Below are 54,382 nucleotides of genomic sequence, written 5' to 3'. Positions count from 1 at the left end.
TCTCTTTGTGGTCAATTTCGGTGTCTCCAAATCAGATTGACCTTGCTCCTCATGGAAACAGAAGACTCTGGCTTTTCTTTTGGGAGCCACCAGCTTTTTGAAGGTGGCAAGGTATGTCTAATCCTTCCTGCAGTCTAAAAAAGGTGGGGCTGGGCACAGTGGCTCATGTCTGTAATCCCAGCACTTTGGGAGGCCGAGATGGGGGGATCACAAGGTCAGGAGTTCAAGACCAGCCTGGCTAAGATAGTGAAAGCCTGTCTCTACTAAAACTATAAAAATTAGCCAGGCGTGGTGGTGGGTGCCTGTAATCCAAGCTACTCAGGAGGCTGAGGCAGAGAATTGCTCGAACCTGGGAGGCAGAGGTTGCAGTGAGCTAAAATCACTCCCTGCATTCCAGCCTGGGTGACAGAGTGAGACTCTGTCCAAAAAAAAAAGGTGGCTCGCAGTCTTATTTGCTAAGCAGAGCGTGGTCTGAATATACACGTCTGGAAAAGTAAGAGTGGGGGCAGGACCCCAGATGGAGAAGCAGGAACTGGAGCTGAAGGCAGTTAGAAGCCAGCAGGAACAAGGAGAGCTGAGAAGCCCTACGCCGTTAAGTGGGGATATTTCCACGTCGCTGTAACTGAAGCTCCCTCTTCATCTCTGCTACAAAACCCATGCTGCCTCCAGAGCCTAGGAAAAGCAGAGCGCTGCTCACGTGGGCACAGGGATGAAAAGAAACACTCCGCAGAGTGGGCACCTCAAGTTATACTAAACCTGCACTGTCATCTGTGTGGATTAGACCAAGGCTCAGGCTTACTCTATCTCCTACAAGGAGCCCTGCAGGCCCAGGTGACTCAGGTGTCATTTTAAGAGCCCTCTTAGATTTCTCTTGGGAAGAAAGTTCTGAAGGAAGCACGGAGGAAGATTCAACCCACTTTCACTTCATTCGAGTTGAAGAATTCATGAATCTTTCCAGCTTCATCCTCCTTAATGTCTACAACTTAGTGCCTTTCAGAGCTGAAGGAGTATCACAGTGTCTATTCCACTGATTTTCAAATTGCTCCAAGCAGATCTATTTTATACGCTGGGCCTCTGCAGAGCAAGGTTTCCTCTAAAGGAGAGTACCCCTAGGCCAGGCACAGTGGCTCATGCCTGTAGTTCCCGCTTTGGGAGGCTCAGGTGGGTGATCCTCAGGATCACCTGCAGTCAGGAGTTTGAGACGAGCTTGGCCAACGTGTTGAAACCCCAACTCTACTAAAAATATAAAAATTAGCTGTAGTGGCACATGCCTGTAATCCCATCTGTTTGGGAGGCTGAGGTGGGAGAATCGCTTGAACCCAGGAGGCAGAGGTTGCAGTGAGCTAGAGATTGCGCCACTGCAGGCCAGCCTGAGTGACAGAGCTGTCTCAGGAAAAAAAAAAAAAAAAAGAAGAAGAAGAAGGAGAGTACCCCTGATTCCTAAGAGTTTAAAACCACCATTCTTTCCCAGCTTTCTCAGTTCACAGAGAACAATGCCAGGGCTCAGAGAGAGGGAAAAGCCACATCCATTTCATTCAGCCTCCTCACCTTCATGAAAGATTCATTTGCTCATCATCAGTGTGCAGCACTGGGCAGAGTGCTGACTCTGGGCTTGAGCTTTCTAATGAATCAAAGTGACATCACCCCCTAGGTGATGCTGACCAGCATTTGACTGATGGAGAGAACAGGACGTCATCTACACTGGTTGCCGTTCCGTTGGGTGCATGTCTCTGCATTCCTGGCCTGGCCAGCAGGTGGCAGCAGCACCTCAGCCTTCAGTCAGCCTATCAGAGACCCGGGACACCAGGCCCTTCCAGTGACTCCCACTCCCACACCTCCCCAACAACATGCCGACTCCAATTACAGCGATCGTCACATTGATATTCGAAAGACATATGCATTCATTTACTGTAAGACCGTGGGTTACATCTTGTAATCACGGGCTTACAAGTCTGTCCCCTGCTCACTGGAGTTACTTGGGGGCCGAAGGGTGCCTGGTTCTGTTCCTGTATCCATGCCCAGGAGTATCTGATCCCCAAACAAAAACCCAGGGCTACTGAGGGGATTACTAAATAGGTGTGCCTAAAAGTCACAGAATTTTAGGCAGTGACCAAGGGGAGCTTGGATCAACATTGTCTCTTCAGGGGAGACATGGGGGCAGCTCCCAGGAGCAGGCAGGAAATGGACTGAGCCTGGGAGGGCCTCTGACTGGCCTCTTTCTCAGGTACCCAGGACCCTCCCATTGGCATTAATGACAAACAGCCGCTGGAGGGGCCTGAAGCTGGCTCCAGCCACATTTGGAAGCCAAGCCTCCTGAGTCAGGGGCGTCCGGGGGATTCTGCCAGCTGTCTTCTTGCAGGTCACTCTTTTCAGAATACAGTTCCAAAACCACTGGACTGGATAATCCGTAAGGCTCCTTCCAGCTCTGAAAGCTCTGAGCTATAGAACTGTATCATGAAAGATGAGATTCACAGATTCCTTTCTTAAGTAAGGGGGAAAGTGGTTGCAGCTGCCCCATCAATAGTCCCTTGATTAAAAGGACAAAGGAAGCCAGATGCCGTGGCTCACTCCTGTAATCCAAGCACTTTGGAGGCCAAGGTGGGCGGATCACCTGAGATCGGAGTTCAAGACCAGTCTGACCAACATGGTGAAACCCCATCTTTAAAAAATAAATAAATAAATAAAAGGACAAAGGAGGCCAGATGCAGTGGCTCACGCCTGTAATCCCAGCACTTTGGGAGGCCAAGGCGAGTGGATCACCTGAGGTCAGGAGTTCAAGGCCAGCTTGCCCAACATGGCGAAACCCCATCTCTACTAAAAACACAAAAATTAGCTGGGCATGGTGGTGGGTACCTGTAATCTCAGCTACCTGGGAGGCTGAAGCAGGAGAGTCACTTGAACTGGGAGGTGGAGGTTGCAGTGAGTCAAGATCATGCCACTGCACTCCAGCCTGGGGGACAGCGCAAGATCCTGTCTCAAATAAATAAATAAAAGGACAAAGGACACCTTGAAGCCAGGTGGAGGCAAGACGCTGGTCTGGGCTTGACCATACAAGATGATTTTAGGAGCTGGACTTCTGAACCTCATGGTTTTATGTTTACAGTTACCTTTGATTTCCAACAAGTGACGCTAGTTCTCCATTTGTGGAAACAATGCAAAGTTTCTTCTAAAGAAAGAGTTGAAACAGCAAGACAGTTAGAAAAGCAGACAGTGCCGCAGGGGCTTTGAGGGCACAGCAGGCATCATGAATGTGGCTCTGAAGGCCTGATGTTCAGGAAGTTCTAGCCCAGGCCTGAGAGATAGTTCATCTGAGACTTTCCAAATAGTTGGGGTGGGTGTGTGATGAGCCAGGGCTGGGAAAGAAACAATTCCCTCTTTGCTTTTGGGGGTAACTGGTACGCACCTTGAACCTGGTGGGGCAGTAAAGGGCAGGGATTTCGGAGTGCACTTCTGCTTGTTTAGGGGTTTGGAGAACAGGCACCTGAGCCTCAGACAGGTCAATCTGGCCTCCAGGGACATGTCTGGCCTCCTCTGTGTGTCCTCTCCTCCAGAAACCTTCTTCCCATCTCACAGCCCACACTGCCGCCCTCCAGGGTGAGGGGCTGAGCCAGGAAGAGCCTTACCCAAGGCGGAGTAGAAGCAGCACTCAGGCATCCTGGTGAGGTCACACTGGTGCAGGAACTTGCAGGGGTCACCCTTCTTGTACAGCCCCCCGGAGCCAGTGCTTACACATCAGCGTCTTCTCCCCTCGGTCATGCTGGAAGGGGCGGAATTTCCCTGGAGACGCCAAAGCACCGGGCTGGGAGGCCCCTCATCCACAGCCCGGCCTGGCTCAGCCCTCCAGGGGATTCCCCAGGAGGGTACTGGACCCAGTCCCCAGTGGCTCTCCCCTTATCCCTTCACCTGGACCCTGTAGGGGCTAGGACCGGGGGCCAAGGCAGCATGAAGGGCAAGCTCTTCTTTTTGAGACAGTCTCGCTCTGTTGCACAGGCTGGAGTGCAGTGGCACGACCTGGGCTCACTGCAACGTCCACCTCCTAGGTTCAAGTGATTCTCCTCCCTCAGCCTCCCAACTAGCTGGTATTACAGGCATGTACCACTACACCCAGCTAATTTTTGTATTTTTAATAAAGATGGGGTTTCACCATGTTGGCCAGGCTGGTCTCAAACTCCTGACCTCAGGTGATCCAGCCACCTCGGCTTTCCAAAGTGCTGGGATTACAGGCGTGAGCCACCACACCTGGCCAGACCAAGCTCTTCTTAATGCACAGCTGTTCCCACTACCACAGCTTTGCCCATCCTTCCCTTCTGCCTGGTGTGCCACGCCCTTCTCCTGGGGAAGCACCTGGGCTCGGAACAGCTGCCTCCTTTTCATTCCCACACAGCCTAAGACCCCCTCTCATCCTGCCAGGGAGCAGGGCTGGGCTTTCCAGCTCAGAATCCCCACACCCAGCCCAGCCCAGCCCCTGGCACATAGTAAGTGCTCATTAAGAGCCTGCTGAATTCCCATCTTTAAAAACACCAAATGTTACGCTTCCTGATTCCAGAGACCTAACAGGGTGACAGAAGAGCCAACTTTGTAACGATTTACAAGGAATCTTCCATGGAAATGTTACATTTAACTGATTTATCATCTTCACTCATGCCTGCATTGCTATTAGCAGGAAGGACTCCCAGTTCCTAAGTTTCTTGCTTTTTTTGAGACAGTATCTTACTTTGTTGGCCAGGCTGGAGTACAGTGGCACAGCCACGGCGCACTGTAGCCTCGACCTCCTGGACTCAAGCAGTTCTCCATCTCAGCCTCCCCAGTAGCTGGGACTGCAGGCATGCACCACCACACTGAGCTAATTTTTGTATTTGCTGAAGATACGGGGTTCTGCCACATTGCCCAGACTGGCAGTTCCTGGGTTTCTTTTTTTTTTCTTTTTTTTTTGAGATGGAGTTTCGCTCTTGTTACCTAGGCTGGAGTGCAATGGCACGATCTCAGCTCACCACAACCTCCACCTCCTGGGTTCAGGCAATTCTCCTGCCTCAGCCTCCTGAGTAGCTGGGATTACAGGCACACGCCACCATGCCCAGCTAATTTTTTGTAGTTTTAGTAGAGATGGGGTTTTACCATGTTGACCAGGATGGTCTCGATCTCTTGACCTCGTGATCCACCCGCCTCCGCCTCCCAAAGTGCTGGGATTACAGGCGTGAGCCACCGCGCCCGGCAGTTCCTGAGTTTCTAAGCAGGACCAGCCTCATGCCTGGCCAGTTCTCTGACATACTTTGGGGGATAGGAAAAAAATGGACATACTTTCCTTTTTTTTTTTAACTATTATATTTTTATATTTTGTAGAGACAGGATCTCACTATGCTGCCCAGGCTGGTCTTGAGCCATCCTCCGGCCTCTGCCTCACGAAGGTGCTGGGATTACAGGTGTGAGCCAACTCGCCCCGCCAAGGTGCTCTTTTGAAACAGCCCCACCTTCCCCTGGCCAGGGACTTGCTGGGTTCCAACCCCCCACCAGAACACCTTGCTTTCTTCGCAAGAGGGTGTCACTAGGAAACACTGCTCTAGAGACTGGATAGGCTGAGCTGAGGAGACGTCCCTCAGCCCACATTTGAGCCTGCGGGCTCCTGGGTGCGTGCACAGAGAGCTTCCAGGCTTCCAGGCACAGAATTATTTGGATCGCAAAGCATGTCCTAAACTCTCACACCAGCGAGATTTCTTAACCTAAATGTATAGACAAGCAGCAGGAGGACTAGGAAACCCTAAAATTGGAAGGCAGGTTTTTTGGCAATTGTGTATTTCTGTGGGAAGAGCCTCTACGAGGTCCCTGAGCTGAAAACCCAAGGCCGAATGTGGTGACTCACGCCTGTAATCCCAGTGCTTTGGGAGGCCCATGCGGGTGAATCACGAGGTCAGAAGTTCGAGACCAGCCTGGCTAACATGGTGAAACCCCATCTCTACTAAAAATACAGCCAGGCATGGTGGTGGGCACCTGTAATCCCGGCAACAGCTAAGGAGGCTGAGGCAAGAGAATCGCTTGAACCCAGGAGGCGGAGGTTGCAGTGAACCGAGATTGTGCCACTGCACTCCAGCCCGGGCAACAGTGCAACACTCTGCCTCTAAATCAATCAATAAATAGAAAAGTTGAAAACCCTTGTATATGAGTCAGGCCTTTCAGAATAGCTGCGTCTAGGAAGAGGGTATTGACCCAAAAGCAGGGCAGGAGAGAAGCGGAGGATGCTTTTTGGTAGCATTTCAAAGACAGTGGCCAGCACCACCTCAGGGCATATGGAATGGATGGGAAAACTGACCAGCTTCCAAACCGAATCAGAGCATAGGCCCCGGGGAGAAGGGTGCCTCCCCTCTAGCTGGGAGCAAAAGAAGAAAAACATCAAGAGGCTGGGGCTCCTGGGAATTCTCAGGCCAGAGCTCAGACGCACCCCGACCCCAGCAAAGAAGAAGGAAAGAAACGCGCCTGCCTAGGCAGCCTGGTGACCCTGATGCCAGCTTCGAAGACAGCTGCAGAGGCTGGAAATCTTGGGGGAGGGGCAGGCTGCTAGGTGGACCCACACACTTGTCCTTTGTCTACCTGTAAGTCTAAAATTCTGCTCCACAGCTGGGTGTGGTGGCTCACGCCTGTAATCCCAGCTCTTTGGGAGGCCCAGGCAGGTGGATCACCTGAGGTCAGGAGTTTGAGACCAGCCTGGCCAACATGGCGAAACCCCATCTCTACTAAAAATACAGTAATTACTCGGGTGTGGTGGCAGGTGCCTGTAATTCCAGCTACTCGGGAGGCTGAGGCAGGAGAATTGCTTGAACCTGGGAGGCGGAGGTTGCAGTGAGCCGAGATGGCACCACTGCACTCCAGCCTGGGTGACAGAGCGAGACTCCGTCTAAAAATAAATAAACAAAATTCCGCTCCATCCCAAATTTCCCTTCCCAATTTCCCCTCCCTAGGTGCAAATTTCACACCTTATCCCAGGCCAGACAAACCCTGCACTCACCTGGCCCGGGGCCCAGGCCTGCCTGTTAACTCACCTTTCTCCAGAGCCCTTAATGGAAGTCGCACACAGCTGAGCCCGACTCTGGAAGCAGAAGAGGGAACCAAGAAAGTAGCTTTCCCAGAGGTGGCTGCTGTGGGGGAGCCGCCACCTCCTATCAGCATGTCCCATCTGGACCTCCTCCAGGCTCTGGCCTGTGGGCCCCCAAATCTGGGCCCTGTGGACATTCACCTGCAGAGCCAGCCAGCAGACCTCAACCCTTAAACCCCCCAACTCTGAAACAGAGGAGCTAGAGGGGCCCAAGGCTGGCCCAGGAGCTCAGGGGGCCAGTGTGGCTTCTCTCAATTCACCGTCTCGCTGTGCCTCTTTCTCAGCCTGGAAAATGGGTTCCCCTGAAGCCACAGAAAAGAAAGACAGAGAAGGGGCTGTTGCATCAGGTAGCTGAGCAGAGAGGCCTGTAGAGAGGGTGGGGAGGGACAGTGGCCCCATCCTCACTCACTGTCCATGTCCTGGAAAGGCAGGAGCCCAGTTCCCTTCTGCGTCTCGACATCCTTCTCAAAGGCGACTGCTCCAGTCCGGCAATGACTTCCTGCATCTTCCATCTCCTGCTAGGGCTGCGGAAGCTTCCAGAGCCCAGGCAGGTGGGCCCTATATAGCTCATCAAAGGCCCTTAAGGGGCCAGCATCCAATGCCTCCCCTTTTACCCGGGGTGCCAGTGGCCAGGTGACGGCAGGCAACTCTCCAGCCCGGGCTGTACCGGAGTGGGACCCAGCTGCCTCACCACGCCCAGCCGGTGCAGGGGCAGACGCCCCAGGGCCCCTTGCCCCACACTGTGTACACAAGGCCCTCTCGGGTGGGGAGGGATTTGCAGAGCTTCACAAACTGCTTATCTGTGCACATTACCAAGCACAAACGTGGCATGCACGCAGACATTACCAAACGTGGGCTCATACTTTGTCCATGAAGACACAGCCACAGGTTAGCAAAGAGCTTCGCAAACCAACCGCAGCAAGGCTGCTATTCTGCCCGAGCTGGGGATGGTGGGGGTGTGCAGAGGGAGGGAGCCGTCCCATCTCCCCGTTTCTTCCCATCAGGGAATTGGTTTCCCTCTGGGACCCCTGACACCCCTTTTCTGGCCTGAGTGACAAGCCCCAGTGAGCTCTTCATGGGAGAGAAGGAAAAAGGATGAAGCGCTGAGGAATCGGAAACAGTTGGATGAATGGCGCTTTGTTTACCTCGAACGCAATCGCCAGCTTGGCTGGAGGGTGGCACCGACCCAAGGCAGAGCGGCCTCCCAGCCAGGATTCCACAGGGCCACCCCAGCGCCACCCCACCCCTGAGAAAGTGCTTTATAAATGAAGTCTCTATGCAAATGTTGTTTTATTATTATTACACCAGCCTGCAGGGCTGGGACATCTGAAAATGCTTTCAAAGTAGCACGTTAGGGCTCTAATTAGACCAGGCTCCTCCCTCCCCCTGCTCTGGCCCCAAACTGGCCTTGCCTCTAACTGGAGCTGCTGTTCTCAGTCATATTGGCCATCGAGGCCGCTAGAACCAGAACGCAAACGCTCTCCTTTCTGGGTGCCCGGACCCAGCAGGGAGCGGTGGGCAGCCCTGCAGGCTCACAGCTGGGCCAACATGAACCAGCCTGCCCTGCCGGCTTTTGTTACCTGTGGCTGTCGCTCCTCGATCTGTTCTTTTGAACTCCAGATCAGAAAAGAAAATAGCTGGAGAGATAGACACCTGGAGCCGAGGCGGGACTGGGAGGGGCAGGGATGAGAGCCAAGAGTTTCCAGAAGCTTCCAGGGCCTCTGACTGCATCCTGGGAGAGGCAGAGGGACCCAGCTCCAGGCTGCCAGAGGGTGGGGCCGAGGGGTCCCTGGGGCAGAACCCCTGGCTTTTCTTGGCCTTCCTTGTGTGTGTTGATTAGTAGTCCCAAGAATGCATTCATCTGTCAACACAGGCTCATTAGAGGCTCACACTAGCCTGGCAGGGCAGGCAGGACTGATGAGGAAATCCAGCCCCAGAGAGGCCAAGGGCACGTGGTTTGGGAGGTGATATGGATGGGGTTCAAATCTGGGTCTCTTGATGATTTCCTTCCCTAAACATGCCTGAGCGTCTCTGCACTAGGGCCCCGTCCCTACCCTCAGAAACGGCCCCCGTCAAGGAGGGGACATTAGCCATTCACACGATAATGAGATGGAGGGATGAGAGGCCCAGCAGGGCAGGAAGGGGTGGCAGGGAGAGCTCTCAATGGAGACTCATGATGATGCGGAGAGAATGTTCTGGAAGAAGGCCAGCAGTATGAAGGCTGGGGTGTGGAGCAACGTGCAGGCTGAGGAGGCGCTCAAGGATTGGTTTGGCAGAAGTAGGGGTACAGAGGGGGAATGGGGACAGGGAGGCTGGAGAGCTGGGGCACGACCCAACTCTGGGAGGCCTGTTGGAATGAGCTTTGTTGGGGAGTGATCATGAAGGCAGCAAAGCCACCGCAGGGCTCTGAGAACAGGACATGGCTCTCTGAGAGATGGTCAGTGGAAGACTGTGCAAGAGGATGACTTTTTTTTTTTTTTTTTGAGAGGGAGTCTAGCTCGTGTCATCCAGGCTGGAGTGCAGTGGCGCAGTCTCGGCTCACTGCAACCTCCGCCTCCTAGGTTCAAGCGATTCTCCTGCCTCAGCCTCCCGAGTAGCTGAAGTTACAGGTGCCCGCCACCACACCTGGCTAATTTTTGGTATTTTTAGTAAAGACAGGGTTTCGCCATATTGGCCAGGCTTGTCTTGAACTCCTGACCTCAGGTGATCTGCCCACCTCAGTCTCCCAAAGTGCAGGGATTACAGGTATGAGCCACTGTGCCCGGCCTGGGGATGACTCTTTAAAATCATGAGAGCTCTGGGGATAGGGCCCAAAGAGCTATCTATTACTCTGGTGGCCTGCAAGAGTTAATTGATGAGGGATGAACATGAAGGAGACTCCGGGCTAAGACTCCTCCCTCCATCACCCCAGCTTCTCTCCTCCTCCATCAGCTTCCCATTGGGATGGGAAGGCCCCAGGTGCCTGACCAGCAGAGGTATGTGGTGGGTGTCATGTGGATGAGATCCCTTCTCCCAGCGGGTCATTAGTTTGGTGCACAAACAACGGGGCTTGCATTCATAGTTTTTGCTTATTCAAAATACCTTCTTCAGTGAATTGAACTGGTTACCCAAAAAGTCTAGGTCCAGGCCAGATGCAGTGGCTCAGGCCTGTAGTCCCAGCATTTTGAGATGCCAACGTGGGAGGATCACTTGAGTCCAGAACTGCGGGACCAGCCTGGCAACAAAGCAGGACTCCCATCTCTACAAAAAATTTATAAATTATTAGGTGGGCATGGTGGTGCATGTCTGTAGCTCCAGCTACTCAAGTCGAGGCTGCGGTGAGCCATGAGTGCCCCACTGCACGCCAGCCTGGGTGACAGAGTAAGACCCTATCCCAACAGTAAGAAAGAAATGCAGTTTTGGAAGACCTCACCCCTTTTGCAGATGAGCAAACAGACAGCCAGAGAAGCTGAGTGACGGTTCAGCTTTGCTGAGGCCGGGGGAGCTGCCCCACCTCATGGCTCTTGAAGTGAACTGGTGTCCACATTGTACAACAATCAAAAGCAGTGCCCCAGCCCTGGGTTGGCCCCTCTCAAACCTCACAATCCCCTCTTCTGTGCCCTGGAGCTTATCCCCAGCACTTGTGTTTTCGTTTATTAATTGATCCCTGGTGCTAAGTGGACACTCAAATCGCTGCACAAACAGAAGCGTGAATTTTTAATCACCATCATTATGAGGCCCTCATTTAGCTCCCACTGCAAATTTCCTGAACTGTCATCATCCAGCTCCTTCCCCTTTATTAACGCTCTGCTCTGAAAAGCGGGGGTGGAGGTGGGGGGAGCTTTGGAATTCTCTGGCTGCAGGGCCTGGCAAGGTCATCACGCCCGTGCCCCTGGCCTGGGATCAATGGCAGCCAGTGCTTTGCTGGGCAGATCGTGGCCATGCCCACCTTTCTTTTATCTAGAGTACCTGCCTTCCTCCCCACTGTGCACACTGCCTTTATGGCGGTGACGGTGCAGACAGGGGCATCAGGCAAGCCAGAGTTCAAATCTAGGCTTTGTCAGTTACCAGTCTGTATCCTGGGCCAGGCATTTGATCGCCTCTCTCAACCCCAGATTCTGCATTGGTAAAATGGGACCAATGCATACTCTGTCCCTGGAGGACTGAGGATCAGTGAGAAGTACACGTGGGTGCCTGACACAGGGGTCTTTTGTTGCCGTTGTTGTTTTATTTTTGAGATGGAGTCTCACTCTGTTGCCCTGGCTGAAGTGCAGTGGGGAAACCTCGGCTCACTGCAACCTCTATCTCCTGGGTTCAAGCAATTCTCCTGTCTCAGCCTCCCGAGTAGCTGGGATTACAGGCACCTGCCACCACGCCTGGCCACTTTCTGTATTTTTAGTAGAAACAAGGTTTCACCATGTTGGCCAGGCTGGTCTCGAACTCCTGACCTCAGTTGATCTGCCCACCTCAGCCCACCAAAGTGCTGGGATTAAAGGCGTGAGCCACTGCACTTGGACCTATCCCTTCTTAAAATTGGTTATTCCTATGGGCCCCTGGTAAAAGATGCCGTGGGGGAAGGGGTCCCATGACGGTCAGGTGCGGCTGGGGGCCACTGTAAGATCTGGCAGTGATGGCCTGGTAGCCAAGTAGCCACGGGGTTGGGAGGGGCTGGAGGTCAGGAGGGGTGCCCCTCACCCGCAGCTGCTGCTGCTCAGTCCCAGAGACAATGAGCCAGTGTGCCCTGCTCTCTCCACTGCCCTTTGTGCCCCAAGGATGCCACTTGGAGGGGACAGCTGTTGGCCTCACAGTAGCCACTTGAAGTGCAGGGCAGGGAGAGCCCAGCAGCCAGGATGGTCCTGCTCTGTCACTGTGCAGGAACTCAGCCTCTAGGAGTCCATCCGTTCTAGCACCTGCACCCAAGGAAAGGCATCTACTTCCCCTTGGGGCTTGGAAGTAGCCACAGGACTAATAAACCGCCCACACTCCTCATTCGAGGCTCCTCTCATTCTCACGACAAACTTCTGAGCTGCCCGTCTTATAGGTAAGGAAACCAAGGCCCAGAAGTGAAACCACTGCCTGAGCTTATATAATAGCCAGTAGATGTGGGAAAGGGGGCCTAGAATCCAACCTTTGCACCAGTTACTTGGACTTAATTGGTTTAGCTTCATTGTTTACATTGTATTCTAATTCCAACAAAACCTTGAAAAGAGCTATTATTAGTTCTCTTCTGCAACTGAAAAAAGCTGAGACTAAGACAGTGTGGCGATTCCTCAAGGACCTAGAAATAGAAATTCTGTTTGACCCAGCAATCCCATTACTGGGTATATATCCAAAGGATTACAAATCGTTCTACTATAAGGACACGTGCACACGAATGTTCACTGCAGCACTGTTTACAATAGCAAAGACCTGGAACCAACCCAAATGCCCATCGACGACAGACTGGATAGGGAAAATGTGGCACATATACACCATGGAATATTATGCAGCCATCAAAAACGATGAGTTTGGGTCCTTTGTAGGGACATGGATGAACCTGGAAACCATCATTCTCAGCAAACTGATAGAAGAGCAGAAGATCAAACACCGCATGTTCTCACTCATAGGCGGGTGTTGAACAATGAGAACACATGGACACAGAGAGGGGAGCACTACACACTGGGGTCAGTTGGGGGGAAATAGGGGAGGGATGGTGGGGGGTGGGGAGCTGGGGAGAGATAGCAAGGGGAGAAATGCCAGATGCAGGTGATGGGGAGGAAGGCAGCAAATCACACTGCCACCTGTGTACCTATGCAACAATTTTGCATGTTCTTCACATGTACCCCAAAACCTAAAATGCAATAAAATAAATAAATGGGGGGAAAAAAAAAAGCTGAGACTAAAGGCTTAGCTGTGCTTCCTAAAGACCACAAGCTTGGGCGTGCATGGCCCCAAAGCCAGCTCCTTCCAGCCTACCAAGCTCAGTGTGGGAGACGGCTCCTCCTCCCCAGGGCTGGGAAGACCACCCAGACCCCCGAGACCCAAGATAGCTACTGGGCCTGTGCTCGTCCCTGTGAGTAGGTAGAATGCAGATTCTAGTTTTGGTCTAAACATCAAGGAAATAGGACATTTTGGGCTTAAGGAGTCAGCTCTGGTCCAGAGCGGTGTGCGGATAGCAGTCCCTGTCCACTCTTGCCACCACGTGTCTTCACTTGGTCTTCAGGTCATCCTCTGCCCTGCCTGTGGTTCTGTGCCCAGAGCCACTCCAGCCTGAGCAGAGGCTGCCCAAAGCCTTCCTGGGCTTAGAGGGAAATTCCACAGGCTTCAGCCCCTGCCCGCTCCCACCCCGTGCCCTGTGGGAAAGGAACTTATCACCCTCAGCCACAGGCCTGGCCTGTCAGCAAAACTGAGTTGGCAGAGGTAGCAGGTGGGGCAGCTCGGGTCACACTCTGGTCTTCTCCTACTTAACCACAGTCCTCCGGCTTCCCACATCTGGCTCTTACCCTCCCACCTCTGGGGAGCTATTTACTCACTCATTCATTTGCTCACTCACTTATTTGCTCACTATTTGCTCACTTATTCACTCACTCGTTCCCTTACTCATTCACTCACTCACTCATTCACTCATTCTTTCACTCATTCTCTCATTCACTCATCCACTCACTCATTCACGCATTCATTCACTCACTGATTCACTTATTCACTCACTTATTCACTCACTCATTCACTCACTCGTTCCCTTACTCATTCACTCACTCACTTACTCATTTATTCACTCAGTCATTCACTCATTCAGTCACTCACTCCTTCACTCACTCTCTCATTCACTCATTCATTCATTCTTTCATTCACTCATTTGCTCACTCACTCATTCACTCACTCAAAAAAGTATTTTTTAACTGCTGTTGTCTCTGGAAGACACAGAACAAAAAAGACATAGCCACTAGCCTAGGAGATTGCAGTCAGTAGAATAATGTGCTCCCATCCAAAGATGCCCACGTCCTAATTTCCAGAACCTGTGGATATGTTACCTTACAAGGTAAAAGGGACCTTGCTGAAGCTATTAAGTTAAGAATTTTATCTGGATTATCTGTGGCCCAATAGCACCACAAGAATCCTTATGAGAAGGAGGCAGGAGGGTCAGAGGAAGGGAGAGACACAGAGGAAGAGAGGAAAGCGGAGAGAGATGTGAAGATGCTGCATTGCTGGCTTTGAAGCTGGAGGAAGGGGCCATGAGCCACCTGAGTAGCTGGGATGACAGGCATGTACCATCACACCTGCCTAATTTTTGTATTTTTTTTTTTTAGTAGAGACAGGATCTTTCCACGTTGGCCAGGCTTGTCTCGAACTCCTGACCTCAGGTGATCCACCCACCTCGGCCTCCCAAAGTGCTGGGATTACAGGCGTGAGCCACCACACCCAGCTATTTATTTATTTTTTGAGACGGAGTCTCATTCTGTCACCAGGCCGAAATGCAGCTGTGCCATCTCGGCTCACCGCAACTTCCGCCTCCTGGGTTCAAGCGATTCTCTTGCCTCAGCCTCCCAAGTAGCTGGGATTACAAGCACTCACCACCACACCCTGCTAATTTTTGTATTTTTAGTAGAGATGGGGTTTCATCATGGTGGCCAGGATGGTCTCGATTGCTTGACCTCGTGATTCGCCTGCCTCAGTCTCCCAAAGTGCTGGGATTACAGGTGTGAGCCACTGCACCTAGCCTGTTTTTTATTTTTGAGGTGGAGTCTCACTCTGTCACCCAGACTGGAATGCGATGGTGAAATCTTGCTCACTGCAACCTCCACCTCCTGGGTTCAAGTGATTCTCTGGCCTCAGCCTCCCGAGTAGCTGGGATTACAGGTGTGCTATACCATGCCTGGCTAATTTTTGTATTTTTAGTAGAGACAAGGTTTCACCATGTTGGCCAGGCTTGTCTCGAACTCCTGACCTCAAGTGATCTTCCTGCCTCGGCCTCCCAAAGGGCTGAGATTGCAAAGGGCTGGAATTATAGGTATAAGCCACTGCACTGGTTGAGATTTGCATTTTAGAAAGAGCCCTCGGACTGCAAAGTCATGGGGCCACTCTCCGGAGAAGGCAGCCCGAATGCCAGAATCTAGAATTGGCTGAAAAGCAGCTCTAGCCCAGACGTGGCAGCTCACACCTGTCATCCAGGACTTTTGGAGGCCGAGGCAGGTGGATCACTTGAGGTCAGGAGTTTGTGACCAGCCTGGCCTACATGGTGAAACCGCGTCTCTACTAAAAATACAAAAATTATCTGGGTGTGGTAGCAAGCGTCTGTAATCCCAGCTACTCAGGAGGCTGAGGCAGGAGAATCACTTGAATCTGGGAAGTAGAGGTTGCAGTGAGCCAAGATCGTACCATTGCACTCCAGCCTGGGACACAGAGTGAGACTCTGTTTCAAAAAAAAAAAAAAAAAGAAGAAGAAGAAGTAGCCAGGGAAGGTGACTCATGCCTGTAATCCCAGAATTTTGGGAGGCTGAGGCAGGTGAATCACCTAGGTCAGGAGTTCGAGACCAGCCTGACCAACATGGTGAAACCCCATCTGTAGTAAAAATACAAAAAACTAGCCAGGCATGGTGGCACATACTTGTAATCACAGCTACTCAGGAGGCTGAGGCAGGAGAATCACTTGAACCCAGGAGATGGAGGTTGCAGTGAGCTGAGATCGCACCATTTGCATTCCAGCTAGGGCAACAATAGTGAAACTCCATCTCAAAAAAAAAGAAAAAAGAAAAGCAGCTCCAGGAAAGGAGGTGTTCTTTCTCCAGCCCTGCTTTATCCTGTACTTTCTAAAACAGAAAAATGTAGAAGGTCAAGATAAACCACAATTATCAACGAAGTTTTCATATTTATTCTTGTGCCCCAGTGGATGGTCCTGTGTTCCCCTGGGGACGCATGACCCCCTACCTCTACGTGGAGGAGGGGAGAGGGAAGTTTCTGTAGAACAGGGACCTGCCCGCTGACTGTGGACACTATGGTGGATTAATTCTCCCAGCTGTGGCCCAGGGTGCTCACTTTGATGGATGGCGGGTTCAAGGTCACAAGTTTGATCTGTCTTTGGGTCAATTGAGTCTGGAAGAAAAACTCTATTTTCATCACCACAGACTGCCCTCCGGTCTGTTATCTCTAAATAATTCTTGGGTCACGAGGCAGACAGACAGAGTATGATGGAAAAACCCTCCAGGCCCCGACTACTGACAAGGAGTCAATTGTGCCCGCTCTGTGTGCAAAGCCCGGTGTGTGTGGGCAGCGGGAGTGGGAGGCAGAGGGCGGCCCCCACTCACTCCCCGCCTGGATAAACCACCCTGACCCTGGAGGGGGTGCTGGAGGGAGACTCAGTAGAGCATGGCGGACCAAGGCCCCCCCACCTGACCGTCCCTCCTGTCGGGGGCTCATCAGACTCAGCGCTGTCTTTGCTCTCTCCTCTTGGTGAGGCTTTGAATTCCATGTCCTCACCTGATGGCTCCCCTCCTGGATGCATTTTCTCCAGACAAGGAGGCAGTTTTTCCCTGTCTCAGTCAGCTCAGGCTGCTGTAACAAAATACTGTGGACAGTGATCGAAGCAACAGACATTTGGCTGAGCATGGTGGTTCAAGCCTGTAATCCCAGCACTTTGGGAGGCTGGGGTGGGTGAATCTCCTGAGATCAGGAGTTCGAGACCAGCCTGGCCAACCTGGTGAAACCTGGTCTCTACCGAAAACACAAAAATTAGCTGGGGGTACTGTCATGTGCCTATAATCCCAGCTACTGTACTCGGGAGGCTGAGGCAGGAGAATCACTTGAACCTGGGAGGTGGAAGTTGCAGTGAGCTGAGATTGTGCCGTTGCATTCCAGCCTGAGCAACAGAGTGAGACTCTGTTAAAAAAAAAAAGAAAAAGAAAAAGAAAAGCAACAGACCCTTATTTCTCTTAGTTCTAGGAAGTCCAAGATCAAGGTGCTGGTGGATTTTGTTCCCAGGGAGGGCTCTCTTACTGGCTGGCAGATGGCCACTTTCTTGCTATGTCCTCACAAGCTCAGGATAGGGAGACTGAGTCCTGGCCTCATCCTCTTCTTACAAAGACACTGATTCCATCCTGGGTTCTCCACCCTCAGGACCTTATCTAAACATAATCACTTCCCAAAGACCCCCAGCTCCTAATACCATCACACCGGGATTAAGGCTTCCATGTATGAGTTTTGAGAGGACACAAGCATTTGGTCCATAACACTCGCTTCACAACAGCTGGCCATCTCCATTAGAATCAGCTTCCATGTATCTGAGACCAAACTTGAACTCCCCCAAATCCAGCCTTCCCTCAATCTTTCCTGCTCAGAAAGAGTACAGCTGCCCAGACGCTCGGGCCAAAAGCCAACTGAATCTTTGATTCCCTAAACATGCTTGTCTCTGCCCTTCACATCCCATACTCCTCGTCCCCTGGGTCTGACTTAACTGCCACTTCTTCAGGGAGCACTTATCCCCCATGACCTTTGAGACAGGGTCTCACTCTGTCACCCAGGCTGGAGTACAGTGGTGTGATCATGGCTCACTGCAGCCTCAACTCCGGGGCCCAAGTGATCCTCCCACCTCAGCCTCCCAAGTAGCTGGGGCTACAGGAACGCACCACCATGCCCAGCGAGCTTATTTTTTGTAGAAATGGAGCCTCATTATTGTTGGAAACAGATGCTCTGTGCCGCAAGGAAAAATCAGCACTGAGACAAAGGATCTCTCAGCAAGGCCATTTCACTTTCTGCAGAAAGGGTGCTTCTGTTAGCCATCTCGCCTTGAAAGTACAACGAACAAAGGAAAGCAGACATATTTATCTTTTACGCATCTGGGGTCGTCCTTACTGCTGGGTCTGATCTGTGTTGACTGGAGCCAGACTTCACAATCTAAAACTAAGACTTGATTGGCTAACAATGTAAAACTTTTCTAAACAGTGAAAGCAATGAAAAACAAAAGGAATTCCAAATAAGGAAGGCGCATAGGATGCAAGCTGGGACATGCCTGTGAGCACGTCCGGCACAGATATCTTGGTTAAAGTACAAGGACACAGAACGCCCTACGTGGCTGTGAGCAGGTCTAACAGCTACATAGGGTAGGGCTTAACAAAGAGCCACTAGCAAAAAGCAAGAAGGCTTTGAAGAAAGTTCGTCTTTAAAAGAGACCATTATTTCTAACGTTATTATTATTCTTTAAAAAGAAAGGAAACTTTGAAGAGGAGCTTTTCCACTTCCCACACTATGTTGCCCAAACTCCTGGCTCAAGCAGTCCACCTACCTTGGCTTCCCAAGATGCTGGGATTACAGGCGTGAGCCACTACAGCCAGCCCCCAGTGACCTTATCCACAGTGAGGCCTGGGTCATTCTCCCTCCCAGCATCCAGCTGTGTATTTCCTTCGAGTCAACACCATGTTTGCTGCGTTTACTTATCTTCTTGCTTGTTGAGTGTCTGTTTCCCAAGCCCTCCAACCCAAACCTCTAAGGCCAGAGCCCATCCAGGTGACTTCTCCAACGGTTCTGTGGACACGGCACCAGAACCCTCTGTTCTTTTAGGGGCCCACAAACATGCTTTAATTTCTTTTAAAATTGGAAGAAAATACGTGAACCTGTAGGTTTATAGTGACACAGAGTCATAAATGTAATTGTAACAATTTGTTTTTTGAGAAGGAGTCTCCCTCTGTCACCAGGCTGGAGTGCAGTGGTGTGATCTCAACTCACTGCAACCTCTACCTCCCAGGTTGAAGCGATCCTCCTGCCCCAGCATCCCAAGTATCTGGAATTACAGGCTTGTGCCTCCATGCCTGGCTAATTTTTATATTTTTAGTAGAGATGGGTTTTCACCATATTGGCCAGGATGGTCTCAATCTCCTGACCTCGTGATCGGCCCGCCTCAGCCTCCTAAAGTGCTGGGATTACAGGCATGAGCCACCGTGCCCAGCCAATCTGAATGATTTTTATGGAGGAAGGGGCCCATGTAAGTTATGGTGCCACCCTGGGACTGTGTCAGCTTTGCCTACTGTTATACCTCCCAGCACGTCCCAGAGTGCTTGGTGCATAGCAGGGGCTCAGTATGTATTTTATGAATAAAGGAGTCTGCACTATAGATTTCTTCTCCCCCCCACCCCGAGACAGAATCTTGCTCTGTTGCCCAGGCTGGAGGGCAGTGGCACGATCTCGGCTTTCTGCAACTTCCGCCTCCTGGGTTCAAGCAATTCTCTGGCTCAGCCTCTCAGGAAGCTGGGATTACAGGCACACACCATCATGTCTGGGTAATTTTTTTTTTTTTTTTTTTGGTATTTTTAGTAGAAACGAGGTTTTACCATCTTGGCCAGACTGGTCTTGAACTCCTGACCTCGTGATCCACCTGCCTCGGCCTCCCAAAGTGCTGGGATTATAGGCATGAGCCACCATGCCCGGCCCTTAGATTTCTTTTTTCAGAGAATACAACGGCAGCCTCTTTGCAGTCAACCCAGATTTGGTGGAGGGCTGGGGAAGAACCATGGTTGTGAGAAATGATATTGTTGCAGGATCATTTTCCACGTCAGCTAGGAGATGATGCAATCCCCTTGCTGCCCTAGGTCCACAAGGACAAACCCTCTGGCCCGTACCACCTTCTCAACACAATCCTCAATCTCACTTCAGGATGAAAAATTAGAAATCTACCTTGGTGCAGCCACTTCTCAGGTATACCCATGTAGAAACATTTTACTGACTAATAGGAAGTGTCAGTTTTTTCAATCAAGTAGGTAATTTTAAAATGTAAGTATATACATTTTCTGTCAAGGAATGGTATAAATCTTTTTTTCTTTTGCTTTGAATAAAAGCATGTGACCTGAAAACATTTTTATTAGTCTTAGATTGGCCATTATATTTTGCCATTACTTTTATGGCAAAACCTGCAATTACTTTTTTTTTCTTTTGCTTTTTCTTGAGACAGAATCTTGCTCTGTCACCCAGCCTGGAGTGCAGCGGCGAAATCTCAGCTCATTGTAACCTCTGCCTCCTGGGCTCAAGTGATTCTCCTGCTTCAGCCTCCCGAGTAGCTAGGATTATAGGCTTGTGCTACCATGCCCAACTAATTTTTGTATTTTTAGTAGAGACAGGGTTTTGCTGTGTTGGCCAGCCTGGCCTCGAACTCCTGACCTCAAGTGATCCATCTGCATCGGCCTCCCAAAGTGCTGGGATTACAGGCATGAGCCACTGTACCCGGCCCACAATTACTTTTGCACCAACCTTTTAAGAATGTGGCTCACATCTCTAAGAGCAATGGTTTTCAGCCTCCAATAGAACATTTGGCAATGTCCCAGGACTTTTTTTTTTTGAAACAGGGTCTCACTCTGTTGCCCAGGCTGAAGAGCAGTGGTGTGATCACATCTCACTGCAGCCTCAGGCTCCTAGGCTCATGGATCCTCCCACCTCAGCCTCCCCAGTAGCTGGGACCATGGGGGCACACCACCACACCTGGCTAATTTTTTTATATGTTTTGTAGAGACCAGGTTTCACCATGATGGCCAAGTCTTGAACTCCTGGGCTCAAGTGATCCAACTGCCTTGGCCTCCCAAAGTGCTGGGATTATAGGCATGAGCCACCAAGCCCGGCCTGGGGACATTTTTAACTGTCACAATTTGAGAGAGTGCTTAGTGTCTACCAGGTAGAGCTCAGGGATGCTGCAAACACCCTAACCACGCGCAGGTGAGTTCCCACTAACAATGAATGAGCAGCCCCAAATGTCAGTGGCGTTGGGGTTGACGAACCCTTCTCTGAGAGAATCTAAATTGTGTCTCTTGGATCACATGGGTCTGCCCTCCATAGACTTGGCTTTATTGATCTGTGCCTTGGCATCAAGCCCTCCGTTTATCCTGAGCACCTCTGTAGAAAGTGGCTGTTAGGGTTTGTATGACTGTATTTGTGTCTCACTTAGTCCATTTGGGATGCTATAAACAATGTACCATGGGTAGCTTATAAACAACAAAAATTTGCTGGGCACGGTGGCTCACACCTGTAATCCCAGCACTTTGGAAAGCTGAGGCGGGCAGATCACTTGAGTTCAGGAGTTTGAGACCAGCCTGGTCGACACAGTGAAACCCCATCTCTACCAAAAAACACAAATTGTAACCGGGTGTGGTGACACCCACCTGTAGTCCCAGCAACTCGGAAGGCTGAGGCAGGAGAATTGCTTGAATTTGGGAGGCGGAGGTTGCAGTGAGCCGAGATCATGACACTGCACTCCAGGCTGGGTGACAGAGCGAGATTCTGTCTCAAAAAAAAAAAAAGCCAACACATGTGGTGCCTGCTTCTCAGCACATGGATGGCACCTTCCTGCTTTGTCCTCACATGGGGGAAGGACAGGTCAATTCTCTGAGGCATCTTTTATTAGGGCACTAATCCTATTCATGAGGCCTCCATCTCCTGCCCTGATCACATCCCAAGGGCACCACCTCCAAATACCGTCACCTTGGAGGTTAGGATTTCAACATATGAATTTGAGGGGAACGTAAACATTCCGACCATAGCACTCTATTGTAAGACTGTTGTTGAGGTCAGGTGCAGTGACTTACACCTATAATCCCAGCACTTGGGAGGCCAAGGTGGGAGGATCACCTGAGGTCAGGAGTTCAAGACCAGCCTGGCCTACATGGTGAAGACTGGTCTCTACTAAAATACCAGCATGGTGGCGGGTGCCTGTAATCCCAACTACTCAGGAGGCTGAGGCAGGAGAATCTTTTGAACTCAGGAGGTGGAGGTTACTGTGAGCCAAGATCATGCCGCTACACTCCAGCGTGAGTGACAGAGCGAGACTCCATCTCAAAAAAAAAAAAAAAAAAAAAATTCAGCCAGGTATGGTGGCACATGCCTGTATTCCCAGCCAGGATTGGTTTTAACCTTGTGGATTTTGTGAGTCTCAAAACCAGAGGATTTCCCTCTTTGCTTTGACTGATAGGAAGCTCAGAATCCTGTTTGCAGCCCACCTTTGGGAACTGCGGAGGCCCAGCCAAAGAACATTGCTGTGTCCTACCCTCTGGGTTCCTTGTACTGTTTGTTCCAGTGTTTTCTCTGTGATCTATTTTTATCCTATTGTATTTTATGTATTTTTGTAAGCTGTCTCTAAACCTTTTTGAAAGAAAACAGGGCAGTGAAAGAAAACAAGACTCATCAGAGCCCTGTGGCCTTGACAAGTATTTTTTAACATGCCAAGTATCATTTAGGGTTGGATTCTGGCCAGGGAAGGCAGCTAGCCTTGGCTCCTCCCCTCTCTCCTGGGAGTCTCACTGTGGAGAACAGCAGCTCAGTAGGTTAGAGCAACAGGTTTTAGAGGCAGAGCCAGCGTCCATCTGCCTGTAAGCATCACTCCCTCCCACGAAAATACTCTTCCTACTTTCCCATCTGTCTCTTGGCAGGAAGCCATGGGGCCTAGAGAAGAAAGGAAGGAGGAAGAAGGAAGATAAGCTCTCCCATTTTCATTCCTAACTTTTACTTCTGGCATCTTAAATCAGGGCCTTCAGGGCTCAGGGAGATTGTGTATATGTTAAGTGCTGCAGGTGAGGGGTGTGCCAGGAAGGGCACCTGCCCAAGTGTGGAGGGAGTGCGGGCCTTGGGGAGTCTGTCGTATGAGGGTTGAGGGGAGCCAGGGAGGGGGTGGGGAGTACCGCACACACCTGGAAAGGCCCACCCCTTCATCTCACCCTGCGTTCCGGGATCTTCCAGCCATCCCTGCAGCTACACCACTCCCAGCTCTGCACGCAGTCTGCTGCTCACGCCACCTCTCAACCTGTCCTTCATCTGCCAGGCTGCAGCACCCAGGCCAGCCCAGAGAATTCCACCTGCTCAGCTCCGATCCACTCTCGGGACTTTGGCCAATCACTTGTTCTCCCAGCCTCAGTCTAAAATGAGCAGGGGCCAGGCGCAGTGTTTCATGCCTGTAATCCCAGCACTTTAGGAGGCTGAGGTGGGTAGATCACCTAAGGTCAGGAGTTCGAGACCAGCCTGGCCAACATGGTGAAACCTCGTCTCTACTAAAACATACAAAAATTAGCCAGATATGGTGGCGGGTGCCTGTAATCCCAGCTACTTGGGAGGCTGAGGCAGGAAAATTGCTTGAACCCAGCGGGTGGAGGTTACAGTGAGTTGAGATGGAGCCATGGCACTGCATCCTGGGCAAAAGAGCAAAACTCTGTCTCAAAATAAAATAAAATATAAATAAATAAATCATCAATTATAAAAGGCCGGGTGCAGTGGCTCACGCCTGTAATCCCAACACCTTGGGAGGCCAAGGCAGGCAGATCACCTGTTCAGGAGTTCAAGACCAGCCTGGCCAGCATGGTGAAACTCTGCCTCTACTAAAAATACAAAAAAATTTAGTGGGATGTGGTGGTGTGCACCTGTAATCCCAGCTACCCAGGAAGCTGAGGCAGGAGAATTGCTTGAACTTGGGAGGCAGAGGCTGCAGTGAGCCAAGATCGTGCCACTGCACTCGAGCGTGGGCAGCAGAGAAAGAATCTGACTAAAAAAAAAAAAAAAAAAAAGAAAAATCAATTAAAAAAAATAGCATGACCTCGTTGCAAACAAAGCTTCTGGTAAAAAGTTGAAAACAACTGAGCTACTGCCTAATTTTAAAGATAGAGAAGCTGAAGCCAATTGGAGCGAGAGAATAACTGGCCCAAGGCTACCCAGCGGATCATTTTTTAAAAATTCATTGGTTGGGCACGGTGGCTTATGCTTCTAATCCCAGCACTTTTGGAGGCTGAGACGGGTGGATCATGATGTCAGGCGTTTGAGGCCAGCCTGACCAACATAATGAAACCCCGTCTCTACTAAAAATACAAAAAATTAGCCAAGCATCGTGGTGCATACCTGTAATCCCAGCTTCTTGGGAGGCTGAGGCAGGAGAATTGCTTGAACCCTGGAGGCGGAGGTTGCAGTGAGCTAAGATCACGCCATGGCACTCCAGCCTGGGTGACAGTGTGAGACTCTGTCTCAAAAAAAAAAAAATGTACATATATATATATATATGGTAGAGATGTTGTCTCGCTGTTACCCAAGTTGATCTCAAACTCTTGGCCTCATGGGATCCTCCTGCCTCAGCCTCCCAAAGTGCTAGGATTATGGGCATGAGCCACGGTGCCTGGCACCCAGCAAATCTTGACTGAGCTCTGTGGCTCGGCTGGTTCTGGCTGCCCCTCTCATCCTTGTCCCCTGGGTCCACTGAACCCCCAGCCAGAAGCTCCTTAAAACTGCAAATCAAGCCAGGTCCCTGGGTCTTCTTGAATGCTCAGAGCTTTTTCCATCAATGGCCAAGCAACAAATTCTGGGGTTTGGGGTCGGTGGCTTTTCTTGGCCCCTCCGAGTCCCTGGTTAGTCGGTGTAGGTAGTCATTTCTCTCTCTTGGGAAGCCTCACTCTGGCAGGCACAGTCCCTACTCACCTGCCTGGGCTTCGCCTGAAGAGTACCTCCCTTCGGCAGTCATCCCTGAGCAAGACCGTAGCCCCTAGGAACCCGTCTCCCACTGGGCTGCAGCCCTCCTCCCTCTGTCTTCTTCCCTTGGGGCAGCCAGAAAGCCCTGCTCGTAACTCCCCACGGGCATGAGCCTGTCTAGGGACAAAGAGACCTGAGTGACATTTTAATTATGCCTCTAATTGCGTCCCAGGCAGATGAGCAGGGAACCCACATTTCTCTGTGGATGCTCAGGGGAGGGGCAGGGTTTCCACCAGGAACTCAGCCACATTGGGGTCCCCAAGATTTCCTGAGAGCAAACAGGGGCTTCAGGAAGCAGTGAGCCATCCCTGCGCAGACTGGGGTTCCCTTCTGAGGCTGCCCAGGCAGAGGCGAACACGGTGCGAGGAAAGGAGGTGGTGGTGCAGGGGCGGGGCAACAGGTGCAGGGGCGGGGCAACAGGTGCAGGGGCGGGGCAGCAGGTGAAGGGGCGGGGCAGCGGGGATGCAGGGGCCACTGAACCCTCACCCCGTGACTTCATTTCCCAGGGCTTTGATGTGCCCAGGAGTGGTGGGGGTAAGAAGGGCAGGAGTTTTGAATGAATTCTGGATGTGAGAGAAGGCGACCCCAAGGCTTCTCTGAGCACATTTCTTCATTTGGAAATGAGGAAGTGGAGCTTCTGTCTCCCTGAAGAGCCAGGTTAGACCAAGGACCTGCCACCTGTAAGCTTATTTTCTGGGCTTTACAGTAAAAGGGCAAGAGGAGGTGGCAGCCCCACTCCCAGCTGTGCACAGAGCCTGCCTGCAGTGCCAGCCACTTTCTGGCGGTGACAGTCCCGTGCACCAGGACACCTGGGGGCTGGGGAGGACACAGTCACTCTAGTCCTAAGCACAACTGTACAGAAAGGCCACGTCGGCCGGCAGGTGGCTCATACCTGTAATCCCAGCTGAGGTGGGTAGATCACTTGAGGTCAGGAGTTTGAGACCAGCCTGGACAGCGTGGTGAAACCCCATCTCTACTAAAAAAACAAAAATTAAAATTAGCTGGGTGTGGTGGCACATGCCTGTAATTCCAGCTACTTGGGAGGCTGAGGCAGGAGAATCGCTTGAACCTGGGAGGTGGAGGTTGCAGCAAGCCAAGATTGCGAGACCGCACTATAGCCTGGGCAACAGTGTGGGATTCTGTCTCGATTAAAAAATCCACCACCACCAAAAAAAAAAAAAAAACAAACAAAAAAAAAACACAAAACCAGAAAAGCCCACTTCACTGTGTCTGTGCCCCAGCCCTTTAAGAGTGGCAGGATACCCATTTTACAGAGAAGAGGGAGGCACAGAATAGCTAGCTGACCAAGTGCCAAGGGCCTACAAGAGATGGCAGTTGGGACACCTGTGTCCCCAAATTCTTAAGTGGCCCGCCTAGGCAGACAGCATCGAAGCAGAGGCGGGTCCCCAGGGACAGAGAGACAGAAGCCACCTCAGGCCCCCATGGACAGCCCCAGGACCCAGGTCCAGATCCCACCCCCATCCTGAAATAGCCCTCACAAAAAGCAGAGACAGATACCAGGCGAGCTGTAAAGGGCTTTTTTTTTTTTTCTTTAATGATTCCTCATTGCTTTGACAATATCATGAAAAAAAATTCAGTTTAGAGTCTGGAACTCGCCTGGATGGGATTTGAGGGCAGCTGGCGGGGCGCACAGCCCCTGCGATTCCTCCCCCACTGTGGGCGTTAAGCTATTGGAAACAGGAGCACCAACAGGGCACCGAACCAGGAACTAAGTTAGTGTCTCGTCAGGCAAGAGAGGGGAGGCCAGGCCAGAGTCTCCATGGGGACGCCCGTGGTTGTGGTTGGCTCGTCTCTCTCCTCCCCACGCTGGCTACAGGGACACAGGGAGGTGGGTCGAGCTATTCCCAGCACAGAAGAATAACCGGCAGTCAACCTTGGGGGTCACCCCCGAGCTTCTGCTCAGTCCCTTCAGGAGAGTTACAGGACTCAGAGAGAAACCTGAATTTCAGAAAAACAAACAACTTTTGGCCTAAGTGTTCTAAATATTGCGTGGGGGCATATTAATTTGAGAAAATTATTTTTTGTTTACCTGAAATTCGCATTTAACTCTGAACCCTGTTTTGGTTTTGCTAAATCTGGCACCCCTGGCCTCAGAAGTATGGAGGGGGGAGGCCTGAGAAAGGAAGGGAAAGTAGTCAGTACCGAGGGTGTGGGGTGGGGGAGAGGGAGGGAATAACTACCCAAAAAAAAAAAAAAACTTTTCCTCCCATAGGAATGATTATTTAAAAAAAAAAATCATTCTCCAAAAATGTTCTACACTGGCCTTCCTCAGTTGTTAATAGCTATGGGGGGTGGGTAGGGAAAACACACACCGGGCACCCACCCCGTGTCATTCTAAATCAAGTTGGGAAGCGCTAAAGTGGAGCTGGTGTCTTTGCCATGGATGTCCCAGACTCCAGCCCACTCGTCGCCACTGTGAATTTCAAAGAGGAAGCTTAGTATAAAGGTTTTCTAAAAGGATTGATTCTCCTTCTGCGGCAGACCTATTAACGCTGTCCTGATACTGCTCTATAAGGATTTAAACATAATAATAAAGAACAAAGGAGCTCCCAGGGACTGAGTGAGGGCCCTAGCCCTGTTCCTAGTGTCATCCTGGAAGGGTCCCTTCTTGCAATTTCAGAAGCCTGAGGGCTTTCCTTCTATTCCCCATCCTGATCTCTTCCCCGGGAAAGGGCTGCGTTTAGTGCACACGTTCGCGGCTGCCCCTGGTCCAGCTCAGCTCCGAGGGGTTCCAGACTTCCAGGACAGCGGTTGGGGTGGAGCAGGGAGGGGTGAGAGGAAAGACCCCCTCCTTCCTCCCGCTGCAGCTGCATCCCCAGCAGCCATCTCTGAGCACAGCAGAAACGCCAGCAGAGAAAAGGGGAGCCGAGTGTCCTCAGCCCTGGAGCTGAGGCTGCCTCCTGGCTGACCCACTGGCTGCACGTGGCAGGAACTCAGGTCGGCATCTGGCATCCATTTGAGGCCTGGGTGGAAGAAAGGGAGGCCGAGAGAGGAAAGCCGATTCCTGCTGTGAAAACAGCCCTTGTCCCACGCAGCCCAAGTGCAGGGAGCGTGATGAAGTCAGGCAGCCAGCCGGCACCCATGCCAGCACCTCAAGTCCTCTGAAGACCCGAGGGCCAGGCCAATGTCCTTCATCTACAAGGTCCAGGGTCCACGGTTCAAAGCAAGGCTCCTGGCTGCCCCTACACCGTAGGGTCAAAGGTCATAGTGGGGTGCAGGCAGGGAGAAGAAGCAGCCGAGAGCTCCGGGTGGCCACCCGCTGTCTGCTCACACGCGGATTTCATCCTCCTCCTCCTCGTCCATGAAGGAGAACTCCTTGTCTGGCTGCCTCGAGACAGCAGCCCGGGCCCTGTCTGGCCCCCGGAAGGCAGGGCTGCGCTCCTCCAGGACGCCCGAGGGGCAGCTGGAGAGGGAGCTGCTGTCCCGTGTGGTGTGGCTGCCCACGCTTCGGGCTGAGCCAGGGCTGGGGGCGGCCGCTGCCCACCCCTCATCCTCCAGAGCATGGGAGGGGAGGGAGGGCAAGTCTGGGCCGGCTTTGCCTTCTTGCCTTGCCAGGGGAGTGGCAGCCATGGTGTACGAGGGAGCCTGGGTGATGGTGCCAGCAGCGCCCTCATCGCCGTGGTAACCGCCCTCCTCCTCCTCGGGGTCCCATTCCTCCTTGTCCATGATGCTGAGGACATCACCCAGCATAGAGGGCCCCAGGTCGATGTGGAAGGACATGATGGACTCCGCGTGCTTCATGCCGTAGCTGGCCTTGGGCACGACTGGGAGATCCGTCAGGTCCCCAAAGGCCTGCTCGTCGAGGAGGGGGTCTGGGGAATGGGGACCCATGGCCCCATTCCGACGGGGTACTGCCTCCTCCACACCCGCCTCCTCGCCATCCTCCCCACCATTGGCCTTCTTCACAGGGCTGGACGACAGGCTCTTGGGCAGCTTACTGGTGCCCTTCTCTGAGGCCTCTTTCTCATTGAGCTGGGGCAGAGACATGGCATTCTTGACGAAGAGGGCCGAGTCCCGCAGGGAGCCCAGCATGTCCCGCTGCTCCCGGTCCCCCCTGGTCACCGACTGTGACCGCTTGCTGCCCCGGAACTTCCGGGACAGGAGACTGCGTTTGGAAGATGAAGAGGAGGCCTGCTCATCCAGGGACTCACCATCGGGCTCGCCAGCCTTGCTATTGAGGAAGGAGGTGTCCCCAAAGGCATCTCCAGCCCGGCCGACATGCATGGTGTGGCGGAAGTCACCCAGCGGCGCGCTGATCATCTCGGCCGTGAGGTCCACTCGGGAACGGCGCTTGGAGTGCACCGAGCTAGACACCAGCTGCTTGAGGATCGGCATTTTGCTGGACGGGTGGGGAGGTGGGCCCTCCCGAGGTAGCTGGCAGGTCTGGGGTCAGATCTGAAGTCCAAGTCTGGTGGGCGGAGGGGGACGCAATGAGATCATAAGGCTGCAAGCAGAGAACGGGAGGCAGAGGATTAACTCGGGCTGGCCACACGGCACAAAAGCCTATTTGCCAAGGGGCTGTCATTTAAACCCCACGCTCCTAACAATGTGAAATAAGCCAGCAATCAATGGTATAACCCTGCCTGTTTCTCCATTCACAGGCATTCAGAGTAGAGTGATTTCGCAAATCTGGTTAGAGTTCCAGTAGCCTCAGACACACTTTCCCTGCAACTTGAGAGAGAGAGAACCTTTCTCGTAAAAGACAATGGCTCCTCCGCCCCTGCAAGCCAGGGTGCTGCCAGAGCAAACAGGACAGGACGACCTTTAAGGATGTGAAGGTGAATCCAGCAATTCCAGGCAGTAAGCCTGGGAAGAGACGGAGTCTATGGGCTGGCTCCTAGAACAGCCAGCCTGGAGATGGTGCTGTATGTCCTTCCTGCTGTTTAACCTCGACCCCTGTGGAGTTAGTGGACACCCCACCCTGAGTCATGGTCCTCAGTGACAGAAGGGAAGGATAGGATGGGCCCAGGGAGACAGAGGCTGAGCAGCTCCTCCACGTGCGTGGGCGGCACGTTCTCTTTCTGAATCGGAATTGGGGTGGGGCTGCTGGGACCCACAGAACCAGCTCCCCAGCCTTTCAGCCTTCGCTTGGTGTCCCATAAATGGGGATCCCGCCTGCGACATCTCCACCTTCTGGTGTCTGTGGGAGATGAAGATTGGGGAACTTCTACTTTCTTTCATCATTGGAGAGTGGGAGGCAGGGACTAGACCCTAAATGACTTGGTCCCCACCACGATCTGAAGACTGACTCTTAGGTGATTCACCAGAAATCCAAAGAACAGCAGAGGTAGAGTCCAGGAGCCTGGAGGCACCACTTTCACAGCTCCTGGCAAGGGCCAAGATGAAGTTCAGTATTGGGTCCAAACCAGCCCCTCTCTCACCCAGAGAGACTTGTCCCAACTACTGAGCCCAGCAGAGCTGGGCAGGGTAGAGGGAGATGGGCGTAGGGATTTAACAAAGTATGGTGGGTGAGAGGTGATGCTTGGACACCAGGTACCTGCCTCCCTCCCAACCAGCCAGCAGCACAGTTCTGAGAGGTGCCCCCAGTCCAGACCCACCCTTCCCACTGCAAAATTCAGATGGTGGGTGCTTCCTCCGCATGCCTGCTGCTGCCCCACGTGAGCCCACCACACCCCATGTGGCCCCTGACCTCAGCCTAATGTATCCCTGTCTGTCTCTCTCCTGTCCTTGGCTAAAACAAAACCTATCCACACGACGCCCTACCCAGTGCAGACCCTGTGATCCAATGATTAGTCCCCACCTCGCTCCTCAGTGTCTCTTACTTTTGTCCCCTGAGCTGTACTAGACACAAACAGTTCCTTGATGCAACCCCTGTGACACCCAGCATCCTTCAGTGCTCAGCTGGGACACATCACTGCTCCCAGGAATGATGGGACACTTCAGCTAGGGTGTGTCTTCCCTACCACCTGCCCCCCACAGCACTTCAGATGTCCTGTCTCCCAGCAGGCACCGGCTACGTTCTTCTACCCCTGCTGTCTGGACTATCATCTGCCCGCTGCAGTGCGAACTTCCAGAGTTTTAACGGGTCTGTTCACCACCGAGTCCGGTCCGGCAGGGTGTGCCACACGGTCGGCCTTCGAGCACCCACTGCAAGTCCAGCACCTCCCTCCTCTCCTCTCCTGCCCACAGCCTGCCTCCAGGGCTCCTGGTCTGACCTCTCTGCGTCCTCACCCCCATCCACTTCCCTGTTCTCTCAAGCCTCGGCTGCCGGATCTAATGGCTTCTCCCACCAGCAATGTGTCCCCTCCCAATGCCCACACAACACCGCTTGTCATTCCAACAAAGTTCGCTCGGGCTGGGGCTGGGGGGAGCCAGGCACCTGGCCGACTTGCCACAGTGACGTGGGTGAGGACGGGCACAATGCCTGGAGATGACGCTCTGCTCTTGGTCACAGGTCAGCCCTCCCTCCTCCCCACCCTTAGGAAAGTGACCTTCCCCTAACTCTAACCTGATAGTCCTGGGACCCACCCTCCTGCCCTATCTCAGCCTCTAAACAATTAGACATTGAACCGCTAGATCAAGGGTCGACAAACACTTTTTGCAAAGGGCCAGACAGCAAATATTCTCGCTTTGTGGCTGATAGGGTTTTTGTCCCAGCTACTCAACTCTGCCTTCTTAGTATAAAAGCAGCCGCTGGCCAGGCACGGGGTGGGGGTGGGGGGTCACAACTGTAATCCCAGCACTTTGGGCAGCTAAGGCAGGAGGATCAGTTGAGTCCAGGAGTTGCAGACCAGCCTGGGCAACACAGTGAGACTCTATCTCTACACAACATTTAAAAAAGAAAAGAGAGGCCGGGTGCGGTGGCTCAAGCCTGTAATCCCAGCACTTTGGGAGGCCGAGGCGGGTGGATCACGAGGTCAAGAGATCGAGACCATCCTGGTCAACATGGTGAAACCCCGTCTCTACTAAAAATACAAAAAATTAGCTGGGCATGGTGGCGTGTGCCTGTAATCCCAGCTACTCAGGAGGCTGAGGCAGGAGAATTGCCTGAACCCAGGAGGCGGAGGTTGCGGTGAGCCGAGATCACGCCATTGCACTCCAGCCTGGGTAACGAGTGAAACTCCGTCTCAAAAAAAAAAAAAAAAAAAAAAAAAAAGAAAGTAGCCATAGCAACATGTAAACAAGTAGGTATGGCTATGTTCCAATGACATTTTATTTACAGAGAACTGCTGGGTTGGTGAGCACATACAGGCCCCGGGAAGGAGGCGTCCCCCTGCTCCCCAGCCCCAACACCTGACCCCACGCCTCCTCATGCAGTTCTTCCATTTGGCTATTCCAGAGTTTTATCCATTGTAATAAACCAATAAAAGAAGAAAAAAAGAACACCAAAAAGCCACATATTTATTTATAAAAAGCAAATGCAGGCTGGGTTTGGCTCATGGACTGTAATTTGCTGACCCCTGAATATCATATATGACCCTCTTGGTCAGCCATGGGCTCCTAGGTAAAACTCTGGGGAAAACAGGGAGGGAGGGAGGGAGGGAGAGAGGAAAGGAAGGAAGGGAAGAAGGAAGGGAGGAAGGGAGAAAGGGAGGAAAGGAAAGACGGAGGGAAAAGGGGAGGGAAAGGAAGGTGAAAGAAAGAGAAGGCCGGGCGCGGTGGCTCACGCCTGTAATCCCAGCACTTTGGGAGGCTGAGGTGGGCGGATCACAAAGTCAAGAGATCAGGACCATCCTGGCCAACATGGTGAAACCCCATCTCTACTAAAAACACAAAAATTAGCTGGGCATGGTGGCGTGCGCCTGTAGTCCCAGCTACTCAGGAGGCTGAGGTAGGAGAATTGCTTGAACCTGGGAAGGTGGAGGCTGCAGTGAGCCGAGATCGTGCCATTGCACTCCAGCCTGGCGCCTGGCAACACAGCGAGACTGTCTCAAAAAAATAAAAAAGAAAGAAAGAGGAAGGCCGGGCGCAGTGGCTCACGCCTGTAATCCCAGCACTTTGGGAGGCCGAGGTGGGTGGATCACGAGGTCAAGAGATCAAGACCATCCTGGTCAACACGGTGAAACCCCGTCTCTACTAAAAATACAAAAAATTAGCTGGGCATGGTGGTGCGTGCCTGTAATCCCAGCTACTCAGGAGGCTGAGGCAGGAGAATTGCCTGAACCCAGCAGGCGGAGGTTGCGGTGAGCCGAGATCGCACCATTGCACTCCAGCCTGGGTAACAAGAGCGAAACTCCGTCTCAAAAAAAGAAAGAGGAAAAGAAAAGAAAAATAAAGAGAAGGTAGGGTCTACCTTAGTCATGCTGAGCATAGAAAGAAATAAGGCCAGGCTTCAAACGAACTTTCAGTCCTGGCAAATCCTTCAGGCTTCTACTGTACCAGTCAGGAAGAGAGAGAACCCCATCTTCCACCTGCCTGCACCCCAGCTCCTGGCTCTACGCACGGCATCCAGGAATCTCAAAGAACTGGAGGGGATATTCAGTGCTGCCCTTTCACTTTATGGATGAGGAAACAGGTTTATTGAAGAGAAGTGACTTATCCAGGCTTTTAGCCCAGAGGAACAGAGCTGAGCTAGAAGCTGGATCTTTGAGCCCAGGGCTCCCCTCACCCCGCTCCAGGCCCTTCTCCAGCTCTGGTGGCAGCGTTGCTGGTCAGTGACCCCCGGCCACTGAGTGCTCCTCCCCACTGCTGGGTGGCAAGGTGCAGAGACGGGGGGACCCAACTGCTGCTTCAGGAAGGTTCTTGTGTCATCCTAGAGCAGATTCCACACTGTTGATATTTGGGCCAGGTAATTTCTCATCGGGACTGCCCCGTGCACTGCTGGGTGTTAAGCGGTGTCCCTGGTCTCTTACACAGTAGATGCCAGTGGTATCCCTCCCCGACTCACAACAAGCAATGCTGTCTCAAGACATTGCCCAATGTTCCCCAGGAGGCAAAACTGCCCCAGTTGAGAAACAGCAGCCTTGAGTGAGAACACACAGGTGAAAACAGGGCAGGTGTGCTCACCAGGTAAACAACAAAGACAGGGAAGCAGGGAGGGGGCGTGGATGGTCAGAACCAGGTGGGAACACGGTAGCGCAAGCCTCTAGAGCTGTGTAAAGGTTTCAACACGACAGCCAGAATCCCCAGACCCTGTGAGTGATGTCAGGCCCTGTGATTTCGTGATCTTATGTGCTCATTAGAGAGGAAAGAAAAAAAAAAAAAAAAAAAAACCACAGACTCGGCTTCCCAGGACGCACCACAGAAGCTTCAGGTCACTGTGGCTGCCCAGAGGCAACAAATATCCTGGCCACAACGGCTACAGGGGTGGGCGGCTCCCCGCATCCTGTTAGCCACAGCCCCCACCACATCCTTGCAGGTGGAACTATAGAGGTAGGTCGGAGGGGACAGCAGGGAAACTCAGCTGAAATTACAGCCATCCTGGGCTAGCCCTGGGATCTCCAGGATCTTGTTCAACCCCACACCCCAGAAAGACAGGGATAGGCATATCCAGTGCTGCCTGTTGCCATGGTCTCACTCGCTGAGGGGGTGGGAACAAGACTTTGTGGCTTGTGGAAAGCCATCTTCAATACTTGGCAAGGGGCCGGGCGCAGTGGCTCACGCCTGTAATCCCAGCGCTTTGGGAGGCCAAGGCAGGTGGATCACAAGGTCAGGAGTTCAAGACCAGCCTGGTCAAGATGGTGAAACCCCGTCTCTACTAAAAATACAAAAATTAGCCAGGCATGGTGGCAGATGCCTGTAATTCCAGCTACTCAGGAGGCTGAGGCAGGAGAATCGCTTGAACCCGGGAGGCGGAGGTTGCAGTCAGCTGAGATTGCGCCACTGCACTCCAGCCTGGGTGACAGAGGGAGACTCTGTCTCAATAGAAAAAAAGAAGAAAAAAAAAAAAACTGCCCAGCAAGGAAGGGTCCTGAGAGAGTTGGGGCCTAGAGGGAGTCACACGTCTGTCCCACTGCCCCAGCGAGGAGGGCTGCAGTGCCTGTAGTCTGAGGTGGGTACAAGGCTGGGATCTCTGGAGCTCAGACTAGACAGGCCACGCAGCAGGACTGAGGGCCAGCAAGAGCTTGCTTTCACCGGCCATGAGTGATTTGGAGTCACTCGTCCAGGTGAGGAGCTGGAACACGGAGTTTTAGAACAAGCAGGCAGTGGGGGTCCTTGCTCCCACCAGAGGCCTGGGCCGGTCCTGGGGGCAGCTGTGGTTTGGGAGGGCAGAGGGTGTTCCTTGTGCCTCTGGGAGGGGTGTTCAGAAGCACCGTGACTCAGCGCTGGGGAAGTGGCTAAAACAGGCTGCCCAATGAGGGGCAGGCACTTCCCATAGCCTGCTCAGGCGGGACACCCCACCCCACCCCGGAAACCACATCCAACTTTCTGGGCAGGGCGAGGGAAAATGGGTCCCAGCTCACAGCCCTTCCCAGCTCTCCCGAACCTCTGGAGGAACGGATTCCTCCACCTTCAGCCCACTGACCACAGAACTTTCCTTTAAGGCGGGAGCAAGGAGCCCTCCCTGTAAGGCCAGGCCCCTGCTTGGGTCTACACTAACCACACCATTAGTTCAGCCCTGTTCCTGGCACTACAGAAAATGACCCTTGCCTGGACCCTTCGCCCATCCTCCCTGGCCCTCCCAGCTTGGCCAGCCCAGCAGTTCCAGGGCAGAAGGACACATGGAACCAACATTTCTTACCCTAAGTGCCCAGGCAGTGGCTGTCCCTGGCAGCTCGGCTTGAGGCAGGAGTCAGACCTGGGCTCTCACTGGGCATCGAGGCCGGCCTCACTCTCTGTGACTCTCTCAAGCTGCCCTGTGGTTCACCCCAGTGTACAGGGTACACAACATGCCTCTACGCCCACCACCGCCGCCTCCGCCACTGTGGCTGGGCAGCATGCCCTCTACAAGGCCTTCCCCTAGCTGTTCTAAGCAACCACCCGATGCCAGGTCCAGGCAATGTGGCCAGAGAGCAGAGGGCTTTTAGTGCATGATGACTTTAGTTGTGACTTGGATCGGCTACAAGAGGCTTCATTCCTTCACTCATCATCTGTTCACTCCAAGACTTCCTGCAGACCCACCAATATTCACAAACTCTTCTAGGCCCTGGAGACAGAGCAGTGAAAATCGCACGCTGTTTTCCCGGGCACACGTGTAGCGTTGGGGGTGCTGAATGGAGGTGTAAAACTATAAATAAAACGGTATCTCATATTGCTCCGCATAACAAGGAAAATGGGGCGAGGTGGGTGAATGTGGGAGTCAGGGGGTCTGGGGGAGGCCCCTCTGAGGAAGGAGCATCATGAGCTGAGAAATGAATGATGAGAAAGAACCAGCCAGCTCAGAAGCAACCCAGGTACAGGAAACAGCACACAAATGCCTGGGTGTAGGAACAAGCTTGCAGCATTAATGGAATAGAATAAAAACCCACACAGCCAGGGCTCAGGTTACACAGAGCCCTCCCTGTCAGGCCACATAAAGAGTTTTGCTTTAGTTTTAATTTTTTTGTTTTGAGATGGAGTCTTGCTCTGTCGCCCAGGCTGGAGTGCAGTGGCTCGATCTCAGCTCACTGCAACCTCCGCCTCCTGGGTTCAAGCGATTCTCCTGCCTCAGCCTCCCGAGTGGCTGGAACCACCTGCTATCATGCCTGGTGAATTTTTTATTTTTAGTAGAGATGGGATTTCACCATGTTGGCCAGGCTGGTCTCAAACTCCTGACCTTAGGGGATCTGCCTGCCTCAGCCTCCCAAAGAGCTGGGATTACAAGTGTGAGCCACCACACCCTGTCATAATTTTTTAAAAAAATTTTGAGGCAGAGACTTCCTCTGTCACCCAAGCTGGAGTGTAGTGGCTCAATCTCAGCTCGCTATGACCTCTGTCTTCTGGGTTCAAGCCATTCTCATGCCTCGGCCTCCTGAATAGTTGGAATTACAGGTGTGCACCCCCATGCCCGGCAACTTTTGTATTTTTTTTTTTTTTTTAAGATGGAGTCTTGCTCCACTGCCCAGGCTGGAGTGTAACGGTGCCATCTCGGCTCACTGCAACCTCCGCCTCCAGGTTCACGCGATTCTCCCACCTCGGCCTCCCAATTAGCTGGAATTACAGACACCCGTCATCATGCCTGGTTAATTTTTGTATTTTTAGTAGAGACAGGGTTTCACCATGTTGGCCAGGCTGGTCTTGAACTCCTGACCTCAGGTGATCTGCCTGCCTCAGCCTCCCAAAGTGCTGGGATTACAGATGTGAGCTACCGCTCCCAGCCGACTTTTTTATTTTTATTAGAGACAGGGTTTCATCATGTCGGCCAGGCTGGTCTCGAACTCCTGGCCTCAAGCAATCCGCCTGCCTTGGCCTCCCAAAGTGCTGGCATTACAGGGGTGAGCCACTGCACCCAGCCCTGGTGAGGAGTGTGGAGGTCACTCTAGGGGCACAAGGAAACCAGTGGCTGTATGTAAGCAGGCGGGTGATTCAGTCTGTATTTGGAAACTCCTGGAGATCCCGGCGTTGGAGGAATGAAGGAGGGGAGATGGAATTCAGTCAGGAGGCTGTTGCAGAAATGCAGGTCAAAGAGGATGGAGGCCAGGATGTGGGTTTGAAGGAGGAGGACACAGTGGGAGATATTTAGGCCACGTTTTGGAGGTAGAGACACTGGGAATTGCTGAGAGCCCAGACGGTGGGGGCGGGGGGGGGTGCAGAAAAGACAGGATTGAATGGGACTCCAGGCCTTCCAGGGGCAGCCTCGGCCGTGGGCATTCCTCCCAGGTTTTGCCTGGTGGGCATGGCCCCTTCTCACAGGAGGGGCTGACAGCCTACCCTATCCCTAGGCAGAACTTCATTTTGCTGAAACACAGGAGGCATTCTGCTACACAAGCCCTGTCAGATGGAATGACACCCTGGAGGGGGTTGTGCAAGAGGCTCAGTGGGACATGGGCCACAACTCGCAGAGGTGAGGGGCTCTGGTTTTTGTCACCAGAGAAAAATCTAGTACTTTCTGGAACACTCGCCAGCCTTATCCTGCAAAGTCAGGAAAGCCCAGGGAAGGCGGAAGACTGTTTCATTCAAACTGTGGCAGGGCTGAGGGCAGCTGAGTGAATGGGAGAGAACTGTGACTGCTTTGACACACATGGTTACATGTTCTAGGCAGGACTTCAATGCCCGCTGTGTTGTGGCTTTAGCTGACTTTAGTACTCTTGGGGATCTTTTAGCTCCTTCACATGTCCTGACCAAAAGCCCTTATATCTGGAAGTGTGCTGTGTGAGCAAGGAGGTTAAAGCTCACTGCCCTCATATTGTGAGCCTGAGTAGTGACAGTCAAAAAACAAAAAGTGGCCAGGCGTGGCAGCTCAGACCTGTAATACCAGCACTTTGGGAGGCCAGGCGGGCGGATCACCTGAGGTCAGGAGTTTGAGACCAGCCTGGCCAACCTGGTGAAACCCCGTCTCTACTAAAAATACAAAAATTACCCAGGCGTGCTGGTGGGTGCCTGTAATCCCAGTTACTCAGGAGGCTGAGGCAGGAGAATCGCTTGAACCTGGGAAGCGGAGGTTACGGTAAGCTGAGATTGCACCACTGCACTCCAGCCTGGGCAACAGAGTGAGACTACCTCAAAAAACAAAACAAAACAAAAAAACCAAACGCAGGATGGGAACATGCAATGTCACCATCGTGACTCCTGTGCCATTTATGTATCTGTGTCAAATACTTCCTTAAAATAGCTGGGTGTGGTGGGATCACACTTTCAAAGATGGAAAGACCAAATTAAGGGACTTGCCCCAGGTCACAGATTGGAGCCAGGGTTTAATTCCCACCCCAGGGCTCCATCCACTTAAATAGCCATGCACTATCAAAAGTGTGGGACATCCATCACAGGACAAACACTGGATATGTCATCTGTGTGTGACGTGTATGTATCTTCCACACACACATTTTTATAGGTTATATTCATGTCTATTGCCGTTCCATGTATTAAGTTTTAGTTTACACACACACACACACACACACACACACAAGTTGGTGTAGTCTTTCTAAATCCAAGTGGCTTTTTTTTTTTTTTTGTTCTTGTTGCCCAGGCTGGAATGCAGTGGTGCAATCTTGGCTCACTGCAGCCTCCATCTCCCGGATTCAAGGGATTCTCCTGCCTTAGCCTCCAAAGAAGCTGGAATTACAGGTGTGCACCACAACAGCTGGCTAATTTTTGTATTTTTAATAGAGATGGGGTTTCCCCATTGGCCAGGCTGGTCTTGAACTCCTGACCTCAAGCAATCTGCCCACCTGGGCCACCCAAAGTGTTGGGATTACAGGTATGAGCCACTGCACCTGGCCTTATCCTTTAAAAAAAAAAAAAAAAAAAAAGGTTTCCTTTAATGAGTTAACATAGTTTCAATGAAAAAATTTTTTAAAAACCCCAAAGCATCAAAGGTTTAAAGAAAAGGCATTCATTTCAAAACCAACTTAAGACTTTCTAGTTTTCTGGGATCGGCAGCTACATCCCAGCACAAGATGCCAACGGCACGGAGGGAGGACGGGTCTCCATCCACACTCTGCCTCTCGTGTCTGAAAATCTCCCACTGATATCTGTTGTCTCTCTGCCTCCCTCAAAATCACCCACAAGCCAGGCATGTTTAATAGGTCGTTGTAGTATTCTAAGTTGTCTGGGAGGAGGAAGCAGGCAACCTTTAACAACCTGATGTCAGGGGACATGGGGAGATCGGGACCCTCTCAAAGAACACAACTCACTCTCCAACAGCTGCTTCCTGATGCTTAAGCTTCCCCAGCTGAGCAGGAGATGGGTGATGAGCATCACTCCCACCCCACCGGAGGTCGGCCTGTTTCCAGTGACACTGAAGCTCCGAGCTGGAGGCCAGCCTCCCACACAACAGTGAGATCCTCTCAGAGATATCCTGCACAGGTGAAGGTTTTACTTCTACAGCCCCATCTTGGCTAGGCTGTCACTGCAAGGGAGCAGAGAAGACAAGAAGGGGTCACACGAGGGCAACCAGCATCCAGGGGCTCCAGCGACCGCTGGCTTGGCAGCCGACGGCCGACTGCCAAGCTGTGTGTAGAATTAGATCATCCCTGGCGTTAGATCTCTAATGGGGAAGGCACTAAAGAGAGTCTTAGCTCCAAGAGTCAGAGAAACACGCTCCGCGGTCCCCTCCTACCATCCCTCCAGTGTACCTCCTCACTCAACAGCTCTCATTCACCGCGATCCGCTGCGTGCCAAGCATTGTACTGAGGACAACATAAATTTATGCCCTTGAACCTCAAAGCAACCTGGCAAGGAGGCTGCCATGATTGCCCCTATTTTAAAGAAAGGGAAACAGAAGCTTAGATGGAGTGAATTATTTTACCCACTCTCACATCTCACTGCCTTTTTTTTTTTTTTTTGAGACATGGCATGGCTCTGTCACCCAGGCCGGAGTGTAGGGGTCCTATCATGGCTCACGGCAGTTTCAACTTTCTGAGCTCAAGGGATCCTCCCCAGCCTCAATCTCCCAAGTAGCTGGGGTCACAGGTGGGCACTACCATGCCTGGCTTATTAAATATATATATTTTGTAGAGATGGCATCTTGCTATGTTGCCCAGGATGCTCTAGAACTCCTAATTTCAAGTGGTCTTTCTGCTTCAGCCTCCCAAAGCGTGGGATCACAAACATGAACCATTGCACCCCACACCCAGCCTCTCACAACTTTTAAGTGGTGATTTGAGCCCATTTCTGGCAGGGCTTGGAGCATGTGATTTTCCATGAGGTGATGCTGCCTGGCCTATGCAGGGTCTGCAGCTGAGGATGTGCACGTGGAGAGGTGGGGTAGGGTGGGTCTGGGAGCCGGCTAACCTAAGACTCTTGGAGTTAAGACTCCCATTAAAGCTGTATCCTCAGGCATGGCTGTATTTGAAGCCTCCTCAAAGGAGATTTCCCTTACCCAGGAACTCCCCATGTTCTGGTTTTCTGGGAGGCGAGGGGTAGGGAGGACCCCGAAGCCAGGACTCTGCCGGCATAGTCAGGAGTAGATCAGCGCTAGGCCTATGTCTCAAAAAGGCCTCACACGCTTCTAGTGTGTTCGTGTCTGCTCTGTCCAAACCCCATCTGGTATTCCTTGGTTATTCCAGCTCCCAAGAAGAAAGACCAGAACCTGCACCCAACACCGTTTGCCCTAACCTCACTGCCTGCATGCCAATCCATGCCAGGCTCCTCGATGGAAAGGTGCCACTGCACAGCCACCCTGGGGCACATCCCATTTCCCGGACATCCTCTACTTTGGTGGCCCCTTCTTGAAAGAAGAGAAAGTGGCAAGGTCCCAGATTTCATGAAGTGTCCCCCCCCCACCCCCTGCCACCTCCAAGCTATAAGACAGTGCCCATTCTCCAGGTATCCCTACTGGGCGTGAGGCAGGGAGGGAAGAGTCTAATGGGAAGCGGGGGTGAATCAGGGAGAGCAGGGTTCACAGAGTGACCAGGACAAGGAGGAAAGCAATCATGCACACTAGGACCTCCCAGCTATTTCCACTCTCTGCCATCTCCCTATGGGTTAACAATAATTGACCCTCCACTGTCCACTAGCCACATGTGGCTTTTTGAGCACTTGAAATGTGGCCAGTGTGGAATAATAAACACTGGAGATTCGGAGGGTGGGAGCCCGGTGAGGGATGGGAAGTTACTTAATGGGTGGAATGTAAATGGTTGGGTGAAGGTTACACTAGGAACCCAGACTTCACACTAGACAATATATCCGTGTAACAAAACTATACTTGTACTCCGTATATTGATACAAATAAAAATAAATACAGAAAAATAAAAAATAGGCCGGGCAAGGTGGCTCACGCTTGTAATTCCAGCGCTTTGGGAGGCTGAGGCAGGCAGATCACCTGAGGTCAGGAGTTCGAGACCAGCCTGGCCAACATGGTGAAATGCTATTTCGAATAAAAATATAAAGCTAGCCAGACACAGTGGTGTGCGCCTGTGGACCCAGCTACTCGGGAGGCTGAGACACAAGAAGTGCTCGAATCCGGGAGGTGGCGGCTGCAGTGAGCCAAGATTGCACCATTGTACTCCAGCCTGGGCAAAAAAAGAGCAAAACTCTGTTTCAAAAAAATAAAAAATAAATTAACAATAAATGTGGCAAGTCCAAATGGATATGTGCTCAAGTGGAAAATACACACTGGACTTTTAAGATTTAATATAAAAAAGAGGATGCATAAAATATCTCATATTTTTGTACTGATAATGTGTTAAAATGATAATATTTTGAGTACAGTGAGTCAAATAAAATGTACCATCTATTTCCTCTTGTTAAAATGTAACTATTAAAATATAAATTATGTATGGCACTTGCCTACGACCTCTATCGGAGAGTGATAATTTAGACACTTTCCCCCTTAGTACACAAACAGCATGTTCCCTTGTAGATGGATAAATAAAGCCAACTATTGTTCACAGCTGGGTCAAAATATTTACATGGTAATAAATTAGGCTACATTGTTTTAAATTAAGTCTTAATATCTGATTTTTACATCCAGTCAGGCACTGCACTGCAAGGTTGTTTCCATCTTCAGTTGAAACTCTGTAGGGTCCTTTCAGATAATTATGCATATCCTTAACTACTTCCAGATGATACATTCTTGGGAGTCTGTCCCCCCCAGGCTGGAATGCAGTGGTGTGAGCTTAGCTCACTGCAACCTTTCACTCTCGGGTTCAAGTGATTCTTGTGCCTCAGCCTCCCGAGTAGCAGGGACTATAGGCACGCGCCATCACGTCCAGCTAATTTTTTTTGATACTGAGTCTCACTGTATTGCCCAGGCTGGAGTGCAATGGCGTGATCTCAGCTCACTGCAACCTCTGGCTCCCAGGTTCAAGCAATTCTTGTGCCTCAGACTCCAGGCATGAGCCACCACAACCAGCTAATTTTTGTATTTTTAGTGGAGACGGGGTTTCACCATGTTGGCCAGGCTGGTCTCGAACTCCTGACCTCAGGTGATCCACCTGCCTCAGTCTCCCAAAGTGCTGGGATTACAGGTGTGAGCTGCTGCACCCAGCCAGGAAGCTACGTTTTTTTACCCCCCAATATATTTAATGGCCACTCCACCAAGCTTATATTGTCTTACATTCTCTAATCCACTATATGATTGAATCATTTGGGCTTTGCAAGTGGATAAGCTCATCATCTGCAACTAATAATAATTTTGCCTCCTCCATTCCTCATTATCTTTTTTTTCTTTTTGCTACACTGCCAATACAATGTTGAATAATACCACTGACATGAAACATCTCTGTTTCTGGCATTTACAGTGATATCCTAAACCTCGGGCATCTAATCCAGCAGCCATAAGCCACATAAGGGTACTGAGTACTTAACATGTGGTTAGTGTGACTAAGAAACTAAATTTTTAATTTAATTTTTTTGAGACAGGGTCTCACTCTGTTAACTAGGCTGGAGTACAGTGGCATGTTCACAGTTTACTGTAGCCTTAACCTCCTAGGCTCAAGTGATCCTCCCACCTCAGCTCAAGAGTAGCTGGGACTACAGGTGTGCACCACTGTGTCTCACTATTCTTTTTTTTTTTTTTTTTAAGAGATGACGGTCTCACTGTGTTGCCCAGGTGAGTCTTAAAATTCCTGGCCTCAGCTGGGCATGGTGGCTCACACCTGTAATCCCAGCACTTTGGGAGGCTGAGGCAGGTGGATCACCTGAGGTCAGGAGTTTGAGACCAGCCTGGCCAACATGGTGAAACCCCGTGTCTACTTAAAAAAAAAATTAGCCGGGTATGATGACAGGCACCTATAATCCCAGCTACTCAGGAGGCTGATGCAGGAGAATCACTTGAACCCCGGAAGCTGAGGTTGTGGTGGGCCGAGATTGCACCACTGCCTTCCAGCCTGGGCGACACAGTGAGTCTCCGTCTCAAAAAATAATAAAAATAAAATAAAATAAAATTCTTGGCCTCAAGTGTAATCCCAAAGAGCTGGAATTACAGATATGAGCCACAACCTGGCCAGAATTTTTTATTTCAATTATTTTACATTTGAAGCTGATAACCGGCTGGGCATGGTGGCTCATGCCTGTAATCCCAGCATTTTGAGAGGCCAAGGAGGATGGATCACTTGAGGTCAGGGGTTCGAGACCAGCCTGTTCAACATGGTGAAACCCTATCTCTACTAAAAATACAAAAATTAGCTGGGCATAGTGACACATGCCTATAATCCCAGCTACTGGCGATGCTGAGGCTGGAGAATCACTTAAACCTGGGAGGCGGAGGTTGCAGTGAGCAGAGATCGTACCATTGCACTCCAGCCTGGGCCTGCATGACAGAGTGAGCTCTGTCTGAAAAAACAAACAAGCAACTGATAATTGACTCAGTTACTGGAAAACTTAAATATGTTTGGAACAACCAGAGTATGTGAATCTACATTTTCAACTGTAAATTTTATAAAATTCCAGTATTGATCTAGTATTTATGAAATTTAGCATCCAAGCTGACACATGCTACAGGTATAAAATACACACTGGATTTGGAAGTCTTCCTATAAACAGTAATGGAAAATATCTCATTCATGGTTTTACGATTACATGGACACGAAAATATTTTGGATGTACTAGGTTAAATAAATACAACATATTATTTAAATTAATTTCCCCAGCCAGGCATGGTGGGTCACGCCTGTAATCCCAGCACTTTGGGAGGTCGAGGTGGGCAGATCGCTTGAGCTCAGGAGTTTGAGACCAACCTGGGCAACATGGCGAATCCCTGTCTCTACAAAAAATTAGCTCGGTGTGGTGGCTCTAGCCTGTGGTCCCAGCTACCTGGGAGGCTGAGTTGGGAGGGTCACTTAGGCCCAGGAGGCAGAGGTTACAGTGAGCTGAGATGGTGCCACTGCACTCCAGCCTGGGTGACAGAGTGAGACCCCATCTCAAAAAAAAAAAAAAAAAAAAAAATTTGGCTGGGTGCAATGGCTCATACCTATAATCCCAGCACTTTGGGGTGGATCACCTGAGGTCAGGAGTTGGAGCCCAGCCTTGCCAACATGGTAAAACCCTGTCCCTACTACAAATACAAAAATTAGGCTGGACGTGGTGGCTCACGCCTATAATCCCAGCACTTTGGGAGGTTGAGGCGGGCATATCATGAGGTCAGGAGTTCGAGACAAGCCTGGCCAACAAGGTGAAACCCTGTCTCTACTAAAAATACAAAAAGTAGCTGGGTGTGGTGGTGGGCACCTGTCCCAGCAACGGGAGGCTTAGGCAGGAGAATTGCTTGAACCCAGGAGGCGGAGGTTGCAGTAAGCTGAGACTGAGCCATTGCACTCCAGCCTGGGTGACACAGTAAGACTCTGTCTCAAAACAAACAAACAACAACAGCAAAAAAATCAGATGGGTGTGGTGGTGTGCATCTGTAATCCCAGCTACTCGGGAGGCTGAGACAGGAGAATCACTTGAACCCAGGAGGCGGAGGTTGCAGTGAGCTGAGATCATGCCACTGCACTCCAGACTGGGTAACAGAGTAAGACTTTGTCTCAAAAAAAAAAAAAAAAATTAATTTCCTCTTTCTTTAGTTTTAAAAACATGGCTCCTAGAAAGCATAAAGTTCCATATGTGACTACTGCCACACTCCTACTGACAGCACCATCCTGGGGCTACTCCTACTGATCATCCTGCTCACTGTGATTTGAATCTCACACAAGTATTCACCACCTTAAGGAATTCACGATTCTTAACAGTTTATGGGAAAATGATGCCAATAACTCACTCAGCCAGGCTAAGTTATGGGAAAATACACTATGGCTTAAAATAATTTACCCTTTAATTGCTGGAAGATCTAGCATAAGGAGTCTAGTCTAGTTTAAATGGTGACTCATTATCAAGAACGCTCTGGAGTAACGTCTCCCCATGTGGATCCCAACAGATAGCAAGGCTGTGCACCGAGGAACCCACTCTGGGAAATACTATTCTAGACCCTACCTAGCCTCAGCGGTAGGCCCCTCCCCAGACTCTCTGCAGTAACTATTCCTGGGCCATAGGTCATGGAGGAAATATGAGAACAAAACTTTTGTTCTGTTGAGCTTTCTCCTCTGCACCAGGCATTGTGTTAGATGCTTCATTTTGATTAAACCACCTCTTTTTTCCTTCTTTTTCCTGAGATAGGGTCTCTCTCGCTCTGTCCCTCAGACTAGAGTTCAGTGCAGCGGTGCAGTCATGGCTCACCGTAACCTCAGACTCCTGGGCTCAAGCCATGCTCCTGCCTCTGCTTTGCAAAGTGCTGGGATTACAGGCATGAGCCACCAGAGCCTGCCTTTCTTTAAACTCTGTGGTAATACACAGTCCTGGGCATTTGAAAGACTTTATTTCATGTGTTCTTCCCAGCGATCCCACGGAGTTATCATTACCATCCCTGGCTTGCAGATAAGAGAACTGAGGCTTAGAGGGGCACATGAGTCACCCGAGTCACACAGTTGGTAAGGACAGAGAGAGACAAGAATCCAGATGTGCTGGGCGCTGGGTTTTTTCCACTCCACCATAAGGAACATCAGCAGGGGGAGGGGGAGGGGGTGGATCATAAGCATCCCTGGGGCTCAAGCCTGGGAAAGCTGAAAAAGGCTATGGATGCCTGAGAGCACAGGATATGCAGTTTTGCACACAACAGGTTAACATATCTGTGGTCTGGGCACCTCATTCCCCACTGCTCCAGGGAATGTGTAGATTAATCCTGGGAAATACAGACCACAGCCCAGCACCCCACGTCCACCCAGGGAAGCCCCCTGCTCCTTGTGGGCTGAGAATTGGCCACCCTTTTTGTCTCCTTCATCTTCATTCCTGCACTCACCTCATCCTTAACCTCACCCTCACCCCAGAACCACAGGCTTTGGGCAGGGGGAAGGAGGTTGGCCGGAGGTGAAGGAGAAACCTTTCCTCACCTCCTGGGAATTAGAAACAGCACAGAGAGGGGAATAAAAAGGAGCCAGGACCTGGGAGTGACCGGAAGCGACAATGGAGGAGTCAAGACGATGAGGAGCCAGTGACTCAAGGACATCCGGCAACTTCACTGGATTACAGGGCACTTCCTGGAAATGCGTGCTTCCCACGCCAGCCACCAGCAGAGGGAAGATCTGGGCCAGGCAGGATGGATGCCCGGTGGGGGATCCCACTGCCCCCACACAGGCCAGGCCCTCCTCCTCTGGGAGCAGTGCTACTACTGGACAGCAGGGTGCCTCCCTCCTGCTCGGGGGTCGCAGAAGAAAGAGCTGTGCTTAAGGCCGGGCGCGGTGGCTCAAGCCTGTAATCCCAGCACTTTGGGAGGCCGAGGCGGGTGGATCACGAGGTCAACAGATCGAGACCATCCTGGTCAACATGGTGAAACCCCGTCTCTGCTAAAAATACAAAACATTAGCTGGGCATGGTGGTACGTGCCTGTAATCCCAGCTACTCAGGAGGCTGAGGAAGGAGAATTGCCTGAACCCAGGAGGCGGAGGTTGCGGTGAGCCGAGATCGCGCCACTGCACTCCAGCCTGGGTAACAAGAGCGAAACTCCATCTCAAAAAAAAAAAAAAAAAAAAAAGAAAGAGCTGTGCTTGAAATCAGATCTGCCAGGCCTTGTGTGGTTTCACTTTGCCTCTCCTAAGAGTGCTTGGCTGAGAAGTGGGAATTTCAAGGACACCTGGGGGTCTCCAGAGGGAGACTGGCAGATCTAAACTCCTTCGAGAGCAGGCAGGCAAACCTTGCATCTTGGCCCTGCTGGAGCTCAGGGACAAAGACCCCACTCCCTGGGTCACAAGCTGGCCTGCCATGTGGGGCAAGTTATTTGTGTCTCACTTTCCCTATTATCTCTCAGAGAAATTGGTAACATTATGTGCCTCCCAAGTGCTGCGCTAGGGGTGAGCACTATTCCACATGTGCTATAAAGATGATGCTGTCACACCCAGTGACACTCTAGCCACTGTCACTTCCCAAACTTCATAGAGAACACCCACCAGAGGCCACCTAAATCAAAAGTCTGCAATGTAAGATAAGGGCTGAGATAATGAGTTGACCCTTTCCAAAGTGCTGGAGTTCCCAGGATTATCTGATGCAGCGGAAGGGACCTCCAAGCTGCTGAAGCCCAGGAAGAGATTCTGCCCTCCCTCTGTGGTCTCCGCCAGGAGTGGGGGCAGGAAACCCTCGGATCTGGTTTCTTTCCTGATCTGAGTTCCCTCATGGCGTCACCTTTTAACCTTTAATGATGCCAGAGGGAGGAGTCTGGCTTCTCTCAGACAAGATGGTGAGGTGGAAGTGGGAAAAAAGAGAAGCTCCTCCATTCCTCCCTAGGATAAGGGTAAAAGATAACTCAGGAATTTGCAGGACCCTGGGTGCTACTAGCAACAAATAATGCGCAGGCCAGGCGCCAAAAATGTCTCACGGCTCATGCCTGAAATCTCAGCACACTGGGAGGCAGAGGCAGAGGGCGGGAGGATCACCTGAGCCCAGGAGCTTGAGACCAGCCGGGGCAGCATAGTGAGACCCCATCTCTTAAAAAAAATTTAAAAAATATCCAGGCATGGTGGCAAATGTCTGTAGTCTCAGTTACTCAAGGCTGAGGTGGGAGGATCTCTTGAGCCCAGGAGTTTGAGGCTGCAGTGAGCTGTGATCACGCCCCTGCACCCCAGCCTGGGAAACAGAGCAAAACCCTGTCTCAAAACAAAAAATAATGCACAAAACTTCAACATGATCAATCCCCAATAAAATATAACCTGATCCTTTGGACCTAACCAGGTTCTCCTTAGAGGTATCCACAAAGCATACTATAAGCCCCTACGTGCTTTTTTTTTTTTTTTTTTTTTTTGAGACGGAGTTTCGCTCTTGTTGCCCAGGCTGGAGTGCAATGGCGCGATCTCGGCTCACCGCAACCTCCGCCTCCTGGGTTCAGGCAATTCTCCTGCCTCAGCCTCCCGAGTAGCCGGGATTACAGGCACGAGCCACCATGCCCAGCTAATTTTTTGTATTTTTAGTAGAGACAGGGTTTCACCATGTTGACCAGGATGGTCTCGATCTCTTGACCTCGTGATCCACCCGCCTCGGCCTCCCAAAGTGCTGGGATTACACCGCGCCCGGCTCCCCTAGGTGCTTTTTAGGCTCTCTTGAGCTGTCTACTTCTTGTACCATTTGACAAAGCCTTAAACCCAGTTCCAGGATGGTGTGGGGAACAGTTCCCTTTCTGATGCTTCTGGGTCAGAGGCAACAGTCTAAGGAAAGAAGAAGGGTTGCCTGAGTGAGGACCCGAGGTGGAGAGGAAGGGCAGGCAGGGAAGAGCAGCTGGAACACAGAACCTGGCTTTGTTGGCACACTTGGAGAATCAAAGCTGGGATCTCCAGACCAAGCTCAGTAACTGCCGGAACTGCAGGGGCCCAGGCAAAAGGAGAACCTAGAGTCTCACCCTGGGAGGCTGGAGGCTACCCCAGACAACCTCCGCTACAGTGACGGCCAAGGCAGAAGATGGTGGCTGAAGCAGCTCTGACCAAGCATAGACATCCAGGGATCCTTCTTGCCTGACACTGGTTTTTTTCAGATGCCCTCAACTCCATCTTTGAGGTAAACGGGAAACACCAGCTGTGCAGAGCAGTTCCTTATAGGTGGGGTAAGACTATAAGCCTTCATTCACAACCACACCTCAAACTGTGCTCACCTGAGTCCCAAAACAGAGACTCTTCCTCAGCTTGAATGGAGGCTGAGTGGAGATGGCCAGGTGCCCTGTTTCTGGCAAAGGAGGGCTTTGGATGCCAGCATTGCCATCCTGGCATGGAGCCCAGGGCTGCAGGCTGGCAGTGCCTGGGGGAAGACTCCAACGTAACTTAGCTGGAAGGAAGCCCAAGGTTCCTCGAGGAGGCACAGTTTAAACTGGAGCTTCAGGGGCACAGTGAGCGGGAATGTGGGAAACTAATGTCTGAATTTTTCTTTTTCTTCTTTTTTTTTGAGACGGAGTCTCACTCTATCACCCAGGCTGGAGTGCAGTGACGCGATCTCGGCTCACTGCAACCTCTGCTTCCCGGGTTCAAGCAATGCTCATGTCTCAGCTTCCCTAGTAGCTGGGATTATAGGTGCATGCCTCACGCCTGGCTAATTTTTGTATTTTTAGTAGAGATGGGGTTTCACCATGTTGGCCAGGCTGGTCTCAAACTCCTGACCTCAAGTGACTTGGCCTCCCAAAGTGCTGAGATTACAGGCGTGAGCCCCTGTGCCCGGCCCTAATGTCTGAATTTCCTTCCCAACGCAGTGCAAGCAATAAAGGGCTGTGTCCACTGCCACCTGCCAGCACCTTCCAGCACCACCATCCAGTTCCCTGCCCAAAGAGGGCAGGCATGGGCTTCGCCTTCCTGGAGCACCCCAGAAGCACTGGCTGGAAGTGACCTTCAGGACACTCTGCTGGATGACCCCTCAAAGTGTCCCCAGCTCCAGAATTCAGTTCTTTTCCTCATGGTTGAGAAACAGCCTCCAGTACGTAGGTCAGAAGGCCTAAGCAGAGCTCAGGTCAGCTCTGTTTCCAGGGCAAGATTGCTCAACCCTTCTCCCTCCGCCCACAAGCCTTATCTCTGGCATCAATCCAGCTCCCCATTCCTCCAAGGGATGGACTCCTCCCTCTCCCAACAGGGACAAGCTCCTCTGAGTCTGCAGAACCAGAATGAGAACACAGAAGGCTAGACTTATACTGCCACCCAAGCGCAACCCTGGCTGCTCTGGCTTCTGACTTCTTCAACTGGAACCCAATCCAAACGTGGGGGTGGGGTAGGGGAGGGAGAAGGGGAGGGGCCAACATCAAACACCTTTCAGCCACACCTGCGCACAGACGGTCCTGGCCACAGAAATCAGTCACTCCAAAGGGGTGGAAGGGGTTGGAAGCCCTGGGCCACCGCTAACCTGAGACCCTTCTGGAAAAGCTCCGCACTCATAAAGAAAGGTCAGCCAGGTGTGGTGGCTCATACCTCTAAGCCCAGCACTTTGGGAGGCCTAAGTGGGAGAAGATCCTTTGAGATTAGGAGTTCAAGACCAGCCAGGGCAACATGGCAACACCACGCTTCTACAAAAAAATAGCTGGGCGTGGTGGTGGGCGCCAGTAGTCCCAGCTCCTCGGGAGGCTGAAGTGGGAGGATCGCTTGAGCCCAGGAGGTCCAGCCCGCAGTGAGCGTTGACCATGTCACTGCACTGCCACCTGGACAACAGACCAAGACCCTGTCTCAAATAAATACAAATTATTTTAAAAATCAAAAGAATGGTGTGAGATCCCTCTCCCAGGTCAACACTTGCTCCCCTGACCCGGCTTTAAATATGAGACCCCCCTCTTTGCTGGTGACTCCCTGGTCTTCAGTCGTGTGAGGCACTGCCAGGTTCCAGAGGCAGCAGCAGTGGAGACAGGGTACAAGGGGTGGGGCAAGCATTGGTGGGTGGGCAAGATAAGAGGAATCAAAAGAGAGGGAGGTGGAAACCCTAGAAAATGGAAGAATCGCTCAAAGCCGGGGCCTAGTCTGTACAGCAGAGCAGGACAAGCCGCCCTCCATGCTCGGTGACCCTAGGACCTCAGGGAGATTTCGGAGGGGAGGCGCTGTGACTCACCCCAGAACCACCGTCCACATGATCCCAAGGGCCCCCTCCTAGTCCCTACAGGGCACCACCAGGATGCCTGGGAATCCACTTGGGACCTCCCCAGATTCACTGAACCCCCCTTGTGGGAAGCAGCAGCTGTCTTCTAGGAGTGGAGAGGCAAAGTCCAAGTTCAGAGGAGATAAACCACCCCGCTAATCAGTCAGCCACATGGGCAGCTCACACAGGGCAGCTGACAGAGCAGGAACCCGCAAGGTACCCCCACACTCGGCAGGGACCGGCTTCCCAGCAGAGATGGAGCCTCAGGAGATCCTGGTGGACGCCCCGTTATTGCCTCAGGAGCCCTGGGGCTGCCGGGGGTTCTAGGAGAAATCCGAAGCTCAGCAGTCCCTTCCTTTGTGGCCTGTTCTTTGTTCTCTTAAAATTCAGTCCATCCTGCTGGTGGTCCCTCCTCCACCCCAGCCTCAGAAGGAGGCGGGGGCTTCGGGAGTTACTGGAAACCCAGATTGCCAAAGAAGTTGCCTCGCAGGAGGCCCCTGTCACCCGCCCCTCATTGTTTACACTCGCCGGATGGGACCTTTCTCTGGTCCAGATGGCTGCTGGGGTTCGGAGGGGAGAGATTCTCCCTCCGGCACCCGGGCCCCTCCGGGGAGGGCAGGGGGCCTCGCAGCGAAGGGGCTCCCAAAGGACTCTACTGGGATCCAGCTGCTCAGCGACCCGGTCAGACAGCGGGCACCGGGCACCCAGCAAGGGATGCGGGATCTGGTCAGGTTGCAAGGGGTGGGAGTCGTGGAGAGAGAGAAGTTCCAGAGGCAACAAGAAAAGAAAAGGGCGTTGGATTTCCCCTCCATTCTCCCAGGGAGAAAAAGAAAACTTCCAAAGCCCAGGCCGCAGTCACTGGGAAAACACAAGGAACCTGGTTTGAGTTAGCTGAGAGCACCCCTCCCCCCGTCTCTCTCGCTCGCTCGCGCTCACACACACACACACACACACACACGTACTTCAGTCCGCTCCCAGGAAGCCGGCTCAGCCACAGCCCTGGCTCCCGCCCAGCTTTCCAGCCCTCCCGACCCGGGCACTCACCAGCGGCAGGGATCCCCGCGGGCAGGACGGCTCCTGGGGGACGCGCCCGGGGCAGGGGGCAGTTTTGTAACCCCGGCTGGGGGCGCTCCGGGAAGGGGGCGGGGCCGGGGACGGCCGATCTGCGCGCACCCGCCCCAAGCGGGCGATTAAATCATTAACCAGCCGCTCCCGCCTGCGACCCGGCGGAGCGCGCTGAGATCTGGACGCACCGACCCGATGCAAGGCCGTCAGTCACCCCGGCTTCAAAGGGGCCGGCGGCTTGGTTGGGCCTCACCCGGCCGGGAGGCGCCTCGGCCTCGGGGGCTTCCGAGGGAGCGGGCGGGGCTGGAGCCCGGCGTGGGAGGGAAGGCTTCGCGGGGCGGGGGTGGGGGACAGGGGAACGTTTGCTCCTTCGGCCATTCCCTTCCAGGCAGCTCCGTCCATCTCTCTTCCCGGCAGGGTGACCCTGGGCGGCGTGTGCTGTAGTGTGTGTACGAGAGCGAGGTGTGTACACGCCTCCGCCCGAACAGGCGGATAATTCGGTTCTTATTCATGGAGAACTCCGGGCGCACACACGCCCCCTTCGGGGAGACCGCGGGCCGCCAGCCGCCGATGGCTGCGCTCCAGCCCACACCGACACACACCCCATTCCTGGGAGGGGGGCCCTTTAAAACTCGCCTCCAGCGCCCCCAGCGCCCCCAGCGGCGCCCTCGGCCAGGCCAGCGAGTTGCAGCGTGGAGAGAGGAAATCGAGTCCCGGCGACGCCGCGCCCGGCTCCCTGCTACCCCCCCGCCCGCACATCCCGCTCTGCCAGGACACTGGGTGCGCGGCTCCGGGTCCAGGCACCGCGGCGGGCGCGGAAAGAAGCGCGAGCGCCAAGAACTGGGGACTCGGCGCCCTTCTCCCCGCCCCGCGGCCCCGCACCCCCAGCTTCTTCGATCCTCTCCGCCCCACAGGGGGTTCGAGCCCCCGGAGCTGAGCCCACCCAGGCCTCCCGGCGCGAAGGGGGCTGCCACAGCCAGGGGCGCGTGCACGTCGCCTACCTCGGTCCCCGGAGACCAGAGCGCCGGGCCGGGGCGGCTGCGCTGTCCCCTCCGTGGCTCCGCGCGGCGGCGGGGCTGGTGGCCCCTGTCAGCGCCGGCGTTTGTTTCCCTCTGGCTCTCGGGCTTTCGGGGCTGCGAGCAGCCAGGACACTCCCCTTCCAGGCCCCGCCCGCGCCCTCCCCGCGCGCCCCTCCGCGCTGATGTCACGGCGCCGCCGCAGCCAATGGCCGTCGGGAACCTCTGCCCGGCTGCTCGGCCTCCCAGGTTCAAACTGAAAGCCCGAGACTTTCCCAACTCCAGCGGGGCAGCCTGGGCCCGCCCGGCTTCCGGGAGACACCCCCACCGCAGCCTGCGCTCCGGCCGCGAACCCCCGCTGGGGTCCCCAGGGCTAGGGGTGCGTCTCCCTCCGGGGTCCTGGCGCGAGGCTCTCTTAAGGCTCTTCCCTATTCGATCCATGACAAGAAACCAAGAACCCCAGCCCGGGTAGCGTTCTTCGTTCCTGCTCCCTCTCAGACCTGGTTCCAGTACTGCCGGGAGATGGGGGCGGGAGGGCTGGCGCCACTAGCTTCGTGGGTACCATCCCAGACTCTCGCTGGAAACGAGGGAGCGTGGAGGAGCCGGCCAGCGCCGAGGCGAGGCCAGGCCTGGAGTGGGCGTCAGAAGGGTTTCTGCAGGGTGACAGCCCTGGAACTTCCCGCATCCCTTAGTCTGTGCCTTTGCCGCCTAAGTATCAGCTGAGGCTAAATTTGCTCCAAGTGAAGGTCAAGGAGGATCAGCTCTTGAGACCGAGAGCCTGAATCCTATGAGACAGGCCTTGGGCTCCATTCTTTTTAGAGGAATAGTTTCAGCTGAAATGATCATTACCAAGGTACAATGCTACCTGCGAAGCAGTCAGCAAAAGAAAAGTGGACAAGGTGCAAAGTGGAAGTTCCCTTGCCTCTAGCCGACCCCCACCCTCGGGTTTTAAAGGAAGTGAGTGTGGAGGCCCCAGATTCTCCCCATGGCTTCGAGGTTTCTAAGCCGCCAGGGACATTTTGCTTTCTGGGGAGTGCGCATTTCCTTTTCCCTCTGCAGCGCAGCCGCAACCAGCTCTTGAGATCTGATAGTGTGGCCACTCCATCCTGCAGTGAAAATCAAATTCTGGACTGGGCATGGTAGCTCGCGCCTTAATCCCAGCGCTTTGGGAGGCCGACGAGGGTGGATCACTTGAGGTCAGGAGTTTGAGACCATCCTGGCCAAGGTGGAGAAACCC

The 54,382-nt window shown here is 52.5% G+C and overlaps 2 protein-coding genes and 1 long non-coding RNA gene across 5 annotated transcripts; all 3 read right to left on the bottom strand.

The window, feature by feature from the left end:
* Positions 1–2,933: 2,933 nt before the first annotated feature.
* On the bottom strand, positions 2,934–9,561 carry CPSF4L (cleavage and polyadenylation specific factor 4 like). The gene is given in 5 exon segments (XM_032241181.1): positions 2,934–3,711; positions 3,713–3,810; positions 7,032–7,211; positions 7,494–7,559; positions 7,562–9,561. Coding segments are annotated over 5 exon segments (582 nt in total). The 5' UTR covers positions 7,656–9,561; the 3' UTR covers positions 2,934–3,567.
* A 14,489-nt stretch (positions 9,562–24,050) lies between these two features.
* LOC116525724 lies at positions 24,051–43,158 on the bottom strand. The gene is made up of 2 exons (XR_004257791.1): positions 43,111–43,158; positions 24,051–25,403 (listed from the first exon to the last, which is right to left on the bottom strand). It is a non-coding gene; the product is annotated as an uncharacterized LOC116525724 (long non-coding RNA).
* CDC42EP4 (CDC42 effector protein 4) lies at positions 26,044–53,398 on the bottom strand. Of its 3 annotated transcripts, none has more exons than XM_032241843.1 (2): positions 53,131–53,398; positions 26,044–28,976 (listed from the first exon to the last, which is right to left on the bottom strand). In XM_032241843.1, the coding sequence occupies exon 2, from the start codon at positions 28,865–28,867 to the stop codon at positions 27,800–27,802; it is 1,068 nt and encodes a 355-aa protein (XP_032097734.1). In that variant the 5' UTR covers positions 28,868–28,976; positions 53,131–53,398; the 3' UTR covers positions 26,044–27,799. The 3 variants fall into 3 exon arrangements, with proteins under 3 accessions (XP_032097734.1, XP_032097736.1, XP_032097737.1); XM_032241845.1 differs by lacking the exon at positions 53,131–53,398 and adding an exon at positions 52,109–52,701; XM_032241846.1 differs by lacking the exon at positions 53,131–53,398 and adding an exon at positions 35,175–35,949.
* Positions 53,399–54,382: the final 984 nt, after the last annotated feature.

This window comes from Sapajus apella, unplaced genomic scaffold, assembly GCF_009761245.1.
Source record: "Sapajus apella isolate SASKATOON/1434 unplaced genomic scaffold, GSC_monkey_1.0 scaffold48, whole genome shotgun sequence".
NCBI classification, from domain to species: Eukaryota; Metazoa; Chordata; class Mammalia; order Primates; family Cebidae; genus Sapajus; species Sapajus apella.
The sequence above is the reverse complement of the archived record's forward strand: the minus strand, read 5'-3'. Positions and strand labels throughout refer to the sequence as shown.

Coding starts and splice junctions, on each gene's coding strand:
- CDC42EP4 (XM_032241843.1), bottom strand. CDS start 28,867: ATGCCGATCCTCAAGCAGCTGGTGTCTAGCTCGGTGCACTCCAAGCGC.